The sequence below is a fragment of the Phyllostomus discolor genome, chromosome 7 (genome assembly GCF_004126475.2).
Source record: "Phyllostomus discolor isolate MPI-MPIP mPhyDis1 chromosome 7, mPhyDis1.pri.v3, whole genome shotgun sequence".
NCBI classification, from domain to species: Eukaryota; Metazoa; Chordata; class Mammalia; order Chiroptera; family Phyllostomidae; genus Phyllostomus; species Phyllostomus discolor.
In genome coordinates this window covers 74,652,854-74,713,801 of record NC_040909.2, presented here as the reverse complement: position 1 = coordinate 74,713,801, position 60,948 = coordinate 74,652,854, and the positions used below count along the sequence as shown (strand labels likewise).

Genomic DNA, 60,948 nt, shown 5'->3' with positions numbered 1-60,948 from the left:
CTGGTTATCAAACAATAGGAGCCAGGTATAGAGTTGGGTCAGAGCTGTTGGTGGGGGGTGTGATAGCAAGACTCAAGCAGACCAGTTAGTAAACTGGATAACGTGTTGAGTGCAGTACCAAGAACTGAATTCCTAATTGATTTTGGAATGGGCCCCAGACATTTTCCCTTTAAGTTCATGTGTTTTCAATGTGCGTATCCATTTAGGTAAGTATATCACTATCCCTGTTATTTAGATGAGTTAACTTCCCTCCCTCAGGATTACACAACTAAATCAGTGGGGCTGAGTACTATATTTTGCTATGTATAATGCGCACTGTTTTGCCCAAGTTTTTGAGGGAAAAAGAAGGATGTGCATTATGCATGGGTAGTACTAATTCCATACCTATGTGTTTTTTAACTCTTTTACTTATGCTAATGGGTTAAAAGTGTAAATTCTAGAAAGCAATAACGATATCTGTCTGTAAATAACCTGGCATATGATAATTGGTTTTATATATAAATAAAAATTGAATTAAAAAATTAAAATTTTTCCTGACAGTTTGGGCCAAAAACATGGGTGTGCATTCTACATGACAAAATATGGTATTAGGTTCCAGGTCTAATTTGAATTGGTTTTCTTAATTAAAGGAACTGGGAAAGGTTAGTACCATGAATCTTAATGAAAACAAAAGTGAGCTTGAGAGAAGTTTCAGGACTTTTGAGATCTAAACCATATCACCAAGGCAGAACTTGCAGCCCTATTGTAGAGTCAAGAAATGGAGGCAAGAGTATAGCTTCTAAGAGCCTACTGTGCGAGTCAGGGTGCCAGGGAGAAGACAACCTAAGCTTTCACCAAAGAAGCCAGACAAAGGAAGCGTAGAACATGGAATTCCAGCGGATGTGGGGAGGGAATTCGGGGATGATTCTGTAATTTAAGACGGGACTAGTCAGATATTGCTGGGCTGTTTGAAAGGTCTAGACTCATCAGTACTCTAGAGACCCTCGTTTGAATCTTAAAAATGCAACTCAGAAATGCACGTTGCCAGCCTTGTCCAACTGCTCACTACCCACCCTGTAGTGCTTGGCGCACCTTCTGTGCCCCTCTGACCTTGTGTCACAAGTGACTCTGGTTCACAACCCTGTTTTGGTATCATCTGTCCACCCCAACTCCTGTAGCTGTGACCACAAAGGGGGCAGTAGCACCTAGTGTGAATCCTGGGGTGGAGGGGGTACGCGAGTCTCCTAGTTGCCCAAGCGCCACCCAGGCGCACTCTCAATTCACCACCCTTCCCATGAGGGCCTGCGGGCTTGCTGACGGAGCACAGCCGGAAGTTCTGGGCGCCTGGCAACGGATACGTGTTGGACTGGAGAGCTGCAACCTCTGGACCCGCTGCCAGCAGGGCCCAGCGGGGCGCAGAGCTCCCCAGCATCGCCGGGCTGCCTGCCTCCGAGCATGTTCGCCTTGAGAGCGGCGCTGGAGCAAGCGCGCGGCCGCCCGGCCTGCACCGCCCAACACCCTTCCTGGTCCGGGGGCTCTGCTCAGAGCGTCGCTGGCTACCCCGTTGCCCGCTGCCCCCGCTGCCGGAGGCTGAGACCTGGGCACCACTGTCCCCGGCCTGGCGGGCGAAGAAGCCCCTGCCCTCCATTGCGGAGCTGCGGGGACAGTGAGTGCGCCCTGAGGGCCCAGGGACCTTTGCCGGGGCAGGGATTGTAAGGAGGCCTCCCCCTCCCAGGGAGGGAAACTAGCCTGGAGAGGGACGTGAGTCACTCCAACTGTTCCCTTCGGGGAGACCTGCGAGGAAGCTGGGGTGGAGGACCAGACTCAGGCTGCTGAGCAAGGTCAGGGGACAGAGAAATGAGAGTGAAACCGGGGAGGACCTCCGCCAGATCTGTACCTTGCGCACTCCTCCCATTCTGGTACGGGCCAGCACCCACAGCCATCCCCCCGGGACACAGCTTGCAGGCCCGACCTCCAGCCCTGCAGGGTTTCACTGAAGAGGAGGGAGGATGTGTTTGCTGTCTCCCTTTGCCCCGCACTTGTACCCAGCCGAGTGGATGGAGCAGGCGTGGGACACTGACCATGTTAATTAGATAGCTCTGACCCCGTTTTCATTGCCAGTTTTGCTTTGTGCTATTTCTGATTTACCCATAATTTGTGTGTTTATTATGTTTTCACTAGGGGTTAAAATACTGGAAAAGATTTGTCTGATCTAGACAAAATCTTTGTCTAAAAGATTAGCACGTTGTCTGTTCTAACGTACTTGTCATTTCCCCTACAACCTTTTTGGGGTCAAAAAAGGTTGCCTACTGTGGAGCCTCTCGCTAGACAAATGCAATTTGCAACCATTTTCCTGGTGGTGGTCTCCGAAGTACCAAAATCATCGTATTGAGTTTTAATCCACATTGCTAATAATGAGTCAAATCTCCAGTTACAATGACATTTCTTAAAAAATACTTCTGACATTTCCTATTTTAAGGGCTTACATTTTGAAATTACATTATAATACATCAAAATTTCATTCAAACAGCACAGGAATTTTAGATGAAAGCCCTCTCTGCTTTCTATTCTTTATTTGCTAAAATTTCTTAGAGTTCGTTTAGTGTGTATTGTTTCATTCTTTTTTTTCCATTTGTTTTTTGATCATCAATAGAATAATATATGGATTATTTTGAGAATTGCCTTTTTTACTTAAGATACGACAAGTACCTATCATATCATTTTACTTAATCTGCATTGACTACTTCATGGATGTATCACATAGATGTGTGATCATATGGTGTGTATACACACACACTATAAGTAACATCTCACATTAAGATTGGTTCCAACTTTTCCTTACTACAAACACTGCAACAATGAACATTCTTAGATATGGTAATAGTTCTACAAAAGGAATTCCTTGAAGCAGAATCACAGGGCCAGGTGTATGTATGTATGTTAAAAAAAAACTTGGTGGAATCTTGCCTTCCAAAAAAGTCTTTACCAGTTGACATTTCTGTCAACAGACCGTGTTTAGAAAAACCTGTGTTGGTCATTATTTAAAAACAGTTAAAACAATAGCTTCCACTTACTGAGTGTTTATACATGCCCAGCACTGCATTGAGCAGTTTACATGTATTTTAAAAGTGATCTTCACTAACCTAATGAGAACCACAGACACTATTATCTTCTTCATTGCCCTATGGTTATGCAGCTATTGAAGGACAGAGGTAAGATTAGAATCCAAGTTCATTTTACTCCAGTGTTTGTGTTCTTTGTCCGGTCTGAAATTCTGGTCAGTAACTGGGAATTGCTTCATTGGGTTGTTTGAGTATTAAATGGGATTGTGTACTTGGTGTCAACAATATTACTAGTAGTTCTTTTCTCTACTTCTGAATTGGACATGGTCCACTGCTTCCTGAGATTCTGGTTCCTCTGGATCCTCTGCCTCTTCAGTCATTTCTCTGCCTCTTTTCTTTATCTTCCTGCCTTTGTGTATATTTTAAAGGAACCTGGCTTTTTTCTCTTTCAAAATTTCTTTTGGCAACTTTACTCCAGTCTCTGGCCTTAATTCTCACCAGTAAATAGATAATTCTTACTTTTCATTTCCCAACCAAACCTATAGTCTTCAACCCCTAGAACTTAGATCCAGGTTGTATCTCCACTTGGATATTCTGTACTCATGTTATCTAAAACTGAGCTCCTTATTGTCCTCCACCTCCAGGCCAGCATTTTCTCTTTAAGATTAATTCATGGTTCTATAAATTCTCTTAGTCAACCTAGCTCATAGCCTACACCATCTTTGACTCCTTTTTTGTTGTTGAACCTCCTAAATTCAGTCAACTGTTAATAATGCATGACCACCTTGGCCAGTATTCAGATGTATCTGTGATCTTTCCCCAGTCTATCATTTTATTATTTCTCACAGTGCTCATATCTGGACCATTGTCTCCATTCTCCGTGGTATCTTTCACATTTGTATCTTTTCCTGGAATGCCTCCACCCACATTTCTGCCTATCGGAATTTCATTTAAACATTATTTTCTAGTGTTTCCCAAGTCTTTTTTGAACCTCCATGTGAAAGTATTATCACCCTTCTTTTAAATCCTATAATATGAGTGACATATACAGGGTCTCTCCAGAAGGAATCCAGCCATGTAATATGAAAAACAGAGACATTTATTTAAGAAGATACAAAATACAAGAAACATTGTACATAGGACAATGAGACTGCAGTCCCCTTCAAAGTAGGCACCTAGGACCTCACACAGTTCTCCCAGTCTCCATCAGCTGCCTTATCGTATTTTCCTGAATCTCATTGACAATCTGAAATCTCTTCCCTTTCAAAGGTGATTTTAGTTTTGGGAAAAGCCAGGAGTCACAGGGCACCAAATCTGGGCTGTGGGGGGGGCTGAGTCACATGCTGATTTGAAGTTTTGCCAAAACCTTGGTACAAGACGTGATGCATAAGTGGGTGCGTTGTTGTGATAAAGCTGCCAATCACCAGTTGTCCATAACTGTGGCCTTCTGAATTATCTGAATAGTTTCTGTGGAGGAATGTTCAAGCTTAATGCAAAATTGGATGCAGATTTGTTGTTCTACTCACTTAGTCATTTTGAATGTGGTGGCCACACAGTACATGTGCTCACTCAATGGTGCTTACCACCCCCAGTGATTAGTACAGTGAAGTCACCATTGTTCATGCATGTACATTTCCAGTTTACTCTTCTTGACTGCCAGGTTACACCAATGTTGCATAAAATGTTCTCATTCTATTAACAATAGCTGGGATTTTCCTGGACAGACCTCATTGTGTACATATGTATATGTATATATCTGCTCCAATGCTGTTATTTCATGTATTGTAGCTATGAGTGGCTACTGTTTTTCCTTTTGGACAGGAAATTCTATGGAGGCAGGATTTCTATTTAGTTACCCTTTGTATTTGTTAAGTACATGGCACACTGATATACACACAGTACATGCTTAATTAATATATTTGAGTAAGTGAGCTAATACATTCACTTGGGAATTTAAAATTGCATATATTAGAATATTGTTAGCTATAGTGACAAACAGACCTCAACATTTTAGTGATTTAACATATATAGTACGTCCTTATTCATCTCACGTGCACATCTGTGGGATGTGGGAGGAACCTTGAGGACCCAGAGAAAACCCAGGCGGACATGGGGAAAGTGTGCAAACTCCACACAGACCATGGCCCCATCTGGAATAAAGTGTTTTTCTCATCTATGTAATAATTAAACAACTTGAAACAAAATGACATCATTTGAGGACCTCCTGTTCCTAGTCAGCAGGCAGCTTTCTTCAATGGGTAGAAGGATCCTTTCATTAGCACTTTGCTGTTGCCTAATTGCAACCAGAAGAAGGGAAAGGAGAGAGTGTGGGGAAAGCAGACCTGCTTCATAAAAAACTTCCTGCAGAAAGTGTTCACCTTACATTCTCTCACATCCCAGTTCCAGAAAGACAGCCACTTCCTGGGAACAGCTCTGTTAGTTTTCTGGAGGAGCAAGAATTCTGGTAGGCATTCAGCCTGCTCTACCACAGTTCATTTCTACTTATCAAAACCTGTGGAACTTAGCTTGAACATCCTTGCTCAAAGACAAAAGCAAAACTCTTCTACTTGCCCTATCAGGTTAGCAAAGGGTCTGTTGTACTGCAGAATTCTAGCATGAGTTTATCATTACTAGTTACCATAATGAACTGTGATCATTTGCTTTGTTCCCCCTAATACACTGTAGGCTTTTGCATTTTAACCATTTTTGCATTTTCAACTTCTAGCACAATGACTGGCGTTGTAGATAAATAAACAACAGAGCTTTCTCAATGATTCTACAATTTGTCTTTCTTGATGTTCACTCAATAATTCTTTTTCTTGAAGCTAAAATGCAAGATAATTTTACTTTCAGCTGTTTGATATTAGGGTTATTTTCAGCCTTTTTTATTATAAAAAACACAGGATTTGACATCCTTGAAGATAAATATTTTTTTGTGTCAATGATTATTCCTTTAGGATAAATTCCTGGAAGTGGAATTGCTGGTCAAAAGTATATAAAATTATAAGGACATATATGTCTTGCTAGATTGCTCTCTGGAGATGGTATAAAAATACATATACTGAAACCCATGAGAGTGCCTACCTAGTTCCTTGTACCCTATCTTACACCATTGAGTATTAAAGAAAAAAATTCTTGTCATTTGATTGGTGAAAGTGATAGCTCATTATATTGCTTTTATTGGCGTACTAGTGAGGATGAACTTTATTGATCATTTGTATTTTTTTCTGCGATGAGTAATCTGTTCTTAAACAAATACTCTAACAAAAACTCTATAGGGTTCATTATTATTTTGATTTCTAAGTATCATTGTACATAAAATAAATTAAATTCTTCATTTCCTTATATCTTCATTTGAAAAGTTACTTTGGGAACTTCTGGGCAGAGTGAGCTGATGTGAAAGGCACTCCATTCTGCTTCATTATATTTCCAATGTGGGAAAATATAATAAGGTAATTTATAGAAATGTGGCTGAGCTAGGAACCAAAAGAAGGAAAGGCCCAGGTGCCAGAGATCAAGGAATGTTCACACAGGAAGCCACTGTAAAGCATCTGCTGAAAGCTGGAAGTCACAAAGGAGTACTGTTTCTGTTACTATGACTGCATCACAAATTTCTCCAAAACGTAGTCGTGGAAAACAACCATTTATTGTGCTCATGGATTCTGTGGGTCAGGAATTTGGACAGTGAACAGCAGGGACAGCTTGGCTCTGCCTCACCATGTCTGGGCTCTCTGATGGCGGGTTTGAAGGCTTGGGGCTAGAATCACCTGAAGGCTCATTCACTCCCATGTCTGGTGATTGATGCCGACTGTGGACTTAGACCTGAGCTGTGGATGTCAGCTGGAACATTTACATGGTGGCTTCCTCCTACCACCTGGATTTCTCACAGAATGGTGGCAAGGTTTCAAAGGTGAGTATCCCAAGAGAGAAAGCCAGAGGAAGTCGTATCACGTTTTATGATCTAGCTTTGGAAATCAAACAGGCGCTTCTGCAGCTTACTGACCGAGGAAGTTAGTTTCAGGGAGGGAAACACAGACTTCACCTCGTGAAGGAAGAGTGTCAACATTACGTTGAAGGAAGAACATGTGGTACTGGATATGTTTTAGTGCAGGATATGTTGAAAAACACAACCTGCCACAAGAACCTTGACACTGAGATGATAACTAGAAAAATACCCTCCATTGGTCTGAGGAGGCTGCAAGGAATTTTGCCATCCACTTGAACTCAGAAAAAAGTAAACTCCTAGAGAGTAGAGCCTCATACCCTGCACAGCTCAAGTCTGAGGTCTGAATTCACAGGACTTTCCAAGAAATGTCATATTAACTGGCGAAACACAGGTCTAGACAGATGAATGGAAAAACCTCTCTGTATAGCAAGGTTTCTATAGCTCGGGGAACATGACTCCTGTAGATAGCAACCTCTCTAAAGATGAGCTTACAGTTCAAGATTACACATTACATAAGGAAATGAACCATAAGGAAGAAAACATGGCATATTTAGCAAATGGGAGATTTGTATCTCCAAACTAAAAAATAATAGAACATGACAGAAAAATTAAATTAATAATATCCAAGGAGATGAGGTGCGGAAACCATAAAGCAAGAACAGGGAAGTATGAAAAAGAATAGGAGAGGTCTAGAGTTGAACATTCTGATTTTGCTGATCTCATCCTTGTCATGTAGTATGTTCCTTTGTCCCCTGCATGTCCTGTAAATCAGTAGTTAGATCTAAAGCCTTGATCAAAGTCAGGTTTGACTTTTATTTTTCAAGAATACTTAACAGGCATTGCTCTGTTGGGAGGTACATAGTATTCGTGTCACAACTTCTTTTTTGACCTGAGCTGCCATTGATTATCCTTGCTGTATCAGTCAGGGTTCTCAGGAGAAACAGAACTAGTGTATGTACAAAATTATTTCAAGGAATTAGCTTATGCACTTGTGGGCGTTGGCTGGTAAATCCAAAATTTGAAGGGCAGGACAGCAGGCTGGAAACTCTCAGGCAGGATGTTGCTAGAGTTTTGTGGTAGAATTTCCTTCCCCAGGGAAAATTCAGTTTTATTCATAAGGATTTTTAACTGATTAGATACAGCCCACCTAGATTTTTGAGGGTATCTCCTTTACTTAAAGTCAATTGACTGTAGATACTCACTACATCTATAAAACACCTTCACTGAAACACCTAGATTAGCGTTTAATTGAATAGTTGGCTACTAGGGTCTAACCAAGTTGACACACAAAATTAACCTTCACAATTGCCAAGACCCATTAATTAATTAAAGTTATAAAACTGGTAATGTTTTAATATTATTATTCCTTCATTTATTACCTTAGATACTCTACGAAGAAAAACTTCACTATCATTCATTTGGATAAATATTTGATCCTTATATGTAGTAGGTTTCAAATCAAGTTGATTCTTTAGTACCCTCCAAAGATGGTCAGTGTGGTGCTTTCTAAAAAGTGTCAGAATACATTTGCATATTCTGCATATTTAATATATTTTAATTTATTGAAGTTAATATTCTTATTAATGTTTACACTCTCACCTTTGTTCAACTGGCACCTCTTCAAGTTCCTCATCCTCCCTAACATTGCGAATAGCACCAGTCTTGCACAGCTCCCAGGTCTCTAAGTGCTGCTACATTCACTCCTGTCGGGTTGGCTCTCTGGAATCTCCTTTGTCCTGGGTTTAGGCTCCCAGTACCATTCACCTAGTAGATTACAATAGTCTCATAATTGGCCTCCTTGCTCCCATCTTTCTTTCAATATTGCTGAAGCTAAAACAATACAGAAGTCTGAATTTTAAAATCTTAGGTCTAATCCTTCATCAGCTTCCATTGCTTGTGTGTATGATCTCCAAAATAAGTTGCCTGAATCACAAGATAAATAAGATCCATTTGCAAAGAAAGTCAAATTCCTATTACACATATACTATTTTAAATTTGAGAAATTGCACCTAGCATAATTATTCAATAGGTGCTTGTTGAACAAATTAGAGCAGGGGCTAGCCAAGTTCAGTAAAATATATAGGCTTTGTGGGCCACTGTCTTTGTTGCAACTACTATGCTCTGCTCTGTGGCCTAAAGGAGCTATAGAAAATAAGTAAACAGATGGACATTGGTGTTCCAATGCAAATCTATTTACTAAAATAGGTGGCAAGCTAGATTTGTCCCTGGGACCATAGTTTGCTGATCCCTGGATTGGAGTTTGGAGCAGCAGTAGCTCAGTATTCACCAATTCAGTGCTAACATCAACTTTATAGAATGTACCTGTTGTGAATAATGAGAATTGACTTTACTTTCATTGTATTTTATCTGAAATGATTTTTGTTCATTTGTTTACTTAATGTCTGCCTCTCTCACCCAAGTTTTGGGAGGACAGGGACCCCATGTGATTTGGTTCATTCTTACATTCTTATTGTGTGACATGATTGTCATTCAATCAATATATCTTGTTAAATGCATAAATGAATGGATGGACAAATAATGAATAGAGAACATTTAATTAACATTTTCTTCTAGTTCTAGACTAGGTGAAAAAAGATAACATTAATTTAAAACTTTTTGGAATATTTCTTTAAAAAATATTTAAATGCACTCACATTTTGGGGTGCCTTTGAAAATATAATTTTAAAATAATTATTTAAATAATTATTTTACAGCTCTTTATTTTAAACAATTAATTTATCTCAATCTCTAGCCTCTTTACTATTTGTGAAACATTTGTTTTAAGTGAGTTTTTTATGGCCTGCCCTAGAACATAGGTACTTTGTTCTTTTTTATTATCTCTTTCTACATGTTTTTTTTAAGTCTTTTTGTTGTTGTTGTTCTATAAAGTATCTTTAATTTTTCTCTTTCCATCAGAATTAGATGTTGACCATGTTTTCAGGAAACATAAGATCAAAAGTATTTGTTTTTTAATTATTTCCGCACATTCCTTAACTTGTACATTCTTGCAGCTGTGAGCTTCCCACCCCCACCCCCAACTTTTTATTATGGAAAATTTCAAGCATACACAAAAATGTAGAGATAATAGTATAATGAACCCTTATGCATTTATTGGGTGAACGTTTTCAAAATATTTAGTTTCAGGAAACTTCTCTCTTCACCTGGTTTGATACAATGCCCAAAGAGGCATTTATTGTTAGTCCACAATTATTTCTCCTGTCCTAGGAGGGATACTTCTAAGGAGAAGAGGGCCTTGGAGCAAAAACAAAGCTGTCAGGTCATCTTCACCTTTACAAGTAAAAGGAAAAAATAAGGTCTTAGAATTGAGCCTGGATTTTGATTCTAGTAGTCTTTTAAGACTTTGGAAATTTAATTTACTCTCTATTTTAGTTTAGATTTATTGTCATTTTCTTTATTGTCGTTGCCTTTCTGATTGTCTTGTTTTCTCAAGTCTTTAGCAATAAACACTATGAAATCAAGAGAGTTCAAGAGCATTGAAGAAAGAATGAGCCACTCTTCTTCCGCTGCTGCTGGGAGGAGGACAAACCCAGGTGTAGAGAGGGTGCTGGCAGCCATGGAGAGTAAGGGAAGCAGTGTGAGCCTCTGAGCTGCTGCAAGGAGGGCTGGTGGCTCAGAGCAGAGGACTTGGCGTGTCCCTTTGGAGATGCCCATGTGGGCCCTTGACATGGTGCTAAGGTTGTGACTCCTCTCTCTTTGCTGTCTGTGCATTTCCTAATGCTCTTTACCTGCTCCTGTAGCCCATAACTGTCTGGTTCTCACCCTCACCTTTAACTCCAACACTGCCATTTCAAAGACACCCAAAATCTCACCATCAAATCCACACTCTTCCCCCTTTATTTTCATCCCATTTGTCATGTCCCAATAAGTAACCTCTCCATGATTTGACACAGCTGGCTCAATAGGTATGGAGATACTTCCTAGGAGATGCTAACCTCTCACCACTCCCCCATCCTGGAAGCAACCTTTGTGTCTTCCTTCCTTTCCTCTCCACCCTCTTCCTCCTCCTTCCCTCTTCTCTTACCTTTCCTCTCTCCTCCCACATTCTCTTTCCCCTGCTTGTTGCTGCGCACCCATGCATGGGGATGCATACATACCACATTGTCTCTCATTTCATATCTTTTGACATGTGTTTTGTCTACTAGGACCCTGTTGTTTTCCCTTTATACCACTTATTACTCTGCATGCTCAGTTTCCTTGTCTGTGTTTACTGGACTCTAAGCTCTTCAAGGGCAGGGACTGTTTTGTTTATCATGTTTTTTCAAATGCCTTGTGCAATTCCTGGCACAGAATCAATCCTCAGTAAATATTTTGTATGAATGAATGAGCACAGGAAAATCTGGGTATCTGTAATCTGTTTGTTGTGAAGATTGGAAAAAATGAATATAAGCCTTGCTTATAGTCATACCCTCCTCAGAGTTTAGTAATGCCTTGCAAAAAATAAATACTTAATACTTATGATTGAATTGAGTATGTAGTAAATAAGCTGATATGTGATTATTTGTCTGTGTCCATGCTTAGGATAAAAGTAATGGCTATCCTGATGATGCAGACATCGGCCCGCAGTGTCTGAGTCATTATGGATGAAATGAGACATTCACACAGACTACTGAATCTAGTGGAGGAAAAGGGACAGCATGGCTTTTCTGTCAAGGGGAGCAAAAGCCTTGGCTCCCACCATGATAGGCCTTTACTAGGCTTCTCTGCCCATTACATGATGGTCCTCATTTACTATGCACAGGTTTGCTTTAGGTGGTTACCTTTTACAGAAAACAAAGGAGCCAATGCTGCTAATTACATCACAGAAGAGGGATATTTGCAAGTGAAAAGGCAAAAGTGGTTGAACTGGTTACACTCATCCTTGGAAGGTTTAGCATGGATTTTAGGAAATTACTTTGCAGTAAATGTTTGCTAAAAATCAGGGTGAGGGAGTTTTAGCAAAAAGCAAGACTCATAGCAACCTAGGTACATTGCAGGCCTGACTCCCCACAGGAGAACCTTTCCATGGGTGTGGGTCCTGTGCATCTCCCAATGGGAACTAGGCCCACACCATGCAGAATGGTCTCCTACATCCTGAGGATGTGTTTATTTTTCCGCGGAGCATAGAAATTATCTTTTTCTTCTGACACAAATGCATTTTATAATGGTGATAATTTAAATTTTTTAAATTTTATCGTGCTAAGAACACAACATAAGATTGATCTTAATGTAAGACTTTTAAGTGTACAATATGGTATTGCTGTCTGTAGGAAAAATGTCACACTGTAGATCCCTAAAATGTATTCATCTTACTTCACTGAAACTTCATACCCACCAATTAGCAACTCCCCATCCCACCCACCACCTGCACCAGCCTCTCACAACCATCAGTCTATGCTTTTAGGAGTTTGTTTTAGAGAACTCATATAAATAGAATCATGTAGTATTTGTCTTTCTGTAACAGTCTTATCTCACTTAACGTAATGCCCTTATGGCCCATGCACATTGTATATTTCAGGATTTCCTTCTTTTTATGGCTGAATAATATTCCCTTGTATATCTTTACCTCAGTTTTGTAATTCCTTCATCTATTGATAGATATTTAGGTTTTCTCCACATCTTGGCTATTGTGAATATTGCTGCAGTGAACATGGGAGTACTAATATCTCTATGAGACAGTGATTTCAATTCTTTTGGATAAATACACAGAAGTAGAATTGCTGGATTGTATGGCAGTTCTAGTTTTAATTTTTTCAGAAACCTCCATATTGTTTTCCATACTGGCTACACTGTTTTGCATTTCCATCAGTAGTGCACAAGGGTTCCATTTCTCTATATGCTCCCCGATGCTGTTGTGTTTTTCAAAAATTTTTAATAATAGCCATCCTTACAGATGTGAGTTGATACCACATTGTGGTTTTGATTGGAATTTTCCTGATTGTTAGTGATGTTGAACGTCTTTTTATATGCCCATTGGCCATTTGTGTATATTCTCGGGAGAAATGGCTGTTCCACTACTTAACCAATTTAAAAAATAATGTTATTTGTTTGTTTGTTTTTTGAACTAGGGAGTTATAAGAGTTCCTGATGTATTTTGGATATTAGCCCCTTATCAGATATATGATTTGCAAATATTTTCTCCCATTTGTAGATTACCTTTTCACTCTTTGTTTCTTTTCCTTTGCTGTGCAAAAAGTCTTTAGTTTGATGTATTCTACTTGCCTAATTTTGCATTTGTTTCCTGTGCTTTTGGTGTTATAGTATAACATCATGGCCAAAACCAATGTCGTGAAGCTTTCCCCTGTGTTTACCTCTAGGAGTTTTATAGTTTCAGGTCTCAGGCTTAAGGCTTTAGTCCATTTTCAGTTTATTTTTGTGCATCGTGTAAGAAAGGGTTCAATTTCATTCTTTTGCATGTGGACATCTAGTTTTCTCAACACTATTTGTTGAAGAGACTATCCTTTCCCTATTGTGTACTCCTGGCACCCTTGTCAAAGATCATTTGACTATATATATGTAGATTTATTTCTAGCCTGTGTACTGTTCTGTTGACTTGTATGTTTGTCTTTATGACAGTATTATGTTGTTTTGATTACTCAGAGTTTGTAATGTATTTTGAAATCAGGAAGTTTCATACCTCCAGATTTGATCTTTCTCAAAATTGTTTTGGCTATCTGGGGTTCTTTGTGGTTCCATATGAATTTTTTACTTTTATTTTCTACTATTTCTTTAAAAAAATACCACAGGGATTTCGGTAAAGATGACAGTGAATCTGTAGATCATTTTGGGTAGTATGGCTATTTTGACAATATTAAGTTTTTCAGTCTGTGAACATTGAATGTCTTTCCATTTGTTTGTTTCTTCTTTAATTTCTTTCATTAATGTTTTGTAGTTTTTCAATGTGTAAGTCTTTCACTCCCTTAGTTAAATTTATTCCTAAGTATTTTATTAAAGTGATGCTATTGTAAATTGGATTGCTTTCCTACTTTCCTTTTTAGATAGTTTATTGTTAATGCATAAAAATACAAGGGATTTCGGTTTGTTGATTTTGTATCCTGCAACTCCACTCACTTCCTTTATTAGTTCTAATGTTTTCTTTTTATTTGTTGGAGTCTAGGGCATTCTATGTATTTAAGATCATGTCCTCTATAAACAGCTGCAATTTTGCTTCTTCCTATCCATTCTGGATGCTTTTTATTCCCTTTCTTTCCTAATTTCTCTATCTAGGACTTGCAGTACTATGTAGAATAGAAGAGACAGGAGCGGGCATCATTACTTTGTTCCTGATTTTAGGGGAGGAGCTTTGGATTTTTCACCATTGAGTATGATGTTAGCTCTGGGCTTTTCATATATAGCTTTTACTATGTTAAGATAATTTCTCTCTATTCTTAGTTTGTTGAAACTATTTTTTATCGTGAAAGGGTGAACTTTATTGAATGCTTTCTTTACCTGTTGAGAGGGTCACATGATTATTTTTATCTTTCATTCTGTTATGTGGTGTAGCACATTAATTAATCTTTGTGTATTTAATGCATCCCAGAGATAAATGCCAGTTGGTGTATAATGATAATATTTTTGAGAGAATCCTAAGCATTTTCTTGTCTTGTACATGATAACTTGCTGTTGAACTTAATTATTTTTATATTGCCAAATGTCTATAACCTGGAATTTTAATGAATTCATTAAAATATACAAAAGAAAAAAATTCTTGCTGCATATTTTAGCTATATTCTGAAAGGTCTCTTGCTTTAAAACCAGGAGGAATCTATATTTACATATATAAGTAAACTTTTCATTTAGGTCTATAGAAAACAAATTAGAAAACATATCTGTCTCTGAAATAACTTTTCTTTTTCTTTGAATTTTGTGTCCCAAATCTGGATCAGCATCTCACTTTCATCATTGCTGTTGAAAGAAGGAAAAATGCCTGTGCTATCTCCTGAAATCAAAGTCGAGACTTCCAGTGTCACCAAAAATTCCCTTGACAATTATTTTCTTTTTGAGAGTAGTTGGAGGAAAGCAGTTTTAGAAACACAGAAGTTGAGAAATGGTAACTTCAATTTTACTTAAGAAAATACAGAAATAATGAATTTGAATTTACATGTATATTTTTAAAGCAATAAGAAATATTTATAATTTTTGTAACATTTAAGTAAGAATAATATCTTCATTTTAAGGAAAAAATGGAAGCAAATTAAAATTAATTTATTTAATGTAATTCTCTAACTCAATAGAAATGAATTTTAAAGAACTACTTCTTGATATTTTGTAATATGGTTTATTTGATATTAATGCAGTACTTTTTCTGTTGGATCATACTACTTTTCATGAATAGTGTTTGTTTTCAAATACCTGAAGTTGGTTTTTATATTTAAAAAAACTCAAATCTAGGGAAAAGGGGTCAGGGGAGGTAGAAGAGGCTAGAGCAGGGATAAACATTGCTAGAAGGAGACTTGACTTTGGGTGGTGAATACCCTGTACAATATATGGGTAATGTATTATAAAATTGTACCTGTATAATTTTATTAATCAATGTCACCTCAATAAAGTCAATTAAAAAGAAAAAAATAAAAAGTTTACTTGAAAACAACACCCCCAGAAAACCCCAAATCTTTAACAGCACCTTTTTGTATTAATAATTCTAACCAGGATTGTCTCCCTTCCTTTCCTCTGAAAGAGACTTATATCCTATAGTTACTCAAAAAAGACTAATTCGAGAACTTTTGATGTGTAAAGGAGTGTATTTATAGCTTTTTGCCCTTAGTTTCAAATTATAGTATTTTTAATACTGAATTCTGCCATTAGCTTTATTGATGGAGATATAATTCTTAAAAATAGCAAAATTTGAACTCCCTAAGTATTTCATCGCTTCTGGTTTTGAATGTGTTTGCCTTGCTGGAGTTTTTCAACTTCTTCACTAGATTCCCATTAAAGGTACTCAGAAGACACCAGTTTATCTGTCCCTTACCCCCAAATTTAATTGCTAAAAAGAGAATCTGTATATATTTTTGATCAAGAGAAACTTGTTTTGTTTTTGAAAAAAAATCAAAGGTTACAAAATAACATTTTGAGTATTTAATATCATTCCAGTCCCATTAAATACTTTTTTTTTATTGCTGGGCTAGACTTGCTTACTAGAGAAATCTTTAAAAACAATTCTCTGTGTTTAGCTTAATGATCAACCAAACATTTAATCTCTTAATTTGTTTTTATTTTTTCCTTTTGTGTCCTTCATTTTGGAAAAATTTTAAAATGATTTGGTAATCTCTTTGTCCAATAATATGTGAGGTCAGTAGAAGAAGAAATCTTGATCCTTCAATGTTGTTGTTTATAGATTTGGTGTGGAATTTTGTAGGATATAGTTAAAATCAGTGCTTGAAAACAGAATACTTTTATCTCATTGCCAGCTCAGAGGATCATGTATTTATACATCTTGATTGTTTACATAAAATCAGGAAGGTGGAAAGATTTAAAGTAGCAGATAACATAAGACTCTTGAAAGTGCTTTTAAGCTCTTTTCAATATGAATATATGTAATATTCCAAGAATTCTAGTTATATCAAATCACGAAGGCAGAAAACCAGGAGATTTATGAAGCTGTCCTTTTTTCCTTATTTTGTCTTAAGCTGCAACTTAATCACTTTCCCTGCAGGAATTCAAGGTATTTTCTTGGGAGAGGTGCTAGGTAAAGTACAGTAGCTTAATTTTTTTTACTTAATGATTGATTTAGTATATTTTATTATGCATTATAGTATGTAGGAAAAGACGATAGATACACTTAACCAATAAATAATGAAGATGGTTATGATACTCCTTTTAATTAGAATACACCAGAACATTTGGTCTAGAAGAACTCAAAGAACATGTCAAAATGCCATATTTGCCAGGATTGCAAAGTTGCCAAAAAAGTATGAGTTCATCTCCACCAGAGTTTCGTAGCAGACGGCTGCGTGCTGATACCCAGATGCCTCCAGTCAGGTACATTATGTCTGTTTAGATCTCCTGAATTGAATATATATTTGTGGTAATACTTCTGCTTGTAGAGGTCTTTCTGGCCAGTGAATCCAATTCTTTTCTGTTTATTATTTTTTTCCACAAAAGGTTTAATTTTGTAAATTTAAGTTAATGATTTTTTTCAGCTTGACAAGTAGGTGCTTTTCTCAGTTTTTAAGTAACATTGCCAGAAAGTATTTAAGAACTTTCTTTGAGAAAATCTTTATTGCCCTAATATAGATTGCTCATGAGAATATTGGATTTTCAACAATAAAAATAAATGAACTCTGCAATATTAAAAGGTTTCATTATCCTTAATACAGAACCTTGTGTTTCATTTCTTGTTTGAAGTGCTGTGAGGGGAGATTCTGAATGAGATGGCAGCCTAATAAAGACCCTGCATGACAGAAATGAGTTTGTCAGCCAGAATACTGACATTTAAAAATGTTATTATAAATACCTTTCCAACTGTAAATCAGACTGACATACTGTTAAAAAAAAAGCCCTTTCTTCAAAGGCATGTATGTATATATTAGTAAGACAGTCTTCTATTCTGTTTGGTTTCTGCTTTGGTTTATTTATTTATTCATCAGGTATTGAATGGCCAGCCTGAAAAAAAGATGATGCCCTGGCTGGCATTGCTCAGTGGATTGAGCGCGGGCTGTGAACCAAAGCATCTCAGGTTCGATTCCCAGCCTGGGCACACGCCTGGGTTGCAGGCCACGGCCCCCAGCAACTGCACATTGATGTTTCTCTCTCTCTCTCTCTCTCCCACCCTTCCCTCTCTAAAAAAAAAATAAAATAAATCTTAAAAAAAAAGATGATGCATTTATAGTAGTCTGATTTGCAGCTCTCTTCAGGGGACGACTTATATTTTCATGTAATGACCTTTAAAGTCATTCAGTTATACATAGCATACATGTACCAGAATTTGAGAATCTATTTCTTGAGTTTTCCACTAGTATTATTGTTCTTGTTAATTGTTCTTGAAATAAATCCAGATAATATAAATAGAAAACTAGAACACACTAAAAATGAAAAGTTGTAATTAGTTCTTACCTAAATAAGACCTTTGCAGAAGATTTGAGGAAAAGAGAAAATTTACCTATCCTAACATATTCATTTTTATTTTTTAGTATTTTCTTTTATCCTTCTTAATATATTTTTATTTTAGTTGTGATTTTAGTGTACTTACAAATTTTTATTCTGTCTGTTTTATATACACACATAGTGAGATATATTTATCTCACTACATAATCTTCAGTTACTGTCAAGTAACTGAATAAATAAATATAAATATATTTCACTGATGGGTCCACAGTTTTTTTTCTAAACTTTTTATTGTATTTTTTTGCATTACCATTTATCTGCCTTATACTCTCTTCCACCTCCACCCCCTCAGTCACCACACTGTTGTCCATGTCCATGAGTCCTTTTTCTTTTTGGCTCCATCCCTCCACCCCCTAAATCCCCACCAGCTGTCAGCCTGCTCTCTGTTTATGAGTCTGTCTCTATTTTGCTTCTTAGTTCAGTTTGTTCCATAGTTTCTTTAAACTGTGTTTAATAACATAGTTTATTTAAATTTCCTATTGCTGGACTTTTTCACTTTTATAAATAACATTGCAATGAACAATAGCACACATAAAGTCTTTTCCATCATTTTAAATATTATCTGAGGACAGATTTCCAAGATCTAAAATTATACAAAGCAAAATTGCTTTTTCTGAAGTGAGATTACAGTGAAATAAGAATCACAGTTGGTGAGAAAGAGCTGCTAGTAGAGCTGATGGTAAAAGTAAAGGAGACAGATTGGGAAGGTTGTAGAAAGAAGAGGGCCCACTGGAAGCCAAGTATAGAACCTACTCAAGGACTGTGTTTCTATCACCAAGACATCTGGATCCATGATAGCTTGCTCCTGTCATGTATCTAAAAGTCACAGCCCTTGATAGGGAAAGGATTAAGAATGTGGATGATTGCCCTGGCTGGCGTAGCTCAGTGGATTGAGCGTGGGCTGCGAACCAAAGTGTCACAGGTTCGATTCCCAGTCAGGGTACCTGCCTGGGTTGCAGGCCATGACCCCCAGCAAACGCACATTGATGTTTCTCTCTGTCTCTCTCTCTATCTCCCTCTGTTCCCTCTCTAAAAATAAATAAATAAAATCTTAAAAAAAAATAATGTGGATGATTGTCTGTGACAATGGACTTGTCTTGGTACAGAGCAGTCTTCTTAGCCTTCTTTTAGAGTGTATAATCATGTTAAAAGAAACAGGAAGCCCAGAAAGCACCCCTTGGACTAGTCCACTCTGCCTCTAAATTTTCAATCTTTATGTTGCTTCCTACTGTTTTCATTCTATTTCAGTTGGTTTGTTTTTTCATTTGCAGTTTGGATGTTTGTATAATGATTCATCAGCCCTGGCTGGTGTGGCTCAGTGGATTGTGTGCTGGCCTGAGAACTGAAAGGTCACAGGTTCAAATTCCCATCAGGGCCACCAGCAAGGACCATGGCCAGGTCCCCATTTGGGGGTGTGTGAGAGGCAACCAATCAATGTGTCTCTCACATATCAATATTTATCTTCCTCTCTTTCTCCCTCCCTTCACCTCTCTCTAAAAATAAATAAATAAAATCTTTAAACTGATTCACCAACATTTCACATCGACTTGAGCGTGAATTTACTTCAGGATAATTTGAATATATTGGGTTGACAAAGTTTGTTTAGTTTTTTTCCATAAAATAAAAGATGTATTTTTCATTTACACCAATAACTTTATTGACTTGGATATTTTGAGTATGTTGGCTGTCTCCTGCATGGTAGAATGTTGATTGTTCTCAATTAATGTCTTGATTTGTCAGTATCAATTTCAACTGTTCTGCCCAACCTTGGAGCATCATCCAGCAAGAAATCTCCAGCATGAAACCTCACAAACTACTTTTGACATGTTCAGTCAGTCACAGCACCTTCATGATACACTGCAAAAATCTATTTTTAATTTCAGTTACATTTTTACCTTTCTTGATAAAATAAAGCACGATATACCAAAATTGTTGCTTATTTTTTCCATCTTCAATATTAAAATGGCTAGACAAAAATTCACCAATTTTGATATTTAAAAATTTTTTTATTATATTTTATTGATTATGCTATTACAGTTGTCCTGATTTTTTCCCTTTTGCTCCCCTCCATCTAGCACCCCTTACTACCAGAGGCAAAGCCCACACCATTGTTCAGGTCCATGGGTCATGCATATAATTTCTTTGACTACTTCTTTTCCTATACTTCACTTTACATCCCTATGGCTATTCTGTAACTACCTATTTGTATTTCTTAATCCCCTCACCTCTTCACCCATTCCTCCTTATACACTCTCCCATCTGGCAACCATCAAAATACTCTCCATATCCATGATTCTGTCTCTGTTCTTGTTTGCTTAGTTCTTTTATATTCAATTGTTGATAGATTTGTACTTTTTGCAAATTCAATGTCCATAGTTTTGATTTTCTTTTTCTTAAATAAGTCCCTTTGACATTTCTTATAATAAAGTTTTGGTGATGATGAACTCCTTTAGTTTTTTCTTGTTTGGGAAGCTTTTTATCTTCCTTTTGACTCTAAATGATAGCTTTGCTGGGTAGAGCAATCTTGGCTGTAGGTCCCTGCTTTTTATTACTTTGAATATTTCTTGCCAATCCCTTCTAGCCTGCAAAGTTTCTTTTGAGAAATCAGCTGACAGTCCTATGGGCACTCCTTTGTAGGTAGCTAACTTCTTTTCTCTTGCTGCTTTTAAGGTTCTCTCTTTATCTTTAATCATTGATACTTTAATTATGATGTGTCTTGGAGTGGGCCCCTTTACATCCATCTTGTTTGGGAGACTTTGTGCTTCCTGGACGTGCCTTTCTATTTCCTTCACCAAATTAGGGAAGTTTTCTTCCATGATGTTTTTCAAATAGATTTCAAATTTCTTGCTCTTTCTCTTTATCTTCTGGCACCCCTATGAGGTGAATATTGGTCCACTTGAAGTTGTTCCAGAGACTGTTTGTGTTATTCTCATTTTTTAAAAATTCTTTATTCTTCTTGTTGTTCTGATTGGTTGTTTTTTGCTTCCTTATGTTCCAAATCATTGATTTGATTCTTGGCTTCATCCACTCTACTGTTGGTTGTCTGTAAATTGTTCTTTATTTCAATTAGTGTATCCTTTGTTTCTGGCTGGATCTTTTTTATGCTGCTGAGGTTCTCACTAAGCTCCTTGAATACCCTTATAACCAGTGTTTGAACTCTGCATCTAATAGATTGCTTATCTCCATTTTGTTTAGCTCTTTTTCTGGAGTTTTGATCTATTGCTTCATTTGGGCCACATTTCTTTGTCTCCTTGTTTTCACAGCCTCACTGTGTTTGTTTCTATGTATTAGGTAGAGACACAGCCTCCCCTATTAACCAAGCTGGGTATCTGAAGTGTGCTAAGTACACTCTCCTTTCATTGATGAGCCTTGATTGCTGTTGGCAGATCAATGAACGGGATTTACCCAGGCCAGTCAGCTGCAAGGATTGGCTGTGACCACTTACCACTGATCTCTGCCCTTCATGGAGGATCAGCTATGCAAGGACAGGTTGGTGGTGCTTCTACATGATCTGTAGCTATCCACTGGGGGCACTGGCCCTGGGGCTTCTGGAGTGGTGCAGGCCAACGTCATCCCCAACCTGTGTTTTGCCTGGGGCCACCCTGCCGGAGCTATAAAGCAATCTGAGATGGCTGTTATTTGTGCTGGGCTTGGAGTTTCCCAGTCAAAGAAAAGCTGTGAATCTAGGCTGGCTTCTTCTAGTGCTGGTCCTGGGGCTCACTGAGACCAGCTGTTGCTTGTTTGAGAGGATTTAGGAAGTTGTGCAGCATGATCCAAGACAAGTTATTCATATGGAAAAGCATCTTGGGTGGGCCTGTAAGATGGGTGCAGTGGAATCCCTAGGGATCTCTGATCGGGTCAAACAGTATTAGCCAGGTTGATGGAGTCTCAGATATGGAACCACCTTACTGAATCTGTGGCTCTGTTCGGGGAGGATCTAGAAAAGGGACAATGGCATGTGCTCACCTTGATTGCTAGATACTTCAGTTTCTCCCAGTGCCCTTCAAGCTGCTACCCTAGTACTGGAGCTCAGAGGAAGTTAGTGTGAATAGGTGAGTCCATGTGTGGGTTCTTTAAGAGGAACTGCTTCCGGATCCAGAAGTTTCTTCCACCAACTTAATCCCCACTGGATTTTGCAGCCAGAAGTTGTAGGGATTTATCTTCCTAGCACTGGAACCCTGAGCTGGGGGGCTTGGTATGGGGCTGGGACTCCTCATGCCCATGATATCACTCCCAAATTTTTATCCACCACATGTGGGTGTGGGATCAGCCCATTCCACATCTGAGCCTCTCCTACCAGTCTGAATAGATGTGGTTTCTTTAATTCCATAGTTGTCAGACTTCCATTCAACTCAATTTCTGATGGTTTTGAGTGATGGTTGTTCTATATTTTAGTTGCAATTTTGATGCGGTTGTGTGAAGAGGTGAGCCATGTCTGTCTATGTTGCCATCTTGACCTGTCAGCTTTTTTCACTTTTTATTTTTTAAGTATTTTTATTGATTATGCTATTAGAGTTTTCCCAATTTTTTCTCCCTTTATCCCCCCTTCACCCTGCCCCCCAACCCTCCAGCATTCCCCCCTCTTAGTTCATGTCCATGGGTTCTACATGTAAGTTATTTGAGTCCTTTGTTTCCTATACCATTTTTTATTTCTCCCCGTCTATTTTATGCTTACTAATTATGCTTCTTCTCCCTGTATATTTCCCCCCCATTCCTCCCTTCCCACTCCCCCCTGAAATCCAACCATGTGATGTTCATTTCTCTGATTCTGTTCCTGTTCTGGTTGTTTGCTTAGTTTTTGTTTTAGTTGTTTTTCTTTTCTTTTACTTTCATTTGTTAATAGTTGTGAGTTTGTTGTCATTTTACTGTTGATAGTTTTGATCTCCTTTTCTTAGATAAGTTCCTTTAACATTTCATATAATAATGGCTTGGTGATGATGAACTCCTTTAACTTGACCTTATCTGAGAAGCACTTTATCTGCCCTTCCATTCTAAATGAAAGCTTTGCTGGATAGAGCAGTTTTGGATGTAGATCCTTGCCTTTCATGACTTGGAATACTTCTTTCCAGCCCCTTCTTGCCTGCAAGGTTTGTTTTGAGAAATCAGCTGATAGCCTTATGGGTACTTCTTTGTAGGTAACGCTCTCCCTTCCTCTTGCTTCTTTTTGGATTTTCTCTTTACATTTAATCGTGGGTAATTTAATGATGAAGTACCTTGGTGTGTTCCTTTTTGGGTCCAACTTCTTTGGGACTCTCTGAACTTCCTGGACTTCCTGGAAGTCAATTTCCTTTGCCAGATTGGGGAAGTTCTCCTTTATCATTTGTTCAAATAAATTTTCCATTTGTTGCTCTTCCTTTTCTCCTTCTGGCACCCCTATAATTCTGATTCTGGAATGTTTAAAGATCTCCTGGAGATTCCTAAGGCCCTCCACACTTTTTTGAATTCTTGTTTCCTCATTCTTTTCTGGTTGGATGTTACTTTCTTCCTTCTGGTCCACACCATTGAGCTGAGTCCCAGTTTCCTGCCCATCACTATTGGTTCCCTGTACAGTTTCCTTTATTTCACTTAGCATAGCCTTCATTTTTTCTTCTAATTTGTGACCAAATTCAACCAATTCTGAGAGCATCCTGATTACCAGTGTTTTGAAACCGTGCATCTGATAGGTTGGCTATCTCTTCATTGCTTAGTTGTATTTTTTCTGGTGCTTTGATTTGTTCTTTTGTTTGGGCCATTTGTTTTGTCTTGATACACCTGTTACATAGTGAGGGACACATCCTTAAGTATTCACCTGGGAGGGGTAACCCCCGTCACTACATTGTGGTGCTGTATGTGGGGAAGGGATCCGAGAGGGAACAATAGCACTTGCTCTGCTTTCCACTGGCTTTCAGTCACTTCCCCCACTTTCCACAAGCAAATTTGGCCCTTCTGGTGCTGATTCCTTGGTGGGTTGGCTTGTGTATGTTCTAGGACCCTGTGGGTGTCTCCAATGAACTCTCCTGTGAGGCTAGGAATTTCTCCCACTGCTGTCTCAACCCCCACAAGTATTTTCAATCAGTGGATTGAGGCTTTATTTCCTTGCAATAAAGTTCTGGATTTCTCGGTCTGTCTCACTCCCAAATTGTTCCTCCTGGTTTTTCTGTACACGAGTGTGGGGCCGCCTGCTCCATCAGCCACCACTGAAGCCTTGCTGGCCAGCTGCAGCTTTGCACAACCTGCTCCACAATCTGGCACTGCGTCTACCAGCTGCCACCTTGCCTGCCCTAGTTCTCCTGCCACTGCCTTTGCCCTGAGTCTTCCCCATGTGCCTGTCTTCGCCCATTCTACCGGTCTGGATGAGTATGTCTTTTTTAACTTCTTGGTTGTTGGATTTCCATACAGTTTGATTTTCTTTAAGTTCTGGTTGATTTTTGTTTTTAAATTGTTGTTGTCTTTCTTTTGGTTGTGCAAGGAGGCACAGTGTGTCTACCTATGCTTCCATCTTGGCCTGAAGTCTGTTTATTGATTTTTGATTGGTTGTTATTCTCCTTTTGGTTGTGCAAGGAAGCAAAGGGTTTCTACCTACGCTCCCATCTTGGCCAGAACCCCGATAAGCTTTTCTTAAGTACATGCTGATATGATAGCTATCACAATACAATCTAACAAAATTGTTTAGAATGAAGTTAAAGACAACTAAGTGCTACTAGAGTCATCTTGTGGAAATAACCAAATGAACTTTTTGGCCAACCCAATATAATTATGTTTTGACAAGTGTTCTTCATATACAAAGCAGAAGAGTGAGGTTAAATGCCATATGTTAATGAATGTGTGGCAAACATAAATGTTATTTCTCTTGCTTGTCTTTGAAATGAATTTCTCTATTTTAGCCATTCTGATGAGAACATGTTGAGTTGCCTGCAAGTATTTTATCCTCCTCTGCATATTGCCCCCCGCTCTGTGAAGGAACGGTGTTGGCAAACCAGGGAAGTGCTCATTTTTGTTTCTTTTATTTACAACCCTTTACCCTCTCCCCACATATGTAAATATTTGATTTTAAAATGATGATAAAAGTATAATGTTTTTTAAAAATTTGTTTAATGATAATAAAAAATTTTCAGTGATTCTCAAGATACTCTCTGGTAATATTACTAATAATAGTAATTCTGGAGATGAAGAGTATTTGAATGTTTGGACTGACTTCTGAAGTTTAATGTAGTTACAAGAAATTTAAAATTCTTATGGATCATCTCACCTACAGCAGATTCAATCATGATGTGGTTCCTCTAATAACCTACTTCTAGGTTTATTCCAGAAGGAACAAAAGTTAATAAAGTCAAAATTCAGATATTGGTGATGAATAGGTGAAAAGTGTACAAATGAGTGAGTTGGTTAGCTGGCATATCCAGATACCCTGTTAATCTAATCTTGATGCTCTTCCTTTTAGCATTCCCTCAGTCATGATTAGTGAGAGTTAGGATAAAGATAAATTGAGATAAAGATGGGAAAAGTTAGACATAGTACTCATTCACTGGAAAAATTTATTAGTAAACACAGATATTAAGTTGGTTTGTATTAGTTTCTGATTAGATTAGTTATGATGGAAGGAGTTTTGTTTCTTTAATGCTTATTTAATTTCCACATGATGCCCCTCAATAAGTAAGTTTCACTGAAAGCATGCTTCTTGACTCTTAATGAATTTTGAAAAATTGATATGCCCTGGATTTATGGAGAAGTGACTTTACAAAAATGTGTAATTTCAGGATAAAGAAGACTAAGGAGATCTGTACTGCTATACCACTTCAAGAGAGCGAGAAAGGTAAAGTGGGCTCATGTTTTTCTCCTACTACATGTTCATGCTGAATACTCACTTTTTAAAACAACGTCCTTTCTCTCCACTGATTTAATTGTCTTTGTTTTGTTAATGCTTCTTTGAAGAAGCTTTATTTTATAAATTTAGTGGATGTTGTTTTATATATATATATATATATATATATATATATATATATATATATATATATATATCTTTATTATTTCAAGACCCTGGGGTAGGCTCTCCTCATCTCTATGTGGGCCATTGCAGTAGCTTGCAAACTAGTCTGACTTGGGATTTCTGACCTTTGAAATCATTCAACACTTCAGCAAAAGCCTAAAATTTTGCCCTCTAGTCACATTACTTCCTTCTTCAAACACAATGCCTCATTACCCACAGACTAAAGCATGAACTCCTTAGCTTGGCATTGAACCCTTTACCATCTTCACCTATTTGCCTTTCTGGTCTTATTTTATAATTAATTTTTTCCTGAATCCTGTGTATCTATAATATCCAACTTCAGAAACTTATCTATATATCAACAATTTGTGTTTTAAAAAACTATTATTAAAATTGATTTATTCTAAGTCCTTGGTGACTAAGATGGTTTATAACACCAAAGTGTATTTTCATCTATTTGGAGTATGAGTTTGCTCTTTGAAGCTTTAAATTCAAGCATTCTCACTTCTACATTTCTGTTGGTTTGGTCAGAATTTTGTTTTTCAGAAAAACACTGAAAAAAATCTGTTGAGCCAGGTAATTATGCTTTGAATGATGTCTACAAAATGATGGAGAATTTCTTGGCAGCTCTGACATCTAGACTTACTATTTCATCCCTAACTTTCATGTGTTACAGATCACTGGGGGCTTTATACCAAGGGAACATCTGTGGCATGTAACATATGTATTTGTGTAGCATTTAAGTTCTTCAATAAGTTCCTATTCATTTCCTGAAGTAATCTTATCCAAAGTTAATGGGAAAGATACTTGACTCATGTAGTCTTAAGTTTTCTACTTTCTTGTCTTTTGTTGATTATTATATAAGCTGGGGTTTTTCAATAATTACAGCACTTTGGACCAGATAATTCTTTGTTATGGGGTCTGTCCTGTGCATTGAAAGATGTTTAGCAGCATCCCTGACCATTATTCACTAGATGACACTAATAGCCCCTAAGTGTGGTCATCAAAAAAGGTCTCTAGACATTGTCAAAGTTCCTTAAGAGTGGCAAAATCACTCTCAGTTGAGAGCCACAGAATTAAGTATAACATCTTTAGCATTATATGTTATTCTACTATTTCTCCTTAATACTGTCAACTATTTCCTCTCTTACCTATGTGTAACAATTATTTTTTTTACCAGTTTAAGATTTTTTAAACTTCACTTATTTGTATGATATTCAGAATTATCTTCATCACTTCCATGATTTTGCACTTATGGACTAATGGAAGTCAGAGCACCTCCAAAGAAACCCAAACACTAAAATCACCAAGGAAGATCTTTGTGACATTATTGGCAGCAGTCAGAGTTGACTTGTTAGGAGCTTTGCAAGTTTATTCTCTGGATATTCATAAGGTTGAATGTTCATGAACTTCTCCTTGGATATGTCCTTTCTCTGAATGTTTATATACTATAAACTTCTGTGATCAACAGGCAGCATTAAATAAAAATATAAATGATAATTTAAGTAAAAGGCATTCATTTTGCATCTTGGCCCAGATGAACATTAGCGTGCCTGTTTTCCAATAGGCCAGATTTATGACTCTTAGGACTGGGTGCTATGTCTTACTCACCTTTACACCTTGCAGTGCCTATACCAGTTTCTGTAACATGTTGAGTGCTCAGTAAATACTTGCTGATTTTCCTCCAGTCATGCAAGTGGGCAGTTCATTCACTCATTTACCAAATGTGAATTGAATATCTGCTCTATGCCAGGCATTGTTCTAGGTGTTAGGCTTTAGGCTACATCCCACAACAAAACGAAAGTCCCTGCCTTTGTGGAGCTTAGGTTCTAGTGAGAGAAGATAGCCAACCAACATTAACCATAATAAAGAAGACCATTCCCCAGCACATCAGAAGGTGAAAGCATAATAGAAACAACAAAATAGAACAGGAGAAAAGAGATCAGGAGATCTGAGGTCAGGACAGGTTTAATGGGGGAGGGCAATATTTGAGCCAAGACTTGAAAGAGGTGAGGGAGTTAAACTCCTAGAAAACAGTTATTCTCTTGCACCCAGAGAAGATCCCAAGGCAGGATGATATCTGACCTGTTGGAAAAAATCAGGAGCCGAGTGTCAAGGTAAGAGAGGTGACATCCAACCCTGTAGGCTCTTGAAAGGGACATTGTATCTAACTCTGATTGACATGAGGAGCCCTTGAATAATTTTAACAAAAGAATGATTTTAATGTGAGCTGATTTACATTTTTAAAGGATCATTAGGTAACTGTCATCTATTTCAGTAGTTAGACCTTTTTAAAAATTGGCGCATTGACCTTCCACCTGTATCTGTGATGGAATAGCTTTTATTAGACTACTTTACCACTGAGAAGTAGCACAAGAGCTAATTATGAAAGAATATAATAAAATATATTTTATAACAAATAATGTAAAAGTAATATATATCTAGTATTCATATAAAAATAATGAAAGCATTAAAAAGCAACTGCTTTAAGATGTCGAGAGCTATCATTTCCAATAGAACTCGAGAGGCTGAGATAACCACAGAGAAGTGAACCTTAAATTCTGTGTGCAGTTTCCCCCCAGGTGCCTATTCCTAAGTGGCATGTCTGCTGGCTAAAACAGCTTTTTGGAGACAAAAGAACTGAGCAGAGGTTTCAGTAACATAGCATTTACTGGGGGGACAGCAGGGGAGTTTAAAGCCTACCCAGGAAGCCCTTAGTAAACACATAGGCTCCAGGTTAAAACTCCTGAAGGGCCACACACTGTAAAGGCATCCCAGGTAGAGACTATCTTTAAAACAGCCCAGACTTGACTGGATTCGAGGGATTGCCTGGCCTGCCGGAGAAAATGTAATCTCTCAAAGACTGAAGGTGAACTTGAGCCTTACAGGCACATCATTTGGGTCACTTGTTTTCTTTGGAGGAGTCTTTTGATATTGACTCAGTCATTTTAATTTTAGGACTCTTAAGGTATTCTAATTCTTCAATCAATATTGGTAAGTTATATTTTCAAGAATTTTTTGAATTTTGTCTGTTTTCAATTTTATTGGCCTAAAGTTTAGTCTGTGCACTATCTGTACTTCTGTTCCTCTTCTAACATTATTTATTTGTTCCTTCTGCCTTGTTTTCTTGATTAATCTCACCAGAGACTTTTCATTTTTATTAGTCTTTTCAGTGAAGAATTCTTTTTAAAAATATTACTGTAAGTTTGTTTTCTGCCTCATTGATTTCTACTCTTTTCTTTTTAAAAATTTTTTATTTAATCTTTATTGTATTTTTTTCTACTACCATGTAGCCCCCTTGTACCCTGGAAATTACCACATTCTCCTCTTTTTTGTATTATCTTTTTTCTCCCATGTTCTTTGAGTTTATCCCTTTCCTAATGTATATCTTATACCTAGGTTATTAATTTTCAGCTACCTTTTCTAACACAGCATTTTAGAATTTTATAACCATAGAGAGGTTTATACCCTAAAATTTCTCTTTTGCTTCACCACACAAGTTTTATAGTATTTTCTTTATCATCCAATTAAATGTTTATTATGATTTGTTTTTTTTGATTGATGAATAATATAAAATGTTTATAAATATCTAAATATTTCAGAATTTTAATTTGTCTTAGTGTTAGTAACTTCAACTAAATTTTATTGGTCTGTATGATAACAATTCTTTGAAGTTTTTTGAATATTGCTTAATACCTAGAATCTAGTTCATTTGTAGCTAGAGGATTTTTCTAAGATCAAGTCCATTGTAGTGGTAAGAACAGGAATGCTGATCATATTCTTGCCCTCTACTCTCTCTCCCTGAACTTCCCACTTATGTTACACACTCAAATAAAAACAAACAAACAAACATACAACCCCCAAGCATCTTGGACATTTTTAAAAATTATATTTTATTGATTATGCTATTACAGTTGTACCAATTTTTCCCCCTTTGTGCCCCTCCCCCCAGGAACCCCAATTCCCTCCAACAATTTACACCTTAGTTCATGTCCATGGGTCATAAATATAAGTTCTTTGTCTACTACTTTTCTCAAACTGTTCTTAAAATCCTCCTGTCTATTTTGTACTTACCAATTTGAACTTCTTAATCCCTGTACCTTTTCCCCTATTCTCCCCCTTCTCCTCCCAACTGATATCCATCCAAATGATCTCCATATCTATGATTCTATTTCTGTTCTGCTTGTTTGCTTAGTTTGTTTTTAGATTCAATTGTTGATAGTTGTGAATTTATTGCCATTTTAATGTTCATAGTTTTGATTTTCTTCTTGTGATTAAATAAGTCCCTTTAACATTTCATATAATAAGGCCTTGGCAATGATGAACTCCTTTAACTTTACTGTGTCTGGGAAGCTCTTTATCTACCCTTTCATTCTAAATGACAGCTTTTCTGGATAGAGTAATCCTGGATGTAGGTCCTTGTTTTTCATCACTTTGAATACTTCTTGCCAGTCCTTTATTGCCTGCAAAGTTTCTTTAGAGAAATCAGCCGACAGTCTTATGAGAACTCCTTTGTAGGTAACTATCTGATTTTCTTTTGCTGCTTTTAAGATTCACTCTTCATCTTTAACCTTTGGCATTTTTATTGTGATGTGTCTTGGTGTAGTTGGTCCTCTTTGAGTCCAACTTGTTTGGGACTCTCTGTGATTCCTAAACTCGTAAATCTATTTCTTTCACCAAGCTAGGGAAGTTCTCATTCATTATTTTTCAAATAAGTTTTCTATTTGTTACTCCCTCTCTTCTCCTTCAGCACCCCTATGGTTCACATGTTGGTATGTTTGAAGATACCCCAGAGGATGCTTAGCCTATTGTTGTTTTTTGGATTCTTTTTTCTTCTTGCTGTTCTTATTGAGTGCTTTTTTCTTCCTTATGTTCCAAATCATTGATTTGATTCTCAGCTTCATCCACTCCCTGTAAATTTTTGTTTATTTCACTTAGTGTAACCTTCATTTTGCTGGGTTTTCTTTATGCTGTTGAAGTACCCAAAGAGTTCCTTGAGCATCCTAATAACCAGTGTTTTGAATTCTGCATCTGATAGATTTCTTATCTCTGTTTCATTTAGTTCTTTCTCTCGAGTTTTGTTCTGGTCTTTTATTTGGGTCATATTTCTTTGTCTCTTCATTTTACCAGCCTCACTGTGTTTGTTTCTGTGTATTAGGTAGAGCTGCTTTGACTCCCTGTCTCAGTAGCACAGCATATTGTAGACAAGAGCACTGGTAAGTTGTATGGGGCAGGACATTAGGTAATCGCCGGGGCAGGACATTAGGTAATCGCCAGGGCAGGGCAACCTATGTCACTGCTCTGTGGCTCTTTATGGGGGAGGACTCAGAGAGAGGACAATGCAGCTGCCTAGCCTCTGGAGTTTTGTCCAGTAGGAAGCTGTTTCCTGGTACTCACCCTGTTTCCAGTCACTTCACTTTCTCCCCATATGCCACTGGTGCCCTTCTAGCTATTTCCCTGGTGCTGAAGCCCAGAGGGAGTGAGTCTGCATAAGTTATAAGTCTCTTGCAGGCCCTTTAAGAAGCTCCTTAAAGGACTCTGAGAATCCTGAGAATCCTGCAGTTTCTTCCGCTACTCCAACCCACACTGGTTTTTACAGCCAGAAGTTATTGGGATTTACCTTCTTGGTACTAGACCCCTGGGCTGGAAGGTCTGCTATAGGGCTGGGATCCCTTCTCCTGAGGTATCCCTTCCAATTTTTATCCATTACGTGTGAATGTGGGACCACCCATTCTGTGTTTCCATACCTCCTACCCATCTGGATGAATGTGGTTAATTCCTTGGTTATGGGACTTCCATACAGCTCGATTTTCTGTTGTGATATTTGTTTTGTAGTCATTGCAATTTTTGCTGTGGTTGTGTGAGGAGGTGGACTGTATTTATCTATGCTCCATCTGACCTAATCTTTAATAATTATTTATAGAGGATAAATTCCATAGTCATACTTGTTTTTGAAGCATGCTACAGGTACAGAATTAGTTTTATATAATTAAATGTAAGCATTGCAGGTTTTTTAGTTAAGCATTTTTAGATGGCTTATTACAGTCATTAAAAATTAAGTAGTGACATTTCTACTTCAAAGAACTCATAGTATTTGGTGGTCAGTTGAGAAATAGACATTTTGCTTGCATTATATTTAGAGATCATCATTGTGATTATTTTCATTTTAGTAGATGATTTTTTTCCTCACAGGTTTTGGATTCAGCAATCCTCTCATTGGAGCATCATCTCAATACTTACAGAGACTTTCCAAAATGGCACTATTAGAATATGATACCATTTGTCACGAAACAACCAGAAAGTCAAAAAAGGGTAGGAAACGAGAGCTGCGAGACTGCTGGTAACTCATGCTGTGTGATCCTTTCTTCACTGGCTTTTAAGGCTTATACTTTCTTCCTTTCTTTTTCTTTCTTTGGGTACCTGATATGATATGGAATGATACCTGGAATAATAGAAATGTAAATAGGAAATAAATATTTTATGTTACATACAGAATAATTTGTTTTGTTAGCATTACAAATAAGCATTTAAGTTATCATTTATGTAGACATAAACATAAGAAAAATTATATTTCATTAATTTTGTGCATGTTAATTATATTTTTTTGACTCAACTTGAAGAATGTTTTTTGAGTGCCCGCTCGTACAATGACCTTCCCTGGGAGCCACAGAAGATTTAAAAAAAGAGTTAGCTCTTCTCATTGGGGATAGAAAATGGCCAATTGAAACCCCTCCTCTTCCCCGCTTGAGTTTGAAATAGGTGTGATGTAAGTATTCAAGCAAATGAAGATGAAAATATTAGCTCTGCTTTCTGATAGAACCTGGAACGAAAACCCTGGCTTAGATGTGTGGCCACCTCCTGACAGTGAACTTCAGAACTGGGCCAGTGCACAAACCCAGGCAGTGATGACAAGCTCAGGCTTACCTGCTGAGTCAGGGCTTCCATGGCCAAGCAGACAAGATTCTCCACTGTGTAGACAGGCAGATCCCTGAGGGGTAAGGGGATGGGGAGACACCTACTCCTTTTCTGTAAAGAGGAGGAAAGTCAAGCTCAGGAGTACTCTGCTTCTCTATAAAGCCTGAGGGGTGGGGGAGAAGTGTGTGTCAGTGCACCTATCTGAGGAACCAGGAGAAATCCAGGCCACCTGAGGCTGTGATCCAGGGAGAGTGGGATCCATGCCACAGGAGAGGCACAGAGTGTCACAGAGGTTCCAGAACAGGGCGGGTAGCATCCACTGGGAAAGCTTCATGGAAGATACGGTGTTTGAAATGAAACTTAAAGGCAGGAAAGATGGAGGAAGAGGGCATTTCTAGAAAGATGAAATAACATAGCTGAAGTACCCTGTGCATTTGGGAGTGACTAACATGGTTGGAACACTGGGTAGTAGAGGGTGAGTGGCAGAAGTCACATGCCTACAGGCACCAAGCCAAGGACCACATTAGTGACTCAGTGAGATGAAGGCTGCAGGGACCTAGGGCACTCACCAGTCAGCCTCAGCCCTCCATGCCACCTGTGAATGAAGGCCAGCATTGCCAGATATTCCAACTTTGTATGAGAAGCTAGACTCCAGATTTGTATGTGAAAACTTTCAATGTGTAAATGTTAGCAACTAATTTGAAATAAGCAGCTAATTCAAAATTTATAAAGCCATTGTGTGGGCCAGAGAAAGTTGCATGTGCAAGCTAGGGCTGGCTTTGAGGGGGCATTCATTTCTGCAACCTCGAGGAGGTAGGGCTTGAGATAACCAGATGAGATCTGGTAGAGAGCCTTAGATCAAAGCATGAGTTTATATTTCCTCATTTTCACAATGGCAGATTTTGAGAATGAAAATAGATTATTGCTTTTATAATTTAGGATTCATCCAGGTATAGTTACTAGGCTAGATTGTGATGGGAGGAGCCCAAGGGCAGGGAAACCAGTGAGGAGATGCTTATAAAAATTGAGGTAAGAATCTCTGGTGGAAAGTTACAAACAGGACGTCAAGGGGAATCACCTAAGATCAACTGACTGGACGGACATAGGTTATCAAAACAGGAAGAGTCAAAACCAGCTCATTTCTAGTTTTAGACCTAAGATTCTCTTTTGCTAGTTTCAGGGAATAACAAGATGAATTCAGCTTTGAGTATATTCAGTTTCAGGTGCCATCAAGACATCCACAGAGATGCCAAACAGGTAGTTGAAAGCAGCCATGTAGTTCTGGAAAAAAGGTAGTTGACTAGAGTTAGAACTTGGCAAAACATATGTATTGCAAAAGCTGAGTTTTCCTGCTAAAAATTTAGAGAGAAAGGAGAGCCCAGATTCAGAAGGGATGGGAGGAAACAGGAAGAAGAAAAAAAAGAAAGCATTACAGATACAGGAGAATGGGCATATTTCATGTTATTTCATGTTTTATATTACTATATAAAATACACTATTGATATGTATATGTATGTATGCATTATCACAATGCATTATGTAGTTCCTCAGGGGTAACTACATAAACTTACATGGAGATGCTTGTGCTTGGATCTGAATTTCGATTGCAAATGATTTAATTATTACCTGTACCTTTATATCTTCTAGTCACCCATTCCAAGTGTGGTTAATGACTTAAGAAATGGGAAACAGGAGAAAAAGTCATCTCAGACAAAAATTTGATGAGCTCTTTTTTTCTTGTTTTGTGATGAGCACTTATAAATATTGGGTTGGCCAAAAGTTCATTTTTTTTCTATAAGATGGCTCCAGCAGTTCTTAGTTGTCTTTAAATTCATTCAAAACAATTTTGTTAGATTGTATTGTGACAGTTATCATATCAGCATGCATTTAAGAAAACTTATCAACATTAGTGAGTTTGTGTGTAGCCATTTTAATATTGAAGATAGAAGAAATAAGCAACATTTTGGCATATTGTGCATTATTATTTCAAGAAAGGTAAAAACACAACTAAAATGCAAAAGAAGATTTGTGCAGAGTATGGAGAAGGTACTGTGATTGATCAAACATGTCAAAGTGGTTTGTGAAGTTTTGCTGGAGATTTCTTGATGGATGATGCCTCATGGTTGGGTAGACCAGTTGAAGTTGACAGCAATCAAATCAAGACATTAGTGGAAAATAATCAACATTCTGCCATGTGGGAGATAGCCAACATACTCAAAATATCCAAATCAATAAAGTTATTGGTGAAAATGGAAAATGTGTCTTTTATTTTATGGAAAAAAACATAGACTTTTTGGCCAACCCAATACCTTTAATTGTCAAATGGGTTTCATCTAGTGAGGTCCTACTATGTACTCTAAATATTTAATATTATTTGTAAACCTTACAAATACCTGAAATAGTAGATTGGTGATATTATTTCTGTTTTGTAAATAAACAAAGGATCTTTGTTTTACACTGATCTCAAGCTAGAAAATAGAACTAAATTTTCTATTTTCTATATAACTAAGCTCCAAAGCTTATATACATAAACTTAATGGAATTTTTTAAAAAACTTGAACTTAGTTGATACATCATGGTTTAGTTACATATAATTTAGGAGAAGATAGTACTTTCACAGAGGAAAATACCTTGTAATGTTGAGTTCCTGACTTATGACGCCAACACATCTTGGAGCATTTATACCAGTAGAATAGGAAGACTCCCTCCTCCTATATTCCACATGAAATAGTTTGACTCAATTCAGTTTGAGAAAGAAGTGGAATCTTTATTTCTTTTTAATAAATGAGATAGGCTGACAATAATTAATCACCTTTTTTGCCTTGGGTTGAATTTAATTTAACTTATGTTTTTCATTACATCTTTTTTTTAAATTCACAGGCTCCACTTCCTTTCATTACATTTGCTCTTTTTGTTCCTCATGAACTTTTCAGAAAAAAACTACCATGAATTTTGTATTTTGTTCCTCATGAATTTTTAAGAAAAGACCACCACTACTTAATATTTAGTATCACTCCCAAGTAAGATAAACCCACACTTAACAGATAAAGATGAAATGCCAAATTCTGATATTGTAGGCACCACAGAATTAAATTTATGTTTGGCATAGAAGACAATCTTGCCAGAAATTATCTTTTTTAGAAAATCCACCTGTGTAAGCCATATCAGTCATAATCTTAAGAAACTGCATTATCCCTGGCTGGCGTAGCTCAGTGGACTGAGTGCAGGCTGCAAACCAAAGTGTTGCAGGTTCAATTCCCAGTCAGGGTACATGCCTGGGTTGCAGGCCATGATCCCCAGCAACCGCACATTGATGTTTCTCTCTCTCACTCTATCTCCTTCCCTTACTTCTCTAAAAAATAAATAAATAAAATCTTAAAAAAAAAAGAAACTGCGTTATGATAAATACTTAGGATTTCAAGACTGAGTCTTGATGCTAGGATTAAAAAAAAATTCTTTACAAAGAGTAGTTACTTAAGTGAAGGATAAATCATTAGTCAATAATAGTTTCAAAGAAATTTCCTAAGACTTACTGCCTTTTCTCTAGTTCTAAGCTCATCAAACAACCCTCTAATTTTTAATTTTGATTTCTCATTAAATATAGTCAGCAAAAAGCAGATTCCTTCTCTGGATGACAATAACTAGATTTTTTACATGTTCACTATGTACAGGACATTATGCTGAGCACTTTTCATCTAATATCTCATTGAATCATTCCAACAACCCAACTTGTTCTCACTCCACTTTCCTGGGTGACTATTATGCATCTTCTCTTTTTAGTTCAGCTCACTAGTGCCTTTACCCAACCTGTTACTCTTAGCTTACTGCCTTCCTCCTTATTTCCTTGAGTATATAGGAGCTATCAGGAGAGAACTTCCATTCACTCATCTGTGAACCTCCTTGCCTCTGTGCTCCTGCACTACTGCCCATGCTCCTGAGAGCAGATCCTTACTTGTGCACAGATGTCATCATTTCCCTCTTGACACAGTCATTCTACCAGTTTAAAAATGCTGCGAAATCTGTCTTAACCCTATATTTGACCTCTTATGACCTGTGTTTCCTTTTACAACCGTACTAGCCACTTCTCCTCAGTCTCTTTAACAAGATCATACAGCTAGCGTAGTGGCATATCTGGGATTTGAACCTTTAAAGGCAGAGACTACTTACCCATTTTTATGTCCATAGTACTTGGCACCATGCCCAGCATGTAACATGAATTGAGAAGCAGTTGATTATTTTGTGAGAAAGATTGTGAGCTAGAGGTCATTTGGGGATGACACAGTTGAGACCAGAGACACTGGACTTTATAGTCAACAGGAGGGAAATATGATCACTACTGGAATTTCTGAGGAGTGGGAACAGGTAAGAGATCCAGACAGGTAAACTTTGGTTAGCACCTGAAAGAAGAAAATTGGGTCTAGTCTGGCAAATGTTGTCTTCAAAGCCTAGCAGCTTAGAGTCAAATGGTCATTGCCTGGTTGGCAGTGAGGAGCCCATTGTCTCAGGACAAATTCCTGGGAAACAGACACAAAGATGGAGGTGAGCACACAGAGTTTTCTGGTGATGCTGTCAGGTGGAGTTGCTGAATAGCAGTGTAACCTCAGTGAAAACCTCAGCCAAACAAAACCCATGCGGAGCTGGAAAAGCCCCTGAGAGCTGTCAAACCTCAAGAAAGGAGATTTCACCTTCACTAATCCCATCCCTCTTCCCGCTGATCAGTCAGTCATTGGAGGTGAACTGCAGTTGGGGAGGGCTGTGACCCTGGGCGGGGTGCTCTCTCCTGCTGAGGGAATTCCTGAAGAAAGACTCAGCTGACAGTGCCATCAGTCATGAACACCCCCAGAGCTGGGGGAAGAGTGCTGTGGTCCAACCAGGGAGATATGGGTGGCACACCACAGTAGCCACTATCCCTCTCCCCAGGGAACCAAAGTATCAGGTAGGGAATGAAGACGAGCATCCAGGAGTGGAGGAAGAAGATGGCTTGACCACATGCTGGTAAGGCTTCTGCTAGGAAATGGCTCAAGTGAAGAGATTTCATGGGTAGGGTCAAGGAAGTAGACAACATTGTGAGGGACCTGAGACTACTGGTGGTGGAAGACTGTTACCACCCTTGGGGCTAAAGGGTCTCGGGAGGGAAATAATGTTACCTGAGCCAAATGGGAACAGCAGCTGCAGTCACAGGGGACACCACAAGGTGCACCATGGAAGTGGATAAGTCTCTAACCTCTTTTTAACCACTGCTCTCTACCTTCCCCCGGTGACATCAGCCAACCCCAAGTGAAAGTCAGTTCATAACAGAGCCTTGGAGGAAGCATTCCACAGGACTTAGCCTCTTGGCTCAGAGCATGATGAACACAATGGAGAACAACCAGCAAAGGGTGCAAGTTAAAAACAACCCAGGATTAGAACTTGGGGCAAAGAGTGAGATGCTGCCCTGCCTTCAAGCCTTTTTACTGACCAACGCTGAGGCTGACCTAGAGCCTGGGCTGGAACTGAGTTTTGGGTAGGTCACTAATGTGAAGCTTGGACCCAAAGTACAGGGGCAAAGTTGAACAAAAGATGGGAGGGTCAGATAGAAAGACTTGAGGGACTGAGGGGAATGGAGGCTTGAAGGGTAATGTAAAGCCCAAGAAAGCAAGAAATCCACCAAACCCCACATAATTCAGAAACCATTTGACCTTGCTTCTACTCTCATCAAACCCTGCTGGGTTTTTCGTTCCTCCTGAGGTCTCCAATACTGGGGTCAGATGGAGGACCAGATTGTCTTCCAGTGGCATGTGGACAAATGACCTTGAGGAAGGCAGTCCGAATGCACCATGCAGCTGAAAAGCCCGTGCAATGTCTGGAGGGGAAAGGAGGGAGCAAAAAACCTCACAGTGAGGGAGCTGGACTGGATGGAGATGATATAGTTATAACTCACCATCTAAAAATCAACGTCTGATAATGAACATACATGGAATCCAAATGATGGTGGCAAATATTTCCCCACCTAGTCAGCTTGAATTAGGCATCTGGGAATTCCCATCTTCTCCCTTGATCTCCTCTTTCTGTTTTTAATCCCTGTCACCTACCTCTACCCCATCCCTGTCCTAGCTCGCTCCTAGGAGTGGGAGGTTCAGGCTCTCAGAGTATTTTTTTCTGAGAGGATGAGAAGGTGGAGGCTTGTAAACAGTTCCCCTCTTTAGGAGTAGACTGGGTCTTTTAGGTTCACAGAAGAGCACCTGCAAGACACATAGCTCTCTGGGTAAATGTGACCACTCCCATAGTGCTGCTTGGATGTGTCATTCAGTCCAAGTCCCCTTCCCACCAGGAGTGAGGCCAGGAAGGAGGGGGAAGGGGAGATTGAAAGTGCTGTCCTTCTACACTGGAAATAGTGATAATAACAATTATTCTAGTGACTCAAACTGAGTGGCTGCTCTATACCAGCTATACATTAGATGCTGTAGTGATGGCCTTCCTCCTCCCCAAAGTTATGTCCATGTCCTAATCCCTAGAATCTGTAAAGGTGACTTTATTTGGAAAAAGGGTCTTCGCAGGTGCCATTAATTTAAGGATTTCAAGGTGAACACAATGGAGGATGAGATCATCCTTATTAATCCACAGATGAACCCTAAATCCAATGACAAGTATCCTTATAACAGACACAGAGTGGCACAAGAGAAGAGAAGATCATGAAGAGAAAGAAGATTGGAGGAGGAGAGATGCAGCCGCAAGCCAAAGATGTGGAACCACCAGCGGCCAGGGGAGGCCAGGAGGGATGCTCCCTGGAGCCTTTGGACAGCAAAAGTTTCAGTCTTACGGCTTCCAGAAAGAAATAAATTCCTGTTGTTTGAAACCACTTCACTTGTGGTAATTCTTTCAGCAGCCCTAGGAATCTAAACAAATGATTTACATGCATCCTTTCTAATCCTCACCATGATCAGCAAGGTGAAGGTGCTATTTTCTCATTATATAGACAAAGAAATTGCAATCTGAACCTGAGCTTGCCTGAATCCTGAGTCACTGTGCTCTCCATCATGGTACTGTGTCATTGCTAATGTCTTTCCAGTTCTAAAAGTGTCCTTCTGCGTTTCTGGCTTGTGAGCAGGTCCTTGCTCGCCCCACTCAGACTCGTCCATTAGCAACGGTTAATTGACAGGCCATTGTGTTGGCAACAGATTAGGCTGTGGATACAAAGTTGACTGTCATTAATTCCTCCTCCTTCACCCCATTTAGAGCCTAAAGCTTCAGGGGAGGAACAGTCTAGTGTAACCACCTGGGGAAATAAGTAGAAATATTGTAGAACCCTAAATTATAGTTTAAATTTTTCACAATAACTGTCAACTATGAAGTGATTTGTGGATTGCCAAGCCCTTTCACTCACATGATTTCATTTGAGCCTTGGGAGATGAGGTTACACAGGGATGTTACATATGAGCAATTTATTTCATGGATGAGGACAATGGGGTTCTCAAGTCAAGTGGGCCCCTTGGTGCCGTGTGGTAACTGAGAGGCAGTCCCCTACAGCACCCTCTCCCTCCCTGAGGTCCATTATAGATGCACATAATCAGCCATGTGATTTCAAGTGCTTAACATTTATTTGGTTTTTCTATCTGGATTTTTCTTCCTTGAAAATAAGGGAGGATTGCTGACTGGGATTATGAGGATCTGGCTCCTGTTTGAACAGGGTTTTGGTGTTGAATAAATGAGTGATGTCAGCAGACAGCCCCAAGTCAGAAGAAGGCTGAACTAAGACCTGCTTTAGAATAAATATTTGTGATTCCTTGAGCAGTTCTTGTTTCTTATTGTATGGCTTTTGCAAAATGCTTACAGTCAGTAGCTTGATTGATACTCATGTTTAAAGAAGGGTAGAAATGGCCACCAGTGCCTTGTGATTCCACCAACCATATTCAACCAAACATAAAATGTGTAAGTTCATAGTATGGGCATAATCGACTTTGTTGGAATGCAAGTTGATACCTATACAAAATGGGTATGTGAGAGAAATACATTTCATTTACTGAGAGTTTTGCTTGTGCCTGTTTTTATCTGAAACTAAAGTGATAGCAGTCTAATTTTCTACAACTCAACAAACCTCAGTATAATCTGAGATAATGTGAACATGAAGACCAAAAATCTATCTTCCAAAAACTGGCTCTGGTGAAATAATGCCATTAGCGACCTTATCCTAAAATAGACATTTTCTGAAGAAGCTGACACATTTAAAGTCTATGCTTATAGAGCACAGGCGGCAAACACAAGGCCTGCGGGCCCAATGTGGCCCTCTACCTTGTTTTATCTGGCCCAGCACCTTGTTTCTACCTGGTGGCAGCACAAAGCTCTCGCTTAACTGTTAAGGAGTAGTTACATTTACACAGTCCTAAAATTACATTCGGGCCTTTGAAAGCAAACTTGAGGCTGATGTGGTCCCTGGTGAAAATGAATTTGACACCCCTGTAGAGAGTGTTGTTTTGGCCATAAGAAAAGAAGAAGAGACAGCTCTGGCTCATGACAAGTCAATTTTATGTTAATAAACAAGTCTATTTAATGTTAACATATTTTAGCAGATTAAAAATATTCACAAGTTGATTTACACATTAGAAGATTTGGGGCCCTGGCTGGTATAGCTCAGTGGATTGAGCTCGGGCTGGGAACCAAAGTGTCCCAGGTTCGATTCCCAGCCAGGGTACATGCCTAGGTTGCAGGCCATAACCCCCAGCAACCGCACATTGATGTCTCTCTCTCTCTCTCTCTCTCTCTCTCTCTCTCTCCCTCCCTTCCCTCTCTAAAAATAAATAAATAAAATCTCAAATTAAAAAAAGACCTTGAAATGTCTTTAAAAAAAAAAGAAGATTTGGCATACACTTGAAACAATTTCTAATAGCTGTCCTTTCCCCCAACTATGGGGCTTGTTGTATGAGGGAGGGATACCAAAAAAAACAGGAATTATCTTCTGGAGTGCAGGCCCCCTGTAGTGCAGGCTTCCCCTGACAGGTGCATGTTCTAGGAACCCATCTGTATCAGTGTACTAGCTGCCATTTTTGTGCAAGGCTGAGTTCTGCTCCAGTGAATTTTTTTTTAAATTTTTCTTTGAATGCATTTATCCATTTTATGATGGGTGATTTATGAGGGCACTGGCCCACACTGCGCTGAGTATTTAGCAGTTTTGAACCAAAAATGGCATGACCTCTGTACCCCACCCTCCCTATCCACCTGATCTTGCCCTGAGTGACTTTTTTTTTTGCTTCCATGGATGAAAAAAATCCTCAAAGAGAAACATTTTGCTGGTGTGGAAGAGATGAAACAAAAAAAGGGCAGAAGCACTAAAAGGCATCAAAATCAATGAGTGTGAAAACTGTTTTGAGCAGTGGAAAAAAATATCTTACTAGGTGTATTACATCAAATGGAGAGTGCTTTGAAGGTTGCCAAAGTTAAACGTGCAAGAATAAATACACAAATTTTTGTAAGTAAATTACATTTTTGGGGGTCTCTCCTCATAAATTTTAGGCATATGAGGTGCATAACATAAAATTTACTCTCTTCATCATTTCTAATTGCATAATTCTCTTACATTAAGTACAATCTCATTGACAATTTTGAGTTCTCTTGCTGTTTTGTTTTGGACTGCCTTCCTTTCACGTCTCCCATTTCACTTTTCTTGGCTTGATATCTGCTATCCCAACACATAGGCAAAAAATTCTGAATCTTTGTACAAAATAAAGAAAAGCATGACCCCACATTGCACCTGTGGTAGGATAGCCCATCAAAAAGTTCAGTGGAGTGAGCTGTTGAGGCCTTACTGTTTTGTGCTCTATGGCTGTGGCAAGGGGTTCTGTCATCTGGGCTGAGGTCAGGGTGTAGGGAGGATGGAAAATATTAACTTCCCAGGAAGAAGTGGACCATTTTTCTCTTTTGAAGGTCAGGTCTTCCTTAACCCTAGGGAGGCCAAACAGATTTTTGTATGCATTGAGATCCTTCTATGGTCCAACTCTATCTGGTGGGCCATCAGGTTCTATGGTTGCAGAAGAGGTGAGAAACAAGCTCTTTTGTGTTGGAGGACTCTGATCTGAACAGGTGGAAAAAGAAGGGATGAAGGGTCTCTGTATCCTAAGGATCAGATGCTTGAGCTCCCACTTGATACCAGTCTGAGAGTCTGCATAGGGCCCAAGACATTTGGGGCTGGTGGATGTTTGTGGCTAGAAAGAGTGGTTAGACCAGAAGATCCATCCATCTGAACCCCACAGCTTGAGAAAAGAGTCAAGTTATCATGACCTCACCATTGATGGAAATTGGTCTTAGAGAAGGAGTTGCAAGCTCTTGGGGAGATGTAGGAATTCTGACATTGTTTATATAGACTGGATAGGGCTGAAAGCAAATAGAGTCCTAGGCATATACTGACATGAAAACTCAACACACAGCTGCAGTCTTCTAAGTTGCCTGAGGACATTCACCAACTCTACAGTTGAATTCATTTGCCCCATCCTATGTCTTGGCAAGTTTACCACAGTCCAGCTTATCCATGCCCTGAGAAGACCAATGGGTGTGATTATGGCCTGAGGTCCAATTCAGAGGTCAGAAAGGTGGCCTTGGGGTCCTGAGTAGAGTCCCACATGGTTGGCCGGTTGCTGAGACCCATATCTGTTGCTTTCAGAGCAGTTGTGGACATGGAGTATTACAGACCTTCCAGCAACATGGTGAGTATCTTTAGCAGGCTAGATGGAGTTTGTGTGAGAATATAGGTTAACCACATGGGCTCTGATGCCAGGCTACTTGGGGTCAAATCCCCACTCTGAAACCTGGTAGCTATTTTAACTGTGGTCAGGTTTCTCTGCCTCTCCAAGCATCATCTGGAAAATGAAGATGTAAAAAACAAAATAGTAATGACACTTACTTCTTGGGGATATTGTAAGAGGTAAGCAAAATAATGTGTCTGCCACAAGGTGCTTAATTGTGTTATTTTAATTCATCAGGCAAAATCCTTGGAGTGTTGGGTGATGTGGGAAATCAAATACTCCATGGACAGAACTGTAACCTGAGAAGGGCTGATCAGCCACCCACCCGGCCTGGAGGAGGTTGAACTGGACACAATGACCAAGCCCTGGTTTTCTTTTCAATCTTAGAAGAAAGGGTCTTTTGTATTGGTGTTTTAGTGTTCTTAGGAGATTAAAATAAAAAAATTTTAAAAAAAAGAACAAAGGGTATAATTTTAATTAGATGAAAGGAGGCTTGCCAGATCCTGACAAAAGCACAGGCGCTGTTCTGTGTCCCCACTGTCTCTGGGACGTCTGAAAGAACTGGATGAAGGACTCTGCAGTGAAGGGACCACACTAGAGTGCTCCACAGAGTCCTCCTGGCTTTCCTCTGGGGATATGGACACAGGCCGGGAATCTCTCATAATTACTAATGTTCTGATTGGGTGGTAGCACAAAGTGTGTTTAGGAAGACTTTTCTGAGCACTTCTGAGCTCTGTGCCACCAGGGCAGTGGGTCTGATTTCTTAAATTACCTGGTGACAGTTTACAATTTTGACTTAGGGAAAAATGAGTATGTCCCTAGCTCTACTTTTGAAAGATAATAAGTAAATGCTCATACCAGTGTTTAAAAAACATTGTTATATATTCTCTTAAATAAACATTTACACTAGCCCCTTCCTTTCCCTTTTACTTTCCAAGTAAAGGACATCAATATCCAACTCTTGTGCTTACTATTTTTGTTCCAGAAAGCAGCACAGAATCTTGGGTTCCCTCCTACACCCCTTCTGACAGCCCCATAATGGTTTTCTGCTTCCTTTGAGTGTTTTTCTCCTTTATTCAGAGACCTGTTGTCCAATGTTTAACACTGATGCAGGACACACACACACACACACACACACACACACACACACACACACACAGCACATAAAATCAGCCATCAGTGAGTGACTTACTATATTTTGCCTCCATCTTGGAAACAGCAGCTTTCACTGTCTTCACCCTCCTGCACCCCACCAACACCAGTTGTCGAGGAAGTGGTACTGGAAGCCCAAGACCAATAAACCATATGAGTTGTTAAGTTGCTAAGACAGAGTGTGACACGTCCACGGAGACCTGTGAGTGAGGAGGTCCAAAGCAGGTGACATTTAGCGGATGCACAGATTAGTAACTACCATTGTCATCTGCCTGATTTACAACAGATACTAAGTAAATTTCATTAATTTTTTTCATTTCATTTATTTCATTTATTCCTCACAACAGCCCAATGAATCAGGTGTTATTGTTATCCCCGTTTTTTGATAAGGCTCGGAGAGATTAGGTAACTTTCTTGAGGTCCCATAGATAATGGCAGAACTGAGATTTGAACCCAGGTCTGTTTTACACAAAAGCCCATGCTCTTAATCACTATGCTGCATGCCAGGTGTAGGACCCTCTGTGGAGTTATAAAGAAGCGAGGCTTCTCTTTTCAAGCTGCTTGCAGTTTAGAATGAACTGGAATGTATGTCATTGTATCTCATTGCTACACCTTACTATAGCTTCACTATTTCTTTACCAAACAGAACATATGTAGCATCTTCTTTGTCATGCAAGGGAAAGTCACACTGGTAGATTCACATTCCAACGTGTGGCTTAGACTCACTTTTGCCAAAGGTATTTATGTGGGGGCTTAACTATCTACTCTGTAAGCACAAAGGTGCAATACCACCAGGTGAGGAGGAGGCCTCAGACAGGGTGGGCTGGGCACAAGGGAGTGATTTGGCTTGTGAGATATTGCAGACAAATCCCAATATTTTTATTAAATGAAGAGTAGTTTTCTCCAGGTGTGGCAAAGTCATGGTCCCCCAATTATTGCTGATTTATTCCCATCAGGGAATTATTCACCACTTCCATACTTGTGCTGTGGAAGATAATAGGTCAGGATCTGGGATACAAATTAGGAACACAGAGATTTGTCCCTTTGACTTCTTATTAGGGGAAAGACAGACAGAGGCAACTGATTCTAATACTGAGGTTCAAGTGCAGAAATGGTAGTGGGTGGAAGGTTCTGTGTGAGCACAGAGGTCAGAGGGACTAAAGGTCCTTGTGAGACTTACAGGAGATTCTCCACATCTGGAGGAAGCTTTGATCAGTGGAGAAGAGAAAAAAAGGTCATTTCAAGTCAGGGGAACAGTATGGGTTGGAGGTATGAGTGTGTATGTCATTATTGCAGAAAAATGGGAAATTTGTGAGTGGAGGATAAAATGTAGTATATCGAGAGGTAGGAAAGTCAGGGCTCCATAAATCAGGTTTATGACAAAGATATGCAGGAAATCTCTGCCTGTTTTTTAATGATAACAGTGGGAAAGAAAGCCTTGCAGTATAATATTCATGACCATTCCTTTTAGAGAAAGTCTCACATTTCCAAATATTCAAGAGCAAAATAACTCATTTGGGTCACAGTCAGTTTTGGGCCAGTGAATTCCCATTAAAATAGAACTTCAGAGATAGTCCTTCTATAGTGAGAGAGGACAAGGTCGATGGAAACCTATGTCACTTAAGAAGTATCTCTAGCAGATTGGAGTGGGAATTTTGAATATTCTCTTGATCTTACAAGGGGAGAAATTAAAATAAAACACTTCAAGATAAAATAGGATGAAGAGTAAATCCATAGAAGTTTTTGTTTCCTTACTATTATCATCCAACTAACTTCCATGGGTAAGTGTGTGCTGGGAAAGAATCCACTGGGGAATTACTTGCAGCTACTTATAAGGCTGGTCTATTTCACAATTGGAAGTTTTCAAATGGATCTTAATAGTGAAACTTCAAGTGTCCAAAAGAACTTAATGCATTTCATAATTCATAGGGGACACCCAATTAATGCTGACAGTTAGGCATGTTAGAAATGTGAGAAACTATAGTGAAAGAAAATTGTTTTGAGAATGCAATTTGGAGTCTGCCTTGATAAGGTAGTCAAAAACTCTTGGGTGAAAGAAACAGTGGTGGTCCTGGAACCCCAGCACACCTGCTCACAAAGTTTGAGCAATGTAGAGCTTTAATTTCGGGTTTGGTTCTCTGAGCCTCTCCCAGAAGATGAGTTCTGTCTAGTCTGCATCCTCAGAGAAGAAGTTTCTGAGACAAGGGAATGACTGTTGCAACTCAACCCTTCTCCTTCGGCGTTTTGAGATCATTATTTGTATCTCTCTTTTCGAAGACCTTTCTTTTATAATAATATTTCATACTTTTTATTGTTCATGATAATCCAACGAGGTGTAGCAGACACTTAATATTCATTGAAGATGAGAGAAGGCAATGCAGACATTGTCACTTTCAGATACCAGATAAGTTCAGCTGTAGGCAGAAATAGAATGAGGCCTCTTGTTCCTTGTTACCATCCTGTTACAAGGGATACACATGGTATGAAGGCCCTCTCAGCAAACCTGGCATCTCTCTGTTTAGACAGTACTGATCCCTGCCATCCTCAGAGACCATGGATAGAGATGCCAATGGGAGAATAAGCCACTAGCACTTAAGCAGGGCCTCACAGACTGGTAGTGCCTTGGAAAGGGTCACATCATCCATTCCAGAAACTGACTAGGCCACGGGGAGTCACTCCTGCTCACCGAGCTCATGGCATCTGACACAGAAACCAGATTTCCAACTTGTTGGTCCACAATGAGACCCATAACTGACATGTGGCATGAATGTGTCGACTGTCCTTTCCCCCTTACATGTTAATATCCCATGCACAGGGATTCCTTTTACAACCACTGTCAGTCAGGCAACAGCTCTGACATAATTGCTGTTGCCCACAAATAGAGAAATTTGGTCATTTCCTGTGACATGTCTGGACAGCTGCAACCATTGATGCTTTGGTCAGCAAGCCAGGGAAGACACTTGGGGTAAGGAATCTGAATCATGATTCCTGCCTGAAAACATCGGTTAACATCAATTTGGGAAAATCAATAACACACTAATCAAAACCCTCAGAGCTGGTGTTGGTAGCCTGAGAAACACTTAGAAGAAAATCTGAATAGATTTCTTAGTACAGCACTCTCTATTTTTCTCATAATATTAAAAATGGTTTAAACTTACAGGAAAGTTAAACACAGTTCAATGAACACCTAGATTTTTCTGTTCACATCATTTTGAGACATTTGCTGTATCTCCCTCTCCTGTGTTTTTGGAATGTTTTTGTTTGTTTGTTTATTTATTTGCTGGATCAGTTTGCAAGTGATGTGCAAATAATATGACACTTCACTCCTAAACATTTCAGCATGTATCTTTTATTCTGTTTGTCACATTAATGAATTTAATGTGATGGTCTGGTTTCTGACCTACAGACCTTCAGAAATAGCAAGTTAAAAGACAGTTCCCTGGGGGAACATGATCACAGTGAGGAAAGATTCTTGACAATTTTACAACAAAGAACAAACCAGAAAACCTATTTCTTAGAAAAAGCTAGAAGTACAGCAATCTGGAAAACACAGACTAATTACTCAATAACAGAATTAATTTCCAAATTTAAAGAAAAGACTAACATATATTTGAGATTTACAGAAGTGGTTGCCTAAAGCTGAAAACTATCAACTCTCCAGGACAGTGGGCTCCCCAGAGTGTCCAGATTAAAAGAGCTTTAGTGTTTTGTTGTATCAGTTAGAACATTTCTTGATGCATTACAGATTTCAAGTATGATTTTAGGTAATGACATTTATTATGCCAGTATGTCTAGTATTATAATTTTCATTAATTTTAGCTTGACAGCATTCTCCTTTAGGAGAAAATATTATACTTTACAATCAGCTAGAGAAAATGTACTTTATTTAATTATTTTTTAATTTTGTTTCAATTACAGTTGACATTCAATATTATTTTTATATTAGTTTCAGGTGGATAACATAGTGGTTAGAGAATTATATAATTTATCAACTGATCCCCCCATAATTCAAGGGTCTATTAGGTTCCATACATAGTTATTACAATACTATTGATTCAATTCTCCATCAGTATGTATCTTTTAAGAATAAAGATTTTTAACCACATACCATTTATCACACTCAAGAAATCAACATTGATATCCTAACATCTGATATATAGCCCATATTCAAATTTCTAGCATGTATATACATACATATATATATATATATATATATATATATATAAATTTTAGTTTCTTTTAAGAGATACCATATCATCAACAGCATTGAAGCCTGAGGATGAAATTATATAGGAAAAGACACAAACATCAAAACATCTGATTCTAAAAGCAATTCAACAGATGCAGACACCAAATATGAAGAAATTTTAGGTATTACTTTAGCCATTTATTTCCCTTACATTTTTCTTTTTATGTATGCACAGACTTAATGCAGGATAAAATCTGGTAAGTATCTAAGTAAAAAGTCATCTAAATGATTAAAGAAGAAGGGGTTAGAAAGACTTGTGTTACAGTATAATTGACAGAACTGTTTTTTTTTGCAGGATTTAAAATAATGGTGCACCTTATTACATATGATGAAATACATTCAGTTGGAGGTTCAGAACACACAAGAAAACATGCCAATTCATGGGCTCAGCTGAGAGTCCTGAGTATGACGATTTGCACACTTGATGCCCAGTGGTCAACTCAGGACGGCTCCCTCTCTGGGACCTAAGGGCTGAGGCAGCCAGCTGACTCTCACTCTCCTCCCTCACTCACCTCCTCCCCTTCAGGACTCCATGCATGTCTCCCAGTCCCCATCTGTGGTCATTTTTTTTCTTCAGATCGGTTTCAACACAAGTCAGTTCTGCTTTCACTTCAGCTGAACCAGGTGTTCCTAAGTTGCCTCTGTCTGAGCTATGATCTTGGGCACTCCTTTCCGCTGGCTAATCACAGCCATCTCACGTTTATCCTTCCCCACTCTGTGCTTCCAGGGCACTCAGGTTTCTGCTTTCTGGGCTTGCCTCACTGTAACCTTCCAAGTACTGGCAACAAGCTAATCTTTGCCCAGTTGTCCTGGCTTCTACTCTAAAACAGATAATAAACGAACAAACAAAACAGAAGCATTTGAGAGTCTTGAGGGAGAGTTGATGGGTTGCTGGCCAGTGGACCAGACATCCACTCCTGTCTAATAGGCATGCGCTGGAGATGGGGTCATGTGCAAATGTGACCACCTAGGCTACATTTTCAGCAGAGGCTGTGGGTGCTGGCAGGGAGGAGCAGGAGCTGGGCTGGGGCGGGTAGTTAAACCTGCCACTCCAAACATTACCAGGGATTTTTTACCTTTGCATATTTTCTTTTAATATTTTTCCCAATCTGATAAAAGATGTGGGACTTTTAACAGGCTATGTGTATGTATGTACATACATCTAAAATTAGTTATTAGTGAACTTTCTTCTGGACTGAGACTGGGTCAGCTTTTACAGGATCTCTTCTCTGGCTCCTCGGTGATCTTGTTTGTCTCTCTTTCCAAACCTTCTTTTCCTCTTATCCCTGCAACAGTCCTGCCTCCTGTTCTGCATAGATTAGTATAAAATGTGTATTTTCTTCTACCTCAGGACAACCCTGAATACCATCTCCTAATTAATCTTCCAAAAGTACATTGCTATTATATTACTCTTCTCCTGAGACTCTACTATGGTTCCCCATTGGTTTTGGACCCTGGAAAAATCAGTTCACTTCTTGAGACCCTGTTGTTTACTGTAAAATGGTGCAATAATACCCGCCACATGGGCTGTGTTGTGGCTACAGGTAATGTCCACTAATGCCTGGGGCAGGGCCTGGCAAAGTGTGGGTACCCAACAAATGCGTGTTCATACCTACGTGTTGGCAGTGTTTCTTGAGTCATCATCACTTCCACCAAGAGCCACACAGCTCCTTTAGAACATCCCTCTGATCTCTCTGTATAACCTACAGCTTGTGCAATGAGACTGAAAGATGGTGAGACTGGTACCTGGGAGGTGTGGGCCTGGCCCTGTGCCCAGAAACAGTCACTGCCCATGTGCTTGGCACTTTCCAGCCCTGGGGCAAGCCTCAGGGGTGGAGCCTCTTGTTTCTGGCACCTACAGGTTGCCTCCACGGTGCTTATAATGGGCCCCACGTTTTCCTGACCCTGATCAGGGTGCTTCTGTGACACCTTCTATAGACTTGTCACCTCAAGATGAGGACTTATGAGCCCTATGGCTCTCTTTGACACAGGACTAGGAAACTGCAGGGTGGGAGATTAGTACCAGGCAGTAAGTGCTGATGAATATGAGTTTGCATCAACTAATTTCAACCTTGGTCTGGCTCCCTAGATACCAGTGTTTGTCACCCTTCTTGGTTACCAGGAACAGAAGGACACTCACTTGCCCTAATAAAACATTGCTGTCAGGTTATCATTGAGACAAAGGGAAAGAAAAGAATCCCACCATAGGGCCCAATTTCATGAGAACCAAGAAGAACAGGGGTTCACCCAGATGGTTGTGCTTTGGGAATGGAAAGACCCAGATAACCTGTGTCTAGGTTATTCTGGTGTCCCATCAGCAGCATGGGCAAACTGTTACCATGTCCAGATAGTCTCTGCCTTTGTTTTAACAATTTATTCAACTTCTGCTCTTTCAGCCAGTGTTCAGTTCTCTTTGTACATTTCCTGTTCAAATTCCTCAGAGTAGGATTTGATTAATCTCGAGTAATTCCTGATGGGCAGTTTTGTCGCAAACCACATACCAGGTGACACTGTAGGTCTTGGATGGGTGGCTCAGATCAGATGCTCACTCTGGCCCAAAAAGTTGTGGCCAGGATGAGGGTCACAGGCATAAGCAGGGTGCCCATGGGGCAGACCTTCTGGAACCACCGAGGATGTGTGGGTTCAGGGAGGGTTAGCTGGCTCCATTCACCTTGTTTCTCCCTCTTCCCATAAAAGATATCTAATGACAATATTTACAGAAACTACAATATTGTAGTTGGGGAAATAAAGCTATTTCTTTTTTGAAACCATCCTGAATTTTACCCCATTCCCTTTCAATTCACACTCTACACTACTGCTAGGGTTCTCTTTGTAAATGCATGTTAAATCTCATTATCATGAAATCTTTTACAGGCTTTCCATTACCCTCAGGCTGAAATCACAACTCCTCAGCATAGTTTTCAAGATCCTTATGATCTGGCTGTCTCATGGACTCATCACCCCTTCCACTCCACACTGCTCCCTTCCCCACACAGAATACACACACAATGTTGATATAGACCCTTTGCTTTAACTATATCGAAATTTTGCAGTGCCCTGAATTATCACATTCTTCCCTGTCTAAAGAAGTCACTAGGACACTTTTTCCTCTGTCTTTTAAATAACTCCTAACCATTCTTTGGGATTCAGTGTCACATCTCTTGAGGAAAATTTCCTCTACACTCCAGAGTTGACTTGGATGCCCTGTGCCGTGCACCCACAGCATCCGACCACATGGAGAATAACTCGCCACACCGCTCTATGCTGTCGATGTGCTTGTTTGTTCTCTCTACTGGATGACAGACTCACTGGGGGCAGGGCTGTATTTTATTCACTGTGATATCTTCACATATTGTGGCAGCTCAAACATTATTTTTGAATGACATGAAAGAATAAGTGAACAAATAAGTGAATTTTCTCTGAGAAATGAAGAACATGACCTTTAGAATCTTCACTCCTAGCCCTGCCTCACTAGCTGAGTGACCTCTTTGGGGCTAAACTGTTGTAAGATGAAGGGTGGGGGTTGAGGGTAGTTGTCCTGCAGTCCAGCTCTCCAAGCTCTAGACTCTCAGGGACCTGTGTCCACATAAGACCATCCATAGACGTAAATGGAGCTTCCTGCATTAGGACAGCTAGTCACCAAGGAGACGGGATGAGATGTTCCTCCTTTCTCCAGACCTCTATGTTATAAACAGGACAGTTCAGTAGCTGCTTCTCCTTTAGTGTTTTTTTTTAATATAAAATGGTACCTTGATTCAGTGTATTTTCTCTAATTAGTCTTTAAAAAAAAAACAAGGCTTGAACTCTGTGATTTAGGGACTAGCAAAAAGGGAAAGGACTATGGTTCTGCCTGCATCTAGACTTTCTCACTGGACTGTAAGTCTCACTCCTTACTCCTTTTTTCTAACTTTTATTTTGAAGCATTTTTAGATCTTTTCTACTTGAATCCTTTTCTTGATTTGGAGTTTTTCTTTTCATCAAAAATTAAGTGCTCTGGGACAAAAAGTATCCCAAAGGCTTTACTCTTTCTAATAATTATATGAAAATTTTGAAGGAACATGAAATAAATGGATGACCCAAAGAATCTGCATTTTGGACAAGATGTGGCTAAACTCATTGCCATCTTATTGGTGAATATGTCTCTTGCCAGAATGTGCTGAACAGAGGCCCAAGCAAATGATTCAATTAGTTGTGGATTCCAAACCTGCTGTCTTTCAAGTTTAATGTTGGTCCGCCTGGTTACCATGGCCAGGAACTTTGTATAGAAAATAAAGATGAGGTGGGTTATTCAAGCACCCCTCCAAGGCAGACCTTACCTTTGACTGGGTTTTATGTGGATACTCTCTCCCCGTTAAGGTGTTCCATACCCCTTGCCCTGCATGCCAGAGAGGAGTTATTGGCAGGGGAGTGTTTACTCGCCTTCTGGGGATAAGCTTTTAATCACCTACCAAGAGCAGTTGGCCTCCCCTAAAAACACTTCAATAAAGTGGGACTGGGCCCTCAGTGAGCTCAGCCCTCATCAGCCCCAGGCATCCAAGATGCCAAGATGCACTGAAGCCAGAAATGGAGGTCAAAAAGTTAGTAAGCGTTGGCACATCTTGCTGGCTGGCTTGCTTGGTGTATTCTCATTACAACATAGGTGAATGTTGGCTAGCTGCTTTCCCACTTTTATAAGTACTGCCATGCCCATTTTCATTCCTTTCCTCTCTGCCTGCTTCTGCAAAGATGGCTGTGATGGAGGCTGGGCCAGCTGAGGTCACTGGTAGAGCTCTCAGTGTGTAAAAGGGATTCCTGGCATCCCAGATCCCAGACAGTTAGAGCTGCGGGTGCAGAGGGTGGTGCTATGAGATTGCCCAGCTGCTGGCCAGCTGGACCAGGACAATCATGGTAAACCCTTCCCTGGGTCCAGCTCCTCCGAGAGGGCTTCAGACAGCGGCTTAGCCGTGTGTCCACTAGATGGCACAGTGGCATTGGGCACACACACCACGGGTGCTGGGGTGGGGGTGGTCTCCTGAACTCAACCTTCCTGGACTCATCCTTCCTGGCCTGATCATCCCTGTGCAAAAGCTCGAGGATAGTTAAAGCGGGGAGCTGGGAACAAACTTCCTAAAGCTCTGTATTTTGGATCTATTTCTCTGAATCTTTATAATATACATTGTGAAAATTATGTGGCTTTAGTGAAACTTTGGACAGTAATCAATGATGAGGAAAGAGAGAAATACATAGATGCTTGATTATGTAGGAGAAATGCCACTTAGAGTGGATCTAACCATCTCTGATATGTAGAAAATATATCTTAATAATTTTGGGGAAATATATGACTTAATGAGCTCTTACATTATACCGGGAATTGTCCTTAGTACTTTATCTGCATTAATTCAGTCGATCCTTATAATAACTTACAAGGTAGGCACTCTTAAAATACTAATTTTTTAGTGAGGAAAATTGAGGCACAGAGAGGCTAAGTTACTTGCTTATAGTCACAGAGCTATGAAGTGCTAGATGTGAGACTTGAACCTTGAGTTTTGGTTCCAAAGTTCACGCTCTCAGTGACTATGCTGTCCATGAAAGAGAAGTCTAGGGAGCTCTGCAAAATAAGCTTTTATGCTTCCTCATTGCAAGGAAAGTGTAGGAAAGAACTGAGGTTCTACACACCTTCCTCTTTAATATCTGCACTATAATGTTGCTTCACTGAGCTGTCTTTGCTACAGGTCAGTATATCATATTCTCAGGTTCCAGTTCTATAGCAAATGTCACTGTCCTTACAGAAGTAATGCTGAGATAGCATTTTTTGTCTTTCTATTCAGAAGAACATTGCTTAAAAAAAATTCAGCTCTGGCTGGGTGGTCAGTTGGTTGGAGCATCGTCCCATATACCAAAAGTTCGCAGGTTCAGTCCTTGGTCAGGGCACGTACCTGGGTTGCAAGTTTGATCCCCAGTTGGGGTACATACAGGAGACAACCAATAGATGTCTCTCTCTCATATTGATGTTTTCTTTTTCTCTCTCTCCTTTCCTCTCTCTCTAAAATTAATGAAAATATCTTTGTATGAGGATTTAAAAAAATTTTGCCTATTGATTCTCATTCTAGTTTTTATTTATGGGTAGAAAAATTAATATGCTAAGTCATTTATCCACTTAAGGATACACAAGCTATGGCTAGAAAATTAATTCTGCTATTCATTCCTCCATTTATTAATGATGTTGACAGAGAAAATGCAACATGCCTGGTCCTGGGGTTAGAGAGGTAACCCAGGCAGGCTGCCCACTTCGCATCACTCACAGTTAGAGGAGACACGTATGTAAACACACCATGAAAAGCAATGCTGTTGGGGCTGTAACAGAGCTTTGGACAATGGAGGATGGAGGTATCAGAGCAGCCTTCACAGAGAACAGCACCCTTGGGCTGAGTTGCAAAGGACGAGTAGGGATCCCCTCATCAAACACTGTGTTCCCAGGGAGAAAGAACACAGCATGTTCAAAATGGTCAGAGTTTGGACACTGAGGGAGATGAGCCTAGAAATTTCCTAGAATTCCACTCACCAAGTTCTCCTAAGCCAGTCAAGGTTGGAACTTTATTCTACAACCAATAGAAAGCCACCATGGGCTTGCCTGAAAGGGAATGGTCTGAAGGACACCCTGTGGGTGAATGGGCAGTGGCTATACTGAATACAGAGTCAGTTAGGTGGTCCTTACCATGGTGGAGGTGTGCTGGGACAATGAGGGTGGGCAGCCAAGTGGGATGACGAGAAGGAGTGTTAGGGAAATTTCTGAGACACTAGAAGTAGGACCTTTATTTACATATGCAGGTATAAATTATTCACAGCCAGCTCTATTCCACAAAGGATTTGGGGTTGCACTTCAAGGCTTGCTAATCACATAAATTGGGGAGCTAAGGGACAACAAGCATCCAGCAAGACTCCCACTCTCAGGGTTGGACAACTGGGTGGACAAGGTACCACTGATCAGTAAGAGACATGGAGGGGAGGAATCCATGTCTAGGGTGTTGTGCAGCAATTAATTTTAAATGTGTGAACTTTGAAGTGTTGCGGACAATCAAGCAGTCCATTGATGGAGGCCAAGACCTTGAGGGTGGGTGTTATTTCAAACTCTGATAAAAATACAATCCACTTAGTTGTTTCTAAATGTTTGGCTTTTTAGTGTCTCAGAGATCTGCTTGCATTTTTTCACTTTTCATCAAAAGTTGAAATATCATACAGACAACTTTCTTCGAGAGTAATGATGGAACTGAGCAAAGAAGACAGAGTCTCCATGTTTGTTTTATTCTACCTTTGCTTGTGCCGAGAGTCTGTGCACATCCTAATCCTCAAAGTTCTTCCCAAAATCAATTGGGCACTGGTGTAGAGGGAGCCAACCTTGAGATTCCAAACAGTTCATTTGAGATTCTAGACAACGCTACAGCTTCAACACTTGAGTTACAGTCTGACTTTTTGAAGAACTGCAAAGAATGTGCTTCCTTGGCAGGTGAAGTAAGGAAGGGCACCAGATCAGCTTTGGAGTTGTATTTATTTTAAAATGGCATAAATGTTTAAAATATGATATGTAAACTTGCTTTTACAGATTTGACAGGTAACCATTAGGTTTATCAAGGATGGAGGAAGCTCTGAGTGGGTTTTTTTTTAAGATTTTATTTATTTATTTTTAGAGAGGGAAGGGAGGGGGAAAGAGAGAGAGAGAAACATCGATGTGTGGTTGCTGGGGGCCGTGGCCTGCAACCCAGGCATGTGCCCTGACTGGGAATTGAACCTGTGACACTTTGGTTCGCAGCCCGCACTCAATCCACTGAGCTACGCCAGCCAGGCTGAGTGTTTTGTTTTTTTTTGAGAGACAAGCAGAAAGGTCACTTACTCAATGGTGTGGGGGCAAAGCAAGTTTGTTTGTTTGCCATCTGCTCCAGCCCTGGTGAGTTGGAGGAACTGGAGGAAGTGGGACCAGTATGTGCATGAAATTCAGTGGGAGATACCTTGTTCCTCTTGGGGCTTTTGCCATGATAACAATTCCCAAATGCAAGTGGCTTATACCAGCGATTGTTCATTTCTCCATAATGCTACAGGAAAGGAATGGATTGGCCATGGCGCTGCCCCAGGCTGGGGGCAGGCTCTGGGTTGACTTCTTGCATCCTCCTGTTCTGAGACCCAGGACTCAGGTGCATTCCCCACCTGCAACATGCAGCCTTGTGGCAGACACAGCAGAAGTATAAGACTCTGAGTCACGCCATGCAATTTCACTTCCCTGCTTCTCAGGGATGGCTATGTCATGCTGACTTGTATTCCCCTGGCCAAAGCAAGTCACATGGCCAAGCCCAAAAGAATGTGTTACAGGGAAGGAGGAAGTGAATACTTGAGCATAGTAATACTTTCTGCCACTATTATTCATTCATTCATCACATACCTAATGAGTGCCAGCATTGTGTTGGAGATTGATATATAGAAACAGATCTGTTCCTTGCTCTCGTATAGCTCACAGTCCAGTGTGGGACACAAATGATGAAACCAGTGATGTCAATAAAGGCTGAGTCTAGTCCCAGATGTAAGACCCCTCACAAGGGGAGTGAGGGGTGCAGAGCAGAGGATGCCATAAACTTTTAGGGATGAACTACTCTAGAAGATTATACATCAAGGCCTGAACAAAATTCTTCCATGGGTGGGGTGAGGGGAGCAGTAGTGGAGTTTTGTTCTTGAGAAGTCTCCTCAGATCACTGGACTTCTGGGACTTGTTAGGGCCTTCTTTGCTGAGATGGTGTCAGGCCTCACTCACATGTGACCTGCCTTGACACCCTTTGTTCCATTTGCCATCTGCAAACCTGGCCCCACCTGGCTTCTCAGTCTGATCATGTCCTGAGTCAGTAAAGACTTAAACAGATTCAGCTTTGTATTTGAGGGCTGAGGGTCAAGTTACCCTTGGCTTTTTGTCTCTCTCTGAACAGCTGCCCCAGTTTTGAAAACTGATTCTTGCTACATTCCTAAGCTTTCTCTCTAACTTTCCAAAGTCTTCCATATCCTCATGTCCCAAGGCTCCCACCCAGTGACTCCCTTTATACCTGTTAGACCCCCAGCTGCAAGGTTAATAACTACACCACTTCCTTAACACCTTCACAGAAGGCTGTCTTCAGAAGACTTTTGCTTGTGGGTGTTGTTCCTCCAGCCCCCTTGAACTCAGAGCCAGGAAACAGGCAGAGGTTTCTCTTATTCCTTTATGTGGCTGCCTCTACTCTGATGAGAGCTCTGTGCTCCATTGAAAGGAGAAATTCTTGGGTGCATACATGTGGACAGCTTTTTGGGGGTCAGCCAATGACTGTCACTTTTCTCCATACTCACTGCTCAGTACAACCAAAGTGTTGTGCAAGAATCAAAAGGTGGCCCATGCACACAGAGTGCAGCTAATACTCAGGGAGGGTTTGGCTTTGAAATATGGTAGACCAAGAGTTTCCATCAATGACTTGTTCAAATTTACTTTTGATGTGAGTTCTTGGCATCAAGAACAGTGACCCTGGGCATTGGAGTCCAAGGTTGCAGGAGAATATAAATACACCCCAAGGTTCTAGAGAAGTTTACACTGAGCTAGTTAAGTCTGAAAGCAAGCCAGCTAAGTGGGGAAATAGCTCAAGTGCCCTGTCTGGAAAGCTTTACTAAGATTTATTTGGAAAGTTATGGTCTCTCCAAAAATGAATCTGCAGATTGCCTTGCTCTGATTACAAAAAGAACGTTGAGGTCTTTATTAACCGTCCTTAAGGAGATTAATTAGGTAAATTTCATTACAGTAACACCAACTTTCTTGGAAAGAAACCATCCAACTTCAGAATGACTTTGAGTTTATATCTGGAAACTAAGCAATGTTAATGTTTACAGTTGAGAATGTGAAACATTAGGTTTTAATAGGTGTTGATGTCATTCTTGGCATCCTGCAATGATATAAAGTACTCTGAGAAGAGGTAACACATTGTTAAATGGAGCCAAAATGCAAAGAAAGAAGTTGAAATGTACACATGCTCACTGTTCAGTCCAGCCTCCCACTTCCCCACCTGGCACTTGCAATCTGAACTGAGCCAGAAAATGGCAATTGATGTGCCCTCATCTATCACAAAAGTTTAGATAGAGAGAGGAAGGAATTTCTCCTGTCCTGTTTAGTGGTTTGATGCTCTAGTATTTTCAAAGAGCAAGAAAAAGAAGTCAGTTTTATTCCTGGTTCTGCCACTACTTGTTGCCTGACCTTGGACCAGTTACCCTCTCTGGGCCTTAGTTTCCCCATGTGTAGGGTGAGAGTCTAGACTTACTGGCTTCCAACGATGAGCATAAAACTCTATTTAGAGAATAATTCCTCCCCCCATCTGGGTAGATTGTCCAAGATGCAGCCATATGAATACCCCCACATCAACCTCCAAGAGGATCTGAGAACTTCGGGGCTGACTCCTGAAACCCGTCAGGGGGAATATTCAAGTCCTGAGCTCGCCTTGTGACAGTCAGGGCCTGGGACAGTTCTGAGACCCCCTCAGACACAGAATTGTATAAAAACTCACTCTGAGGACCCTCTACCTCCCCACATTCTTCTGTCTTCTTTCTGCTTTTCCGGATTTCAGAGTGTCACCAGGTGTATTGAATTCTGTCACTACCCAAGAGGGGAAGAGTAAGAGTCTTACACAGAATTGCTAAATAAAGCTCAAATATGTTAGGTAAATTGACATTGCCAGGCACAGTGTAAAATTTCTCTCATAGTGCCAGGGAGGAGGGCATCTCTCTGTGATCTTTTAGTGTTTCTAAACCATTCCACATGACAGCTTCAGGTAAGTAGATTACTTTGTAGGAGTTTCACAAGTCCCAGAATGACCTATATGGCTGATTTCCCATAGTAATTTGGTTCTCTAGTGGGGCTTGAGGACCTGGTCAACATTTTTGTAGTCCTCTGGACTACCTAGTGACCTAGTATTGTACTAAACTGGACTTTCTACTTACAAAGTCATAGGGTACTTCTCTACAGTTCTTCCTGAATCACCTATTCTCTAAAATGTTGTGTGGATGGAACTTGAACAACCAAGGGCATGTCTAGGACTCCAAGGGCCCCAGACAACATTTACCCCAGCCTGGAGAGCCCATGGGATCCTGGCATACTGTGGGAGGTTTGGGCTCCCAAGAAAGCCGAAATATTGGGCATTTTTGCACTGACTGACACACAGCCTCAAAATACTGTACTCTGTTGTGGACTCAACAACTTTAGAGTGATAAGAAAAAACAACACAAAAGCTCAGAAGGGGAAACACTAAGATGACAACTATGAAGGAAATGTTATTTCATGCATGATGATGGGAAAACTGGATGAGCACTCTCTGGGGAGAGGTAGCCACGGGAGACTGGTAATCATCTTCAAATGCATAAAGACCATTTATATTTGTCATCAGGGAATAGCGGTGTGGTTAGCCAGAAACAAGGAGAAGAAAGACCAGGATGAGAGGAAGGGACAGGAGTTAACAAGAAATGTGATAAAAAAGTGAGAGGGTACAGGCTGTTTTTCCATGAGTTGGTCTGGGAGTCTCAAAACTCATTTGTAACAGCATAAAATTCCATTTTCCAGACAATACAAGCCTTTGTGGGTTAGATTTTAAGTAATCATTCAAGGCATCTAGCTGTTTCAACTGCCTGCAAACACAGAATCTATATAGCAACTTTGGAAACTCATCTGTTTATTCACAGAAGGCATGGAAGGTATTAAAAGAGAACTCACACCTAATATCTTCATGTTATTTTTTGCTACAGCTTCCCTGATTGATGTAGACACTTTTGAAGACATTGAATGGTACCACCATTCCACAGCCATTGCTCACATGTGGGTACTGATGCCTCCATCTGGGATAAAG

General features: G+C 39.6%; 1 protein-coding gene across 1 annotated transcript; it reads left to right on the top strand.

Annotated features, from left to right (window-relative positions):
* The first annotated feature begins 1,282 nt into the window (after positions 1 to 1,282).
* C7H8orf89 (chromosome 7 C8orf89 homolog) lies at positions 1,283 to 34,669 on the top strand. Its single transcript, XM_036031024.1, has 6 exons — positions 1,283 to 1,645; positions 14,871 to 15,034; positions 16,809 to 16,962; positions 24,951 to 25,046; positions 25,824 to 25,879; positions 32,246 to 34,669. The coding sequence occupies exons 2-6, from the start codon at positions 14,908 to 14,910 to the stop codon at positions 32,395 to 32,397; spliced, it is 585 nt and encodes a 194-aa protein (XP_035886917.1). The 5' UTR covers positions 1,283 to 1,645; positions 14,871 to 14,907; the 3' UTR covers positions 32,398 to 34,669.
* Positions 34,670 to 60,948: the final 26,279 nt, after the last annotated feature.

Excerpts from the sequence above, each read along its gene's own strand:
- C7H8orf89 (XM_036031024.1), top strand. The coding sequence starts at position 14,908 with ATGCCTGTGCTATCTCCTGAAATCAAAGTCGAGACTTCCAGTGTCACC. Across the intron at positions 15,035-16,808 it reads AACACAGAAGTTGAGAAATG|AATACACCAGAACATTTGGT; the intron begins GTAACTTCAATT and ends CCTTTTAATTAG. Across the intron at positions 25,047-25,823 it reads GAACGGTGTTGGCAAACCAG|GATAAAGAAGACTAAGGAGA; the intron begins GGAAGTGCTCAT and ends GTGTAATTTCAG.